The following is a 72,089-nucleotide window of genomic DNA, read 5'->3' as shown; positions in this document are numbered from 1 at the left end:
AATATTTTTCTTAAAATTAAGTTATTGAGAGGGACGAAGAAGGAGAATATAAGAGTTGGGAAAACTCAATTATTTTTTTATTTTTTGAATCTGAACCTTCAGACCACCCAAGCATACTTCAAATTTAGTATTTTGTTGCTTAAATTGGCGAAAATTTTCTGAAAATGAGAAATTTTATAGCTTGATTTGAGCTAAGTCAAACAAGTTTGGCTACAAGATCTAAAGAACAGGTAGCCGAACTTATCTGCTAATGTAGTTCGGCTATTGTTCATGAAAGCGCAACTAGATGAACTTAGTTTTAATGGAGTTTTTGGCTTTCAGAGAAAAGTTCGGTTAGGAGAAAAAATTTGCGACGTAACCGAACTTTAGTTTGGTGAGGAAAAAAAAACTGCAACGTAACCGAACTCAATATATAGGTTTTCAGAGAAAAGTTTGGTTAGGAGAAAAAAATTGCGACATAACCGAACTAAGACATATTTGATCACTTAATCACTTGTGATTGTGCATCAAGATTAAAGTCTAAAGGGTTAAATGATATGGCTAAGCTTATGGTTCAAATGGTTAATCGACCATGAGCTGTTATTATACACGGTTCAGTTACAACTGACCATAAGGTATATTTTCTACTATGTGATTTCAAGTCGAATTTCTCACATGCTTACATGAAACCCTGACCACTATTTCACCAAGACAGAGAAAGTGTTTGCTTGATTCCAAACCTATAGCTTGAATCTTAAGCGACCTTTGATCTTGAAAGTCTTTAAATACAAAAGACTCAAACAACTAGGAAATTCAATCCCTGACACTTTCGTGTGTCCTAGTTATATACTAGAGTCGTCCTTTATTAACCAAGGTTTCCTGTGAGAAACACAATTAGATTAGCGACTTAAAGACTTCATTTAAAGATTCGTTAAGCCAGGTTCGACTATCTTTTACCTTGATAATTCGTGTATCCTAATCTTGCTTTTCTGTTATCGAGGTTTTTGTAATTTCTTTCAGGCAAGATAGATAAAAATCGCAAAGTTCCATTCATTTCAGACTTTGTGATTACACAAGATAGATATCTAATAAAGATTCTTAATTATCATCGTGAAAGATTCGTCTACATGCCAACACCAAGATTCTTAATTATCATATTTATTTTTCAATTCATTTCAGACTTTATTTTTTAATTATTTCACGAATTAGATAACGATGCATGACATGAACCATGTTCGTATACGATGGGGGTAAGTTAGCGATGCAATGAAGTTATACGGTGATGCATAGGCATGTCTAGGAAGTCACTGTTCTTTCTGCCAATATTCTTTACATCGTCAAAACAATATTTGTCATATATTAATTTACTATACATGGCATTTCCGGAATGTCGAATTTTCAGTCACCGATCGACACATATCGCGCTCAGTTTCACTAGTTTAGTATTAGACAAAGATATCAATCATAAAAATGTTTACAACATAAGTCATGTAAATGTACAAGTCGAAAGGTAGACGAATACAAATATTAACCGGGAAGAATATTAGCTAGACACAATTATACAACATGAAAGATACTAAAAATAACTTGATAACTTTTCCCAAATCCGGGTAATGAGCATGAAAAGATGAAATATCTTTGCGGTAACGACTAGGAGAAGATGAAATATTTTTCGAACCTCTTGCTTCACTTATGGCTCCAGACTCTTCATCCTTCAATCCAATGGTTGAAGAGCCTGAAATCAGAAGTTGTATTTAAGTTATTAAGGTTCGCCGTGTTATATGTTGTTCGTGTACAAACAGAAATATGAAATATACTTACAGTAATAATATGAGAAGAGCTTGGTTTTTATTATCATATCATACCAACTTATTTGTTAGCACCAAATCTGCATGATAACAATGGTGACATCATACATGTATATCAGTATATCTTGCAAGGTTTTTTGGCTAATTACATGAGTGGATAAAACATGTGCATTACCTCCTAATATGCTCAAATCATATTTCAGTATTCAATTATCTTGCCAAACAGGGAAATACCCTTCAATTTCCTATTAATGTGTCACGGAGCAGTTAGCAAAACATCAATTTGACTAACAAGAAAGTGAATAACAAAGACAGATATATTAAAGCAGAATCAACATGTGGTCATTGAGTTATAAATCACTTGTACGTACATATCGGATCAAAAGCCATGAGGGTAGACATTCAAATGGAGTGAATTTTCAAAACCAAAAGTGACAACAGAAAATGAATCGTCAATGCTACAATTAAAGAAAAATATAATTTTAATACCAGTCATGTATGCCCGATAAAGAGGTTTATTTTTGTATATAAAACATGAAAAGAAAAACTTTTATCGAAATCGAAGCACTCGTAGAGATCTTAAAAGGTGTGTAGCCAAGGTGGGCTGACTAGTTAAAATATGACTAAAATAGAAAATAGAAAAGCATTAATTTTACAAGGAGAGAATTCCATATAAAATGAATATTTAATCTGAACATCAGTTCATATTTCCTACACATATATAAATATACAAAGTGTATCCTTAGTTCATCTTTCGATAATTATAAAAGTTTAACTGCCAACATGAAAAAACATGAGAAAGTATTACTAATCACGTTTTTTTTTTAAGTTTTTGTATTACTACCATTATTGTTATGCATGCCTCATGGGTGTTACTTTATATATATATATAAATATATAAAATATTATGATTTTTGTGATACCAATTAAATATTCTTATTATTGTGAAGATAATAAAACATTATGATTCTTGTATGGGTTATATAAGGAATCATGTTTGTTTGCATTTCAAGATGTGTACATATATCTTGTAATAATAATTCTATTTCAATAATGTTTTGTTTTTCTGGGTTATTTTTTTTGTTGAGTTTCTTATTTGGAATCATAGTTTTGTTTTTATTATTGAAAATACATTGAAAGTTCCAAAGTTTTTTATGAACTGTTAATTTTCAACCTTATCCGATTTATATGCCTATAGATAAAAATAGTGCAAAAAAGATGCCCCCATTCTTATTTATATCACTTGAGAAATTTTCATTTAAGATTGTTCGAGTGTTGGTTTTAGTTTTGAGTTAATTTTTGTATGGAATCTGTAATTTTATTAGATATATGATTTAGATCCTTAAGGCCTCACTTTATAGTTTAATCTCTTAGATTATTGAGTATCTTAATTTTGGGGAGTTTCAGTTTACATCTCTCTATTATTAGTGACTTGATCATTTTACTATGATCAAAGTGTCAAGGAGATATATACTAGTTTTTTCATACAACTTTGGTATATGAATTTAGGAAGAGTAGTTTATGCATGGACTTCGTAGAATCGACATGACATTGATTGGTATTCGTTATTATTTAGTGTGTTGAACTTCCGGTTGAATTTTTACCGAGAAATTATATTTCAATATACAGTTTAAGGAAGTAAATTGGCGAAACTTGTTTCATGGTTGATAAGTGCATAATTTATATGATTTTAGTGCACATTTCATACTTGTTTTAGCTATAACTTTTGCATATTTCTGTTATTAATCTGTTTTTGTTTATTTGTGTATATTAGGCGAATCATCCCAAGAACAATGAAAATAGCTACAAAAGAGCTATAAAGTAAAGTTCTCCAAATATCCAAGTGTCTAGAGGCAAGAGGAGTGGAAGAAGTGTGATGAAAGGAAGCAAACAATGCTTAAAAACATAAGAAGATCTAAACAAAAAGATCAACTCACTCAAATCCCACCATTTTGAAGATAACGAGAATACAAAGTGAATGGCGAAAGAATGAGGTCATTCTGAGTTCGGACGAAGAAGTTACGGCCAAAAACGTCGAGGTGAAAAACGATCTACATCACAACCTTGTCGGCACGGTTACCAACCATGCCGGAAATTGCTCTACTTCGGACATAATTTATGTATGTTTTTTTCCCTAAATCGTCATGGTTCACTAGGAAATCAACAATGCTAGAAATATCACTTTTTAGATAGAAAACTTGGGTTTTTAAGTCCCCAAAGTTGGCATGGTTCATACGGAATCGACTATGACGGAACAATCAAGTTTTGGGACAGAACTTTGACGTTTTTTGACTTCTAAACTAAGGAAACCCGGTCACGGAAGTATTATAATCCCTGATATCTTAATCAATATATAAGGAGGACCCAAAGACAATGGGACCTTTTGATATTATTTTGTAAGCTTTAAGAGGAGAAACAACAAACAGAGCAAAAGCTAAGTTTTCGAAGCGATTCTCATCAATCGTAACGATATATATTTACTTTTTTTATATAAATATCATGGATGCTTCTACATCCATGAGAAGCTAAATACTCAATTGATTTTGAGGATGAATTCTAAGTTTTAGATAAGATTTGAGTATTACATTAATCTATTTTGAAGTTCTTCATATGATTATCGCTTGTTTATACTATAGAGATTGTTGAAGCATCCATGAGTAGCTAAATACCCAATTGATTGAGGATGAAGATTTGAGTTATTACACTAATCTATTTTGAAGTTATTCATATGATTATCACTTGTTTATACTATAAATATTGTTGAATCATCCATGAGTAGCTAAATACCCAATTGATTGAGGACGAAGATTTGAGTTATTATATTAATCTATTTTGAAGTTCTTTACATGATGGCTTGTTTACACTATAAAGATTGTTTATGATTGATTGATACGTTTTTTAGGTGGTCAACAAAATTGATTTGTTAATTTAATCCAATGCTAGTATTGAGTTAGGAGATAAGTAATCGTCGATTCATTCTTACATAAGTATAAAACATGAGACCTTGCAGAGGGATTCTGTAGAGTGATTGTGTGTATAAACAACAATAAAAAGTGTACCTTGATCTAAGATTCCAACTAATAGGATCAACCTATAAATTGATAAAGCATAAAGCATTCGACCAAATTACACCTTGAGTGGCATGTTACTAGGTGGTTTAGATGAATAGAATCTGGTAGTCGAGGATTTCCGTATCCAGTGATATAAGGGATTTAGGGTGAAAATGCGGGGGTCTAACAACCACACCCAAATATTTGTTTGGCAATGTGAAAGGACTTACTCCAATACACTTTCTAGAGAATCAACTAGACAGTCATACTCAATCTAGATTAAAGTATATCAAAGAGTTTAATATCTCTAACTCTCAATTCAATCCGCAATCAGCAAATAGAAATCTGCGATCCTGATTGAATATAAGTGGAGTTACTTGAACGGTACCAAAGACCAATGTTCAAGTGTCAATCAATGTAAATCAACAACCAAAGGTTGGATAATCTAATTGATTGATCTTAACGCACAACCTGTGATATTTCAATTATATAACAAAATATAATGCGGAAAAAAAATAACACATACACCAGAATTTTGTTAACGAGGAAACCGCAAATGCAGAAAAACCCCGGGACCTAGTCCAGATTGAACACCACACTGTATTAAGCCGCTACAGACACTAGCCTACTGCCAATTAACTTCAGACTGGACTGTAGTTGAACCCTAATAAATCTCACACTGATTCAAGATACAGTTGCGCTCCTTACGTCTCTGATCCCAGCAGGATACTACGCACTTGATTCCCTTAGAAGATCTCACCCACAACTAAGAGTTTCTACGACCCAAAGTCGAAGACTTGATAGACAAATCTGTCTCACACAGAAAAGTTTATATTATTGAATAAATCTATCTCCCACAAAAATACCCAAGAGTTTTTGTTTTGTCTTTTGATAAATCAAGGTGAACATGAACCAACTGATAACCCGGACTTATATTCCCGAAGAACAAACCTAGAATTATCAATCACCTCACAATAAACTTAATCAACTAGCGAAACAAGTTATTGTGGAATCACAAACGATGAGACGAAGTTTGTTTGTTGTAGGATCAGAATCTCGCAACGATAATGTCTCAGCAAAATTATCAACAACACAACACAACAGCGTCGCAGAATAATTTCAGAAATGATACGATAAACGACGTCAGCTAGAATCACGAGAAAGATGTGATAGTCCTGCGAAAATTAGAGAGCTTGCGAAATTAACATTTGTAAGGTTGCGAGAATGTCGCAAACCATACCCGAAAATAAAGGACAGATTAGCTGTCATCCACTATGTATTTCCCTATAAATAGTCGTTCAAGTTGTAAAGAATAGAGAGAGATCTTTTTGAGTAAGAGACAAGTAAATAAGAGAGAGAAAGTCTAGAGCAGAGGTCATTCTTGATTCCTTTATCTTTTCTTGTAAGAACATTCATAGATTGATCAATAAAATTAAGAGTGTAAACCTAAAAATGAGTTGAGTAATAACGAAATCATGTGAGGGATGTAGTGTAGGATTTCCTGCAACTACATAATGGCGCTAGAAACAGGGATCATGATAGGAATACAGATTATGATACGGTGAGTATACACACTTGGCAATCAAATTCGCAGAAGAAGTAGAAGAAGAGCAACAAAACAGAAACCATAGACAGGTAGAGAGAAATCAAGAAACAGATGATGGAATAATTCATGGAGATGAGGAAATTGGAGCGTTAAAAATGTTGAGACGAAGAATACATGAAGAGAGAAGAGCTGAGGCAGAAGAACGTGCAAATATAACAAGGAAAAATCACGAATTAAGGATGGAGAATATAAGACTACAGAATAGAAGATCGAGAAGTATTACAAAATTATATTCAAGATCGACTAGAAGAGAAATGAGGCGAAACTCACCCACAATCAATGCTGGAAACAATATTCAAGAAGAAATATCAAATCCTAATGAAGAATATCGTGAAAATAGAGAAAGAGTTGATGATCGTTACGTTCCACAAAATGAAACTTTTGATGATGGGCAAAATGGTAAAAATCAAGAGAATGGAAAACGTCAGGGATGAAATGACCAAGATGGCGAAGGAAATAGAGAGGAAGGAAGAAGAATTTTACATGAAAGAGAAACTCAAAGAAATCAACAAACGATTGAAGAAGAAATTGAAAGACATTATGCTGAACAAGCACGTTTAATCTGCGAACGTGAAAGATTGAGAGCGGAAATGGAAGAACAAGAGCTTCAGGAGACAATTCTCCAGAACAATCATGACAATCGAGAAAGAAGGCGTACACAAAACCGGAATAACGGTAATCTCAATGAAGAGTATGATAGAGTACAGAGGATGGCTGAAAGGAAGCGAATTGAATTGATAAGAAATGAACAAAATCATGGAGGGGAAAATGAAAGGCATCGTCATATGCGAATTCAAGATAGAGATGAGGAAGAGAATCGCAGAAGAAGACGAGATGAGGATAATGAAGAAGAAATGCAAAATTTCGCGAGAGAAGAAAGACATGAACGCAGAAGAAGAGAGGTGAAATTAAAAAGACCAATGGATCAAAATTCAAGTGTAAATAAACAAATCTTGAAAGAATTAGAAGAAATGATAGGAATGCTAAATAATAGAGGAGAAGTAGGCAGAAGACAATTGGATGAAGCAATAAAAAAAGATGCGAAAACTCCATTTACAAGGGAAGTACAATTAGGAGGAATACCACCGAAATGCAATTTTCCCACATTAACCAGCATTTTTGATGGAACAACTTGTGCAATTCAACACATTAAAGCCTATGTGAGGTGCATGTTACAATGGGAAAATCATGATGCTGTATTGTGCAAATATTTCGCATCCAGCTTAACATGAGAGGCGTTAAAATGGTTTGAAGGTCTACCAAAGAATACAATAACATCCTTCAATCATTTGCAGACTACATTCCTAGGGGCATATATAAGTAATAATTCTTCGCGACCTAGTATAGAAGATGTGTTTGGATTAAAACAGAGGATTGGCGAAAGTTTGAAACACCTGACTAAAAGATGGAGAACTATGTGTGGCGAAATGGCTGGCCGTGTAGATGAGAGATATCTTATATTATCATTTATCAATGCTATGTTTGCAACAAACCTATTGTATGTCCAAATTTTTAGAGTCAAGAATACGATCACAATGACTGAATTGCGAGAACTTCAAGAAGAATACATTGCTCTATAGGAAAGGCAAAATGAAATGGAATCATATCCAGTTGCGAATACCAACTCACAAACAGCGAATGCAAGCTTATTACCCAAGCTAATAAATACAGTAGCGAATACTTCGCAAGTACAACAAGAGAAGGTGACGGGTAACAGTCAACAAAAACTAGTGGCTATGGGAAGCCGAGATCAAGAGGAGTATATAAGAGAAAGAAATTTGTACAATCGTGGTGGAAATAACAAGATTCAAAGACTCGATCAACCACAAGAAACTTATGGAGGTCAAAGACAAAACTATAATAGAGGACAAGGAGGTCACAAGGTAGTATGGGAAGAAATCAAGATGCCACCTCTAAACGCAAGTGTGGAGAAAATATGGGAAGCTATAATTTTGATGGAAAATATACCAACACCATGGAATATGGGAACAGAACCACCTCCAAACCACAGAAGCCACGAGTTTTGTTCTTATCATCATTTTCATGGACATACAACAAATGATTGCAGAAATGTAAAAAGAATTATATTGAGAATGATAGATCAAGGAAAACTAAACCAGTTTTTGGTAGGGCACCCACAATATCAACCATTGCCGCCACCACCAGAGCATCACAAAGCAAACACCATGAAAAAGAAGGAAACATTCTTCATAGAAGTTGGTGCAAAAGCAAAGAATCTATTCTGTCACTCTATCGTGCATTCATATAAGAAAATCGAAGATTTTCATGACAATGTTTTGAGTAGAGTGTTCGCAAGAGATAACGTTGGAAGAGAAATTATGAATATTGCGAAAATCTCGCCACTGGAGGAATGGCAGAAACAGATCATTTATTTTACCGCATAAGAAATTCTCGAAGGAGAAGAGGTGCATGATAATCCATTGGTGGTAAAATTAGAAATTAATCCAAAACCGAAATAAGACGAGAATGATGAAGCTGAAGATTCATGGGCAATTTTTAGAATTCTAATCGATATTGGAAGCTCTGTGAACATCTTATTTTATCATACTTATAAAACTATGGGAAGAAGAGATGATGATCTTATACCATCAACATATAAGATATATGGTTTTAGTGGTACTGCTAACAAGCCTAAAGGGGAGGTTACTATGCGAATTCCATTGAAGGGAATATCTTCCGAAATCTTATTCTGTGTCGTTGATGTAGAATCACCCTACAATGCGTTAATTGGTCGACCTTGGCTACATGGGATTCTAGGTGTGGCTTCAACTTTCCACCAGTGCATCAAATTCCCTCACCCCAGTGGTGTAGGAATCATGAAGGGAGATTGGGTTGAAGGAAAGAGGTGTTAGGAAACTGAGATAGAATCTTGCGAAGGAAGAGAAAACAAGAAGGAAAACTGGCGACATAAAATCAAAGATACACAGAGAAGTGAGAGGTTGATGGCGGATGCAATCGAAAGAAAGAGGAGAAGAGATGTTGCGAAACTAATGCTAGCTCAGAATAAAAATGATGAGCATACCACTACCAAGGAAGCAGTAGAAGAAAATAATAAAGAAGCAGAGGATGGCAAAGGTAATAAAAACAAGAAATGTATGAATGATTAAGTTGTTGCGACATTCTGCGAAAATACATTTGATTAAATGACAAAATTGAGATTGCGAAATCCAAATACAATATGATGATGTGCGAGACTCTCGCAGAGATAATGAATTTTACAGAAAATGATCAGAGAAAAATGACAAAAGAGAAAGAGGCGAACCTTTATGGCGCACACCCTAGTTCGTGAATACAATTTCGCAAGAGGCAAATGTAAGACCTAAAGTACGTCATATAAGGGGGTACCTGTTGCATGGCTCATGGAAAGGCTACACCGCCACCGGAACCTGAGTCATGGAGATTTGGGGTCAATAAAGCCCATCCGGGAGAGGCACCTTGGATTCTCAGCTTAAGCATATGACTTAGGTTGGGCGACTAAGGTAATAAGAACTCTCCCAAGGAGTGCAGATCTGATCAAGGCGCCGAGGTACACGGTTGAGTCAAGAGTGTCAGGGACGTTTGAAGCGTACTTTGCCATTCTTGACAAGTCTTGGCTTATACTACACTCAGCCTGAAGAAAACCCCACTTAGGGTGCAGTCTCGTAACCATAAACCCTATAGGTAAAAGAGATAAGAGGCTGCGAAAACAACTGGTTGTTGTTAAGACTGGATGAGAGGAGCTAACCTTGTATGGTTGAAGTACACCTCCTTGAAGGGGCAACTAGGGGGAGATAAGGGCGGCACCCTCTATTAGGGAGCTGATAATTGTCTTAAGACGCAAATGTCCTGAGGATTTTTATTCGCAATGGTATTAAGGATTGTCATATTTGTGCAACAATCCTGAAGAGGAAATAATACAAAAGAAAAAGATAACACGAGATCAATGGGTTTTCGCATGAAAGTGCGAAGACGTTCTGCGATTTCGTCGCAAGACGGCAATGTCATGGGGCTTTATTTTCGCAAGAATATTTAGACCTGTCGTATTATCGCAACATTCCTGAAGAGGCCATAATACAAAAGAAAAAGTTAAGGCAAGATCAATGGGTTTTTGCATGAAAGTGCAAGGACGTCCTGTGATTTTGTCGCAATGACAAGAGGTGGCATAATAAGACCTTTAATTAGGAAGGCAAAATAAGACCACACAGGAATGAGATTTTGAAAAGAATCAAAATTCACTTCGCATAAGATAGCGAAATTATACATAATTAACTGCGAAATGGAGGCATAAAATAAGAAAATTTTATAAAATCTCTCATTTGGATACAAATAACAGAGGCAAGTATGAGAATGTATGAAATTAGAAAATGTTATTTGTCTCCATATGATAGATTTACTCAAAGATTCAAAAATTAATGATTATATTGATTAACTGTATTGCAAGGAAGAATTGTTTTAATGAATGCAGGTCAAAATGAAAGAAACACAAATATACAGAAAGAAGGAATAAATGTACAAGTATTACAGAGATTCAAAGAAAGAAACAAAGACTACTTCTTAGTTGATCCTTCATTATCTTCATCAGACTTATTCCTTTCTTCGTCTGCGTCAGAATCTTCATCACCATTAGAACTTTCATCACCATCAGATTCTTCATCATCAGCTTCGCTATCAGAAATAATCAAACTGGGAGTATTCTGTGGGATCTCTTCCAAGAGACAAGGATAATCAGAATGAGGGATATTATGATCGTCACAAACCATTTGGATAGTTTGATGGCGAAAATGCATGGCATCATTCTTAAAATTCGCAACAGTGATCTTGATTTGATTTTTTAATCTAGAATACTTATCGTTGCGAGAAGAAAGATTCTTTGCGAGTTCCTCCTTTTCAGCTTCGAGTTCCTCAATCTTTTCATGATATCTACTTTCAGAATCTGCGAGCAAAAGACAAATTATCAACTTGATGAAAATTCATAAGAAGCAAAATATTAGCAAAAGAAGAGCAGTTAGTAACCTTCTCTGTCAGAAATCACATCTCTAATCAAGGCTGTATGCTCAACTTGGAGACTAACATTTACACCTAAATCTTTTCTGGCATCATCTAAGATTTTCGCAGCCCAAACAAATTCATCCTCATTACTTATAAGAAGACGAGAACGAATTTGTTTTTCCCTTTCGCAGAGCTCGATGTTCTTGCGATTAGCTTCATCTCGTTCAAGTTGAACTTCAAGAAGAGTCTCTTAGAATTTCGCCAAAGTCTTAGCACCTTGATCAGAGATGCGATCCTTATCATCTATGAGACCGCTAATTTTGGTTCTTAACTCATTGGTTTTCTCTTTAGAATCAAGAAGGATACGCTTAAATCGGTTGGCTAAGCCTAAACTAGATCTATGATCAATTTCTAAGAGGCGAAATTTAGATCTAAGCTCATTCATAGAAAGAGATGAAATTCTATCATTTGAGAAACTATTTAAGGAATTATTAAGACGCTCAAGAAGGGTATCATTATCCAAGGCATTAGGAAATGAACGAAGAAGGGTAGCTTCATCAGAAAGACCATAAATGTCTGCAAAAAGGATCATTTAAATAAGATAAAACAACAGGATGAATGAATGAAGGGAAAAGAGAAAAGTAACATAACGTAAAGCTGATTATTAGCTTGCTGAAGACTAGAGATTTTGTTCTTATACGAAGAAGAATCAATTTCTAGTTGTCTGTTTTTCTCGCGAAGATATTTGACTTCAGCTTCCAATTCTTCATTCTTCGTGCGAGATTGAAGATTTTTCTTTCTAAGATTTTCACATCTCCTTTCTAGATCTGAAGCAACAGCGAAGGAAGCTTTTCCATCCTGCGAGAAAATATAAAAAATATTAAAATAGAAAGAGATTTAAATTACAACAATGAAAAAGTAAAAGGATAAAACATACCAGACTATTGAGAGAATGCAAGAAATCAGGAGTCACTGATCTAGAAATTCCGCGAAAAGAACTATCACCATCCAGCAAAGGAACATCACAAATTGTCGCGAGAGCTTTACAAGTGTTAGCGAATTGACTATCTCCCATTCCTTGCAAAGAATCAGAAAAGAGGCCAGAGAGTTTAGCCATAGAAGATTCAGATGGAGACTCTTCTATTTCAGCAAGGTCGTCATTATTCTCATCATCCTCATCATTCTCGGGGTTTTCATGAGAAGGAATATTTGAAGGAGAGGAAGAACGGACTTTTCTTTTCTTTGAAGGAGGAGCAGTTGATTTTTCTCTACGAAGAATACCTTTGCTTTTATCACCAATCTTCGCAACATTGGCAGACTCTTCTATTTCAGTAATAATCTTCACACACAGATAGAAATAATAAATGGAAGCAACAGTATACAGTTTAAAATCATAAGAGAAAATTTCTTACCTCATCTGTGTATGAGCGAAGAGCTAACAGAGTACTAGCTTTCCCAGTCCTGTTATAACTATCTTTCAATTTTTGGATCTGCAGAATGTCGCAAGAGTTAGCGAACAAAATAATAAAGACAAATAAAGAAATATAAAGTGAGCTAAACGGGAAGAAACATACCTCTTTCTCCTTCTCGGGCCAAGAGAAAACCCAAGGTTGATAAGCAGCGAGATTCGCAGGAAGAACATTTGACCCAGCAATGTAAGGTCCTTTTAGCATTAAAGGAAAAACACACCATTTATCATCTTTGGATTGGCGAGGAGTTGTGTTTTCACCAGAATTCCAGTCAATATCTTGCATGAGAATTTTAGCTTCATCAATGTTATCTTTCCTTTTTAAGCGAATACCCCAGCGAGTATTCTCTTTCTTCATGGAGATAAGTTCATAGTTCTCAAAGAAACTCGCTACTGGGTATTTCTCAGCAATTATCTCTAGGTCTGCGAATTTAGGATCCCTAAGTTCTTTGGAGTACAGAGATCCTTTACCAGCACCACGGTTAGCGAACTCTATCATCAAACGGATGCAGTCCCCACTCAGTTGGAAGATAGCTCGCGAAAATCCCAGGTGAGCGAGAATTTCATAGAATAAAGGAAGATCTGGGTCATAAAGAGGAATAGGGAGACCTGCGAGAATATGACCTAGCGAAATTATGATTGATTGATCATCACAGTACTGATCAGAGAAAAGTTTGACAGAAAGAATTGACTTGGCATTTTCACCAGGAATGGTAGAGAGTGTGAAACCTTTATCAGCAAGATCTTTTTGGACATCTTTTAAATTCTTCTCATGTCTATGACCACTTGGAGCCATATTTGAAAATAAAAGTATGGGAATGAATGAAAAGTAAGAAGATTGAAGGGGGGAAAATTACAGTAGCAGAACTTACAGAAGAATAACAGAGTTGCAGAGATGAGAGAATAAAAAGATGAGAGGAAGTAAAAAGAAAGTGGAAAGAAAAGTAAGAAGAGTATATAAAGGAGATTTTTTTTACTCGAAGAAATAAACACCATTAAGACAAAAAGACGTGAGCGGTTGAAAAGCAGCGGTTACAGAAGACGTGTCAAGAAACAGATGGAAGAAAGAATACGTGTGATAAATGCAGAATATGAAGAGATGAACAGTTGCGGAATTTCTCACATCATTCTCTACTTTGCAGAGAAGATATGAGAAGAGGCAAGACATAGGATCAGAATCTCGCAACGATAATATCTCAGCAAAATTATCAACAACACAACACAACAACGTCGCAGAATAATTTCAAAAATGATACGATAAACGACGTCAGCTAGAATCACGAGAAAGATGTGATAGTCCTGCGAAAATTAGAGAGCTTGCGAAATTAACATTTGTAAGGTTGCGAGAATGTCGCAAACCATACTCGAAAATAAAGGACAGATTAGCTGTAATCCACTATGTATTTCCCTATAAATAGTCGTTCAAGTTGTAAAGAATAGAAACAAGTAAATAGGAGAGAGAAATTCTAGAGCATAGGTCATTCTTGATTCCTTTATCTTTTCTTGTAAGAACATTCAAAGATTGATCAATAAGATTAAGAGTGTAAACCTAAAAATGAGTTGAGTAATAATGAAATCATATGAGGGGTGTAGTGTAGGATTTCCTGCAACTACATTTGTGATTACTTTTCTATCTTGCCTATCGGAGATATAAAATCTCGAGCCAATTATTTCAATTGCACTCAACACGATAGAAACAACAAGATCAGATCACGCAACTACAAAGATAATAGTTGGGTCTGGCTTCACAATCCCAATGAAGTCTTCAAGTCGTTAACCTACAGAGTCTCGAGAAGAAACCTAAGGTTAAAGGAGAATAGACTCTAGTTATGCAACCAGTAACACACATGAGGTGGGGATTAGGTTTCCCAGTTGCTAGAGTTCTCCTTTATATAGTTTCCAAATCAGGCTTTGCAATCTAAGTTCCCTTGGTAACAAAGCATTCAATAATCACCGTTAGATGAAAAACCTGATTTAACCAAGCTAATATCTTTCAACTGTTAGATCGAACTTAGATTGTTACACACAAATGAAATGTACCCTCATTTAGGTTTATGTAACCGTACCTAAACCTGTACACCATGTTGGTTCAAAAATAGTTAACCGAGGTTAGCCATATGATTACTCTCATGTCAACCTTATTCATCTTAACCATAACTAGTTCAAATGACTCAAATGAAACTAGTTAAGAGTTGTTCAATTGTTTAGAAAACACAATTGAAATCAAATCGGTTTGATTCACTTGAATCAATCATGGACATTATAGCCACGGTTTGCAAAGATTGCATTCCTTAAGATTTAAATATTTAAGTCCATGAACTGACCGACTTGACAAAGTAACCAGCTTAAGTATGCGTACTTAAGCAACCGGTTTTGAGTTTGTTAAGTTTCCAAACTCATCAGAAATTTTCGGTTCAAAAACTTCCGCCAGTATGCGTACGGGTCGCATACTTAAGGTGACTAGTTAAAAGTTTTGCCCAAACCAAACTCAGCAGATGTTTTCGGTTCAAAACTTCCGCCAGTATGAGTACGGATACATATACTTAACCTGTCTCCTTCACCAATTTCGTATACACACATATGCATACTCTTGGCTCCCGGTTTATGGACTTATACATTAATGTGCGAACGCACTATATATGCTTATATTCAAAGATGGTTACATCATCAACTCTTTATTTCAATCATTGAACATTCTTCTATAATGACAATAGCCGTTTTCACACACTATTAGCATCAAAGCAATTTTCAAGATATTGAAAAATCATTGTCGAAATATTCCAAGCCTACATCAAATGATTGTATCACACAAACCATGTAAGATGTTACTCGGCAATTTTTTCATGATATAAGATGAACTTGGTCGAAGCGAAAGCTTACCAACACATATTTCGAGAAATATGTAAGCGAGATATACTCAGCTCGAAATATCAAATGTGTATAGAGAAAACTATATTGTAACACGACTTTTGTCTCAATATAGGAGATAGCAGAAATAGACTTTCCAAGTGATAGATAAGTTCAAGTCTCCACATACCTTTTGTCGAAGAAGTTCCACAAGCTCCTCTTAGTAGTTCTTCGTCTTCAAGAGATGAACGTCGAGAGATTTAAGCTCAACTACACTATTTATGCCATAGTCCGAGACATCTACAAATAGGCTAGAAATCAAGACTTATAGTTTTGATCACTAACATTGACAAACATGCTTGAGATAGCAACGCATGCGAGTTCGACCGAGCAATGCTCTAACATAGGGGATAATACTGATCTAGATACTCTTCTATGGTTGGTGATAATCTATGGTTAACAATAAATAGATAAGTATAATAACTCATTGACAATTAGTAACAAAGAAGGATTCCTCGATCATATCTCTCTTTATTGCTTACAACTTAATCTCTTTAATGCTTATTTTATTTAAAATTTAAAACAAAAGAACAATTAATTTGGGGATACTTTTTCTAATTAGGGAATATTTCAATGTAGATGTCGGCATGGTTTTTCAATGCCGACAATCCATCGACCATGCTGATTTCACTGAAAAACCATGCTGGCATCTAAAGTTAAAATATCCCCTCATTGCATGTTCAAATAAAACCCCCCCTTTTGTAACACACTTGAGAACTAAAACTCCTTGCTATTTATGGGAATGATCTTGAATTCCATTATATTATTCATAATTGAGTAGAAATAAAATCACTAATTTGATTTCAATTACGATACGCATCAAATTTTGGCACCGCTGCCAGGGAGCAGTCGGTAGCTTTAGTTTTTTGTTTTTATAATTTCTTTTTAGTTTTTTAGATCTTTGGATTCAGGTACTTGATATATGGCACCGAAACGTTGGGATTACCCAAGGTGCATAATTCAAACTCGAGGAGGAATCATTTTATAAGAACGGTCTACATTAGAAATTGTGAAGGTGCAAGACCTTCGCCTTCACCTCAGGAGAAGAAGATAGGAGAACTAACATCTCCATGCTTTTATTCCCAACCATTGTGCATCAATATAACTAATCCATCATCTACCTAAGTTTAAGGGACATGTAGAAGAGAATCCAAATAGACATCTTCAACAGTTCCAGAAAACAACGACAAGTCTTAGGCAAGGTACCGAAGACAGTGACAAGGATATATTCCAACCTTCCTGTTTTCATTAACATATTTAGCAGAAGAATGGTTGTATTACTTTCCAGGGAATGTTACAACATGGACTGAAATGAAAAAGTTATTTGTAGAGAAGTATTTTCCTGTTTCTAAGGCAGCTTCTGTATGTAAAGAGATTAGTAGCATTCTGCAGATTACTGAGAAGTCTCTTTATGAATATTGGAGAGTCATAAAAGGTTCTTGGAAACCTTTTCACACTACAACAAATATTCATCACTTGATTTATGCAGCTGGTGGTGGTTCACTTACTGAAAATACGATTCCGCAAGAAACTAGTTTGATTGAGAGTATGGCTTCAAATGCACAACAATTTTATACAAGGCATGACTCGAATATCATTAGAGTTAGAAAGATAGTATAGTCTTCATATACAAAGCATCGGTTAAAAACCATTGGAAAAAAAAAATTCATCGAATAGCTCCTGTAGTCGCTCAACCATATTCTAGTACTTACAATCCTGGTTGAAGGGATCATCCAAACTTTAGCTATGCAAACAAGCAAGCTGCAGTTTCTATGCCAGCTTATGGGAGACAAAATAATTTTTAACAACAATTTCAACAACCACAACAAGCCAAAGAACAAAGTTCATCAATTGATGATATGTTCAACGCTATGATGTAAAGCATGCAAAGTATTACTTGTATAATTCTATGTTCCAGCAAAGTCAACTGAAAACGAACTCTACCATCAAAGATTTGCAGACTCGGATGGGGCAAATGGAAATCGATTTGAATTTGCTAAAGTCACAAGCATCAACGAAGTTACCATCACAACCTTTTGTGAACCCAAGAGAGTATGTAAATATTTTAACTCTAAGAAATGGAAGGCAAGTACAAGATCCAAAACAACAAGACGATGTTAGTGGCGACATCGAAAAGAAAGTAGAGGCGAAAACCGTGCCAAAAGAAAAGCTAACCTCAACCGGCTAACCTAAGGACATTGTTACCACTTTTACTGTACCACCTCCTTTCCCTAGTCGTTTGCTAAGTCAAAGAAGCAAGGATAAGATACATAAATCATGGATATTTTCATCTAGATACAAATCAACATTCAATTTATTGATGCCATCAGAACAATACCCATATACACCAAGGTTCTGAAGGATTTGTGTACAAAGAATGATAGGTTGATTTCTAATGAGATTACTCAGGTGGGAGAAAGTGCTTCAACTATTGATTGTTGTAGAAGTGGTAAATAAAGTGTTCGTTTCTCAGACTTGTGAAGATTGATTTTTAGACTTAAATTCTAATACTTAAACTAGAAAACACAAAACAAAGTTGAAATCAAGATTATAAAAAGAACTGAGACTAAGGATTCCATCATTAAACAATTTAAATGATTCAGTTAAACCAATATTCATCCAATTCTTATGTTCAAAGTGATTCTAATATATTTCCTTAGTAGATTTTTGAAGTAACAATTGTAAATCTCAAGAATAGAACATTAACAGTCTTAAGCTATGCATGATCCATCAAAATAAATCACAACCATTCGGTAAAAATCGATTATTCAATTTTAGTTCAATGCAAATAAATTCCAAAATTTGATTAAAAACAGAATATACTACTTTTATTGGAACGATGCCTTCCTCCATCGCCTCAGCAATGAGGTTTAGATCCTTATATTAATCACTTGCTCAAAATAATGTTTCGCGGCTCAAAAGTGTGTAAAAAGAGGGGGGAAATGATAACTCGGAGAGTTTGCAACATTGTATAGGCGTTCCAGAACCAACTGTTACAGAGAAACTTTGAAAACTGTCACAGGAATGACAATATTAGATGACAGAAAAGGTAACGATTGAACGACGACAATCTGGAGGCATCAAATGTTCTTGATGTTCTTTTTCGGCGGCAGCAGCAGCAGAGATTTTCTGCAACTTTGATTTTCTTCGCTCTGTTCTCTCTATAAACTCCCTTAAACTCTCTGTGTTCCTTCTATGATTTGGCCCAATCCTATATATACACCACAGGGACACAAATAACGGCTTACCTTGATTTTTTATTTGCTACCAAGGTACGAGAATATTTTCTTTTTCTTCTCTGTTTACACGTCTTAGTTATCTTGTTTATCTCAACCTTCTTGATATAATTAAATCTTCCACAATATTTTCTTTTTATTGCACGTAACTTCCAAATATAAACTTAGAAAACCCGTAACTTCTTTACCTCCCTGTTTTACTTTAACCCGATTATCCAACCCAGTTTAATCGAATCCAACACCTATACCAACCCTGTTTATCCCGATTAAGTCCATCCCAACCAAATTGCACTCTCCAAAATATCCCCAAAAATCGAACCCTAGTTCTGCCAGTTGAGTTGTTAATTATTTTCTTGCCAATTTTTAGTTTGAATTTTGAAAAGAAGGTGGTGTACCCACATCCTCTATTGGGCCTCTTTAGCAGTTGTCCATGGTGCTTTTAATATTTTTTGGGTGCCTTTATCACTCTTTCGAGCCAATTTTTTCTAAAAATATTTATTTCCTAAAAACACCCACACACACATAAAACACCATAATAAGTACAAAAATGAGCAGTAACAATATATAAATTAAGATAAACCAGACACAAAAATACGCCTATAAGCTATGTTACTGAAGAATATGCCTACGAAGTGTAAAAATCCTGCTGGTTTCACAGTGCCAATTTTCACTGGTGATTGATGATTCGAGCGTGCTTTACTTGATTTGGGAGCTTCTACAAGTGTTGTCAGCCGATATCTACGATTCTTTGAATCTCGGACCATTAAAAGAGATAGGGATTTATCATTCAATTAGCAAACAAGTCCAATGTATATCTTAAGGAACTTGTGGAGGATGTGTTATTCCAAGTGAATGACTTAATATTTCCGGTTGATTTTTATATTATGGATGTGCAAAACGGAGAAAATTGTTCATCTTTCCATTATGAAAACCACAAAGACAAAGATTGATGTTCATAGAGGTACAATCACTATGGAATTTGATAAAGAGATCACATGTTTCAAAATATTTGAATCCATGTGTTATCCTAGTGATGTTCACTCGATTTTCTCTGTCAACGTTGAAAATACTGGGAGTACCAAAATACACCACCAACTTTTTCGTAGGCAAACAGTATGTGTTAGAGCATTTCTCGGTCAAACTCACAAGTGTTGCTATATAAAGCTTGTTATCAAATTTAGTTGTCAAAACTATATCTTGATTTCTAGTCTACAATTAGTTAAGTCTCAGTCTAGGATAGAGGTAGTTGAGAACCGAGCCAGTCATCATTTTTGTTCTACCATTTGAAGGCCAAGATCAACCAAAGCTTTTGGAAAACTTCAACAAAAGGTAAGTAAAGACTGAACCACCTATTTCTCAAGTTATATTCACTTTTCTATCCTTGAGACGATTGTCGCATAACTAATTAGAATAGCTTGCACTGATAAGAAATTCGAGTCGAGAACTAATTATTTAATTTACGAATTTCTCGAAATATAATGACTAAGCTTAATCAACATTTGTTCATACTTGATCAAATTTCGGTGGAGAAAAATTTATTGTTCGGAACCAAATCATGATTCAAGATTATCATTTGAAAATAGCTTGGAATAGTGATATGTGTCATTGATGTTATTCAGGAATGTTTCGAATTGATTTAGAGAAATATAGAACTACTATATTCGGAATACAAGACAGTGTTATCAGTCTTACAAACTGAGAAACTGTTATATGTCTGAAGTCGTATTACATGTATTCGTACACATAACAGAGTAGCTATATACCGACTTTTAGATGCGTGTAATATACATATTCGTATGTGCATCATGGGAAAATCTATTTGTTTTATGATCCGAGTAGGTGTGCATATTCGTATGCAAACCATTTTGGAATTATGGTAAGGGAACCGAGTTAAAATAATAAACCGGTATGCTAGCTAAAACAGTTTTATGTTATAGAACCAGTATAGTATCCAAGCTGGTACGTGAACTGAAAAAGTTATGTGAACTCCGGAACCGGTTAAAATATCTTAAGTTTGCAAACCGGTACGTGAACTGAAAACGTTTTGTCAACTCTGGAACTTTGAGTTGCACCTAAGTTTGCAAACGGGTACGTGAGATGCAAAAGTTCTGTTAACTCCGGAACTCGGTTATTGCATATAAGTTTGCAAATCGGTTCGTGTACGGTGAATCAGCCGATTCACAAACGATTCAAGTAATTGTACTTTGTACATTTACCAACTATATCGATTATGAGTCAAGTGTAACTAAATTATTTCTATGAAGTGATTTGCATTTGATCAATTCTCTAATTAACACTACATTCATTTGATCACATAATTGTGACTCGATATTAACGGCATAGTGAACATGAAAATGAGTGTTAAGCTTTTAAAGTGCAAATCGGCTAGTTTCGGCTAACCATGTTGGACATAATCTTTATACACAGTTCGGTTACGGTTTACCTAACTAGAGTGTATATCTTGTATATGTGATTAACATTCAAAGCTTTCATCTGACGGTGAGTATTGTTTGCTTGGTTTCAAATCTATCTTAGTTTAAACTAAAGCAACCTAGGCTTTGAAGTCTATATAAGAGGAACTCTTGAAAACTGGAACCTTTGAATCCTGACACTAATTTTTTGTGTGTCCTAGTTGTATCTAGAGTCTTCTTCTGCAGAAACCCTTTTTAGGGTTTAGCGACTACAAAGAATTTATTGGGATTCGTGAAGCCAGCTCTAGTTATCTTTTATCTTGATAACTCGAGTATCCTGATCTTGATTGTTTGTAGAGCCTTTCTCCAATGATCAAGATAGATAGTAATGAAAAAAGTTCTCTTCGTCTCATACCTTGTTGATTCCGCAAGTTTTATACTTGTGAGGTGAATAATAATCTAGGCTGCACTTCGGATTGCATAAGTCCTGATTTTGAGGATAGTCAGACTCTTGTCAAGTTTCTATCGATTTTCATCATCTGGATCTTTCGTTTGATATGATCATCCGTTCAGCTCGTAAATCAGGAAATCAATCATAGTCTAAATCTGTGGGAGACATATTTGGTTTAAAGTCTTTAATTGAGTTGAAGCAACTCTTAGTTGGTGTGAGACCGTCTAAGGGAATCAATTGCGTGGAATCCTGCTGGGATTCAAGAGGCGTAAGCAGTGCAACTGTACCTGAATCAGTGGGAGAATAAGTTCGGACTCAACTACATTCCAGACTGAAGTTAATTGGTAGCAGGCTAGTGTCTGTAGCGGATTAATACAGTTTGGTGTTCAAACTGGACTAGGTCCCGAGATTTTTCTGCATTTGCAATTTCATCGTTAACAAAATTTCTGGTGTCTGTGTTATTTCTTTTTTCGCATTATATTGTTTATCTTTATAATTAAAACTAGGTATCACCGGGGCCTTACGGCCCCGGCTCGCCCTCCCATGATAGTCTTCAGTTTACATACATTAAAACAGACTACATCTTAGTTAATGTATCCAAATACTTTAAAAAATAAGTAAGCAATTTATCTATCCAGTTACCTTTTGCCGTTTTTATTCCCAGATTTCATTCTTTTCCAAGTGAAATACCTTTTTTTTTTTCTTAATATAGGGATTTTTCCATTTTCTTAAACGATGTACATGTTAATAATAGACAACTCAATTCTTTTGTTGTAGGATGTTCCTGCAAAAATCGTAAAATAAACTGATGATGCTGAAATGAAATGACTAAAAATTAGAGACAACACATAAATTACTATCTTACTCTGATTTAACAGAAATACTCAATTGTGATTCAACATGAAAAAAAAATATTATAGTTATCTACAGTTGACGTTGGTTTCCTTCCAACTCTTCCTACGTGAAGTAACTTATCGTGCACATAAATTACTATCTCTGCTTGCATTCAAGTTCAAAACCAATTTGAATCCGAGAATCACCTTTTCTTTGGCGCTGTACTGCATCCATACGTAATTCAAACTTCAAATATGCATGAGGCAGTGCATATATACAATATCCATCTATAATCCAGTATATACATATTGCGGAATCCAAGGAAAAAAAACTGAAGAGATGTAATAAGAGATATAGTTACATACTTTGTTTTTAGAAAATCGAATAAAGGCACCTTTGTTGAGAAGTCGGGTTGTTACCAGCATTGAGGATCTGTCAACAGTATCCATTACAGAAGCCACACCAGAAAGTGTTGAACATTATTTTTGGTAAGTTTCTTACTTAATTACATTAGTAGGTAAGGCTATTTGGTGAGGGAGGAGGGTTACATCATCATAAGTCAAGTGAATCCTTGATTAGAGTAGATCAATCTAAAACCATCCTATATATATAGCCATTATGACTATCATAACACATGGTAGATACAACCTATCAATATAAACGAAGTGTAACGACTGAGTAATCCATGATGACATAAGCCAAAAATAATAAAAATATGATTTCAGATTTGTAATAACACAAAGTTAAGAAATGTTGGATGTGCACATAGAAACACCAGCAGACTATAGATATCTCAAGCTATGTTCCAAACAATGTAAAGAGCTTAACATTATGTAGTTATGAAATGAACTAATCATATCATGTGACACAACTCACAACATAATTATAATACAAAAAAATATCAAGTGTTGATTTGTTCTTGTAAATAATAAAAGAGGGGTGCAGAGAAAAAGAAGATAGTAAGAAAATGTGTACCCGATTTTCAAGCTGCCGGTGATCTCGCAGAGGTTTTGTGTTATATAAAAAGCGATATGGAGGTTTTCAGATCTCTTGTACTCCATCCAAGACATTTTCAATCAAATATAATAAAAAGAAAAATAACAATATGTTCTGCATGAGTATCATAATACAAATTATATGCATACATTGTTCTATAAAGTGTTTTTCACAAAATTGTACCTCCACGCTATTTATTGTTCTATCTACCAGTTACAAAACTAAAGGGTAGAAACTTCTTTCTTTGGAAAGAAATATAGTTTCTTTCATGGATTTTGAATTTTATACTTGATGATTGAATATCTGAATAGCTAAAATAAAAGATCACCATTATGCTCAGCTACCAAAGATAAGCCCATCAGCATCAACAAGATTGTTAGAAGTAATAATAAGCATGTCAGTCCTTGGCGACCACCCATCTTTCCAAGAGAACCTCTTCTGGTACCTGTTACGTAGATGAAAACTATTCAACAACACTATCCATGGTGAAATACATTCCACTACGAATTGACATTTGATCCATTGGGGCATGTTAAGTACAAAAGAAGTAATGTGGCATCAGTTCATTTATTCTTTGTCCATTTAGTCTAGTAGGTCCCAAGGTTTTTCTGCATCTGAGGTTTTCCTCGTTAACAAAATTTTGGTGTCTGTGTTATTTCTTTTCCGCATTATATTTTGTTATATAATTGAAATATCACAGGTTGCGCGTTAAGACCAATCAATTAGAATATCCAACCTTTGGTTGTTTATTTAAATTGATTGACACTTCAACATTGGTCTTTGGTATCGTTCAAGTTGTTTCACATAATAATCAGCCTCACGGATTCCTATCTGTTTGATTTGCTGATTACATTGTGAAACAGAGATACTAAACTCTTTGATATACTTTACTCTAGATTGAGTCTAACTGTCTAGTTGATTCTCTATAAAGTGTATTGGAGTAAGTCCTCTCAGATTTCCGAACGAATTGTTGGGTGTGGTTGTTAGACCCCCGCATTTTCAATTTGTATGCTTGAGAATATGCGGGATTCAAACTAATTTTGGAAATCCTTTAGTTATAGGAAAATGTATAATTTTTTTGATTTTTTAAGGTATTTTTGATTTAGTATGTCCGGTTGGTCTTAAAGGTTGATATTTTAGCCACCAACTCAATAAAATCGTAGGTATAATTGAGTTATGTACGTGTATTGTTGTGAACGTTTCTTTTTCACCTCAGCCGGTTTTGCACCAGGAATCACTAACCTTGTAACTTGATTTTAATCATCGAAATTTAACAAATTTCACAAAGTTACACGGTAAACAGTTACTCGATAAATTCCTAAAACAGTTGTTCATCAAAACCAAGATATTATGTTGCCACTCTTGAGATTAATATAAATAGTGTCCTAATTAACAACTTTAGATGTAATTCAATTGTGTCTTGGGGTAAAAAAAAAGCTATAGATTGATCAAGTTGTGTTGCTTGTCAATTAGCTCCTTACCTTTATTATGCAATTTTTGTGTTCTGGGAGTGTTGGAACTTAAAAAAAAATAAAAAAAATAAAAAGTATAATATTACAGATATGTGAAAGGTACTGGCGCTACAAACATCCACTCTCTATTTCGTTGTTGATTTTCCACATGTTCCTGGTTGAAGTTAGGTTAATGCAACCACATATCCTCTATTGCCTAGCATCTTGAAAAACTATATACCCGATTATTGTGAAAATTGCTTTTCCACCTCAGTAAGTATGATTTATTATTGGAAATATTGGCTCTGTAACTTGATCTTACTTGTGCAATTTGAGATGAATACCTTGATACATCCCAAGTTCGCCAACAGTTTGAGATATTAACTTTGCAACCCTACCTTATATTATATGTTATATAAGATGGAATATCCCAACAAAGTTTTGGGATCACATGCCTGAACTAATGTGACGTAGTTGTTAAGCAAAAGACTCTACCACAGTGTGGTATAAGCTCTCTTCGAACTATGGACACTGTGGTAAACATTTGAATATTTTCCTAAGCTAAATTGTCAAGAAACTGATTGTCCCAGCAATTTGTAATAATCAACAACCAAAAAACAAAAAAAAGGATGCGTGATTTTCCATAAACATCATTATTGTAAATACTGCACTTCAGGGTTCCAAGGAATAACATCAACAATCCTTAAAAAACAGAAACATAAATTTATAATCTATTGAGTTTTCCAATAGAACAATAACCCAAAACATCATAAATTTTAAACAACTCTAAAACAATGCAACTGTTATCTTAATGTAGAAGCTAGTATTGGAAAGAGTAATTGAATCTTCTAAGAGTAATATTTTTATAAAAAATAGTTATATCTAAACCAATCCATTATTTCTTCATATTAGTTTTCAAAAAATTATTGGCCGCCTAATCTTCACCATCGGAGTTTACTTTATTTTTTAGTATGTGTCGAGTATTTATGGCTGGTATGTTTTGGCTGTTTTGGTTGATTGCTTCTTTGTTGTTACTTAATGCACGTTTTCTACCCCTCTTAGATGTATCCTTGTCATTATCTTTGGTAGTATGTGCAACATTCCTTTCATGTCGTGGACCTTATAAACAAAGCGAATTTTACATGAGCTTTCATATTTATTTTTATTTTTTTTAAAAATTTTTTTAGTAACAAACGCCTGCAAAGCTGCATGGTATTCTGTATCCGCATCTTGAATCCTCTGACTCTCCTTCTGACTTTAATACTTTTTGGACCGTAAAATTTTCAGATGGTTATTTATATTGTACTTATAGATTACGAATTTGAAAAACAAAGGTGTGGTCCTTGATTCGGTTGAACCACCCGTGTGCCTCTTCTTCCTTGTTAATCTGTATTTGGAAATAAATAATGTGGTGAGCATGTGTTTTCAGTAATTTATCGAGTTAATTTTCCATACTAATATGTTGTTACCTCATTGCGTTATTCCGGGTTATCTACATGTTCTTTCGTAGTTCATTTCATCAACTTTTCTGTTGTCTTTCCCACCATTGTGAGTGTACTGCAATATCTTTGTCGTCTTTTACAGTCAAATTCAATGTGTACCTATATATATTCTAAGTCATTAGTAAGTCTTGATGTATTTTCCATCTATATATATTTAAACACTATTCATTTTTACCATCCTCTTCAAAGAAAAATTTGCACTTGTTATACCAAGGTTCCTCATCTTCGTCGTACTCAACCTTTAAACTACATCTGTTGCATGCACTATAATACCACTTTTTGTTCTCAACCAAGCCCTGTATCATCGCCTCGCAGGTGAATATTCAACCTTTTGCCATTTATTCGAAGCGGCACACGTTTAGGTATGTTTAACTTTTTCTTATCAAACTTTAATTTTTGGTTAATACCTTTTAAAGTAGTCATAAAAACTGATCAAATTAATCAAAATAGTAACTGCTTCTCCAAATTTTCTATTTTTTACCATAACAGGATCTTGTGGTTCTTGACATAATTTTCTTGCTACTGTATATGAGTTCACTTTGACACACAGATTGAATAATGAATAGTTATATAAAATTTCTTCACAATCAACCCAAAATTGCATGTAAATAAAACTCATTATTAAGTATTTTACCTTTAATATAAAAGAATCCTATTTACAAAGCACCATTTAAATTAACCCATTTATTATTATGTTCTAACAGTGAGATACTAACAATGATTAGCAGAATGGCAGTTCTACAAACAGTTTTTGAAAGTATAATGTCATCTGACCCTTAAGATCTAACAATCCCATAAAAATGACATAATGCAATTATACAAATAACCATGTTGAGTAATCTTGAAATTCTGAAAACTGTAAACACGGCAAAATTAACAAAGAAAAATATAAAAATTACCCACCCTAGGTTTAAATCGTGCCTTTTAGAACATCATCTATGAATACAGGTCTAATTTCACGGAAACAAATGGTTCTTTAGGCTTTTGATTGAGACACCCTTCGAAGCAACCCATTTTAGAAATACTTAAGCAACTTTTTTCCACAATCCTTTTTCTTCCATAATTTTGAACAACAGTAAAAAGCTATAAAGTTCTGTGGTAAATTATGCTACTATAACTGTTAATAGGTACGGATAGCAGTAGCATTAACATGCGTCACAAATGTTTTACTCTGCACATGACAGATAACCTACAAAATTACTAAAATTATCCACCCCAATACACAATCAAGTAACCTGGCCTGTAACCATTACTACGAAACTGATAAGCAAGGCTCATAACAATGTGCCACTGTGATACATAAAGCAGCTGATGCAACTATTCATAGTTATAATGGGAAGGGTTTCATCAGAATAATGGGGAAACAATAAGAGAAGAAAAAATGAATGAAGAAGATGAATAAACACTGATTTTATTTAAGTAGGATATAAGCAATATACCAAACCCCTACCAAGTATAAATTATAAATTGCAACTACAACCACAGGTCAATGAGACATCAAGAAAAAGCATCAAGAGTCCATACAATATCAAGTACTAAGAATCATCATGCAACTTATAATTTTACTCTTTTATGCAGTGGCCTAACCTTTGCATATACATGCTCTTTCTACAAACCACGATAGTGTAATCGCATCCAGGAAAATAGTTCGTCTTTCAGATTCACGTGGAAGCTTGAATTGTTACGGCGATGCGAAAATACTCATGAATCATAACTGAATTCGGTTTGTATGTAGTTGTATAATCTTAAATGCCTCAAGGGCAACAATATTAAACAAAATCACACTAACTAAATACAGTTACGTAATGTCGCAGCCATTGTAGTAGCGAGGCCATGAAGGGGCTGCAAGACCAACAGAAGTACGCACCTGAATTTAGAACTGAGCAGGCATATGGTGTGCTATGTTATATTATGTTAGGAAATGACCCTTACTGCCCCGACTCAACCTGTGAGCTTAACATGTGATTAGTGTTATGCGTCACAAAGTCTTTGGTATATAATTCGGGGTTTTTAACTTGGTATGTTCCCTGAAAATATTTTAAAAATATCATTAGTATGTTTTTGTTAATATTCAGGCATCACTTATGATTGTTTCTTAATTTTTTTTCCTTGGTGGCCTTTCTATTTGTCTATGCCAGTTTTGTATATCTATTCTACACATTGTTTTAATTGTCTTAGCCCGTGTTTTTTCTTTGGTTTTCACTTCTCCATTATTTCGTGGACTGATGTCTACCTGTAAATTTTCTATTCATACTTACACGTGGGAAAAGACCGATGCATGCCCGTTGTTTACACACATTTTCAATGACTCGATCTCCTAAAAATGCAATCTTGTCCTTGTCAATTTACGTGAGTGCTATATCGTGGTTGTCATCCTCATCTTCAATGAACTCTTCATTCCTCAAATAAATCTCAAACATCTTATTATCATATGATAATCCGATTTCACTGATGTAATGAAACTTAACGTTGTTCTTAAGCTGGTCATGATCATGCAACACCAAAAACTTAAAAAATGTAATACCATTGAAATCTTATTTCAGTTTATTATTTGATTTTAATCAATGTTGTTTTGTTGCTTTAGATCCTACAAGAAGTTCTCTAATTCGTCTTCATTATCCGAATATCTTGCACTTGATTAAGGACCCACATAAGTCCTCCAAGAAGTGTTTGCTCTTTCTGTTGTTGCGTAATCTGTCGTACTTTTCCTCAGTATCACTGTTAGTCTTTCCTTCCATGATCTCTTGATCCTTCATAAAAAGTTCAATCACCTCGTTGTCAAGCGATGACTGTCTTTTCTTCTGTATCTAGGCATAATCAAGTTTCAGCAGGCTACACAACAAAGGAATATTTATCTTCGCGTGGCAAGAATACTTTCCTAGTTTTGGTACCCTTTTGGACAAATTAGTCGTTGGAAATAGGAATTATCAACGCAATATTATTAATATTAATGTCCACGACTCCTCTTATAAAATTAGATCACATTACATCATTTCTTTCACATATCTACATTTGGCGCTTTGATCGAGTTGACTGGGTCAAGCGCTCAATGATTTGGCGCTCCGTCAGAAGCGCCCAATAGTTAGTCGCTTTTGGAGGGAGTGTTGAACCACCGTAGGGGTGGGAGGTGGTTCAGAGTGACGCAACACCGGCTTGAATCTTGAATGACCATAACACCCATCCTTAGAGATTTGGCAAAATTCTTAGATCGTTTTTCTAAAATCTATTACCTTCACAAAATTTATGAAAAGAAGGACAAATAATATAAACTTTACATGAGCTCCTCTACTAAACCACTATGAGCAATCATGGAATCATGTAATACTGGAAACTCCAATGCAGCGGCAATCACATATCACACTGGGGTGAGTGACGCTTTAGGCTCCCTGGGGTTGTCTACTAATGACGTCGTTTTCTGAAATGGGTCCTGCCAGAGTTGTCTCCTTCTTCGTCTCTCTGTTTTGGTTTTTCTTTCATCAAACTTTATTCGATTAATGAATCAATTCACAATGATAAATAATATCTCCATGAGTTACAGAGCAGTAGACCACCTTCCCTTTCGAAGACCCACAGCTGATAGCTTCTAATGAGTCAAACCCTTTCATCACCTACAACATAAAATCACCAGTAATACGGGAAATCGATATGCAGAAAATAAAATATTATCATAAATCTAAGGTGTAGAAAAATACCTAGGTAAGTTCTAAAAGCTGGCAAAATGACTACCATGTACCAACACCGAATTTTGAAATAGCCACCCATACAACGGGCGTATTAAACTTCTTCTAAATATATATGTGTACGAAGAAAGAAACATAAACAAAGAAGAATTAATGAATTAGTTGAATACCGAGTATATGTTAATGCAACGAATGAACGTATATTTCTTGCATGCCTCTTGAGTTCATCTATAAGACCGAAAGCTAATTTAGTCGTACAACTACCAAAAGAACTTGTAACACTTGAATGGCAAGGCAAGGCAGCCGGCTCTTTTACATGCCAATGACATCCAATGAATTCATGCACTTGAAACTCTTAAAAACTCTATACGAATGAAGTTTAGAGTGAACGCTTTAACGGAAATTGTAGAGGGAATCCGTCCTAAAAACTGCATCTGCAAATCAGCCAAGATAAAAAAGAACTGTCCATTATGTTACAATATTGACAATGAGAAAGGTTATCAGAATGTTCAGAACGAAATATGCAAAGGAAAGTGCTGCTAAACCGGATGATACCACAGGTGTGTACATAATATACAAAAATATCCAACTGACAACATTTTTATTTATTTTTATCAATAAATTAAAAGTTTTCTAGATAGGAGATTAAGTACATGACATATGGATTAAAAAATAAATCATTTGTCTTTCTCAAGACCCACCAATATATTAGCTAAAATACAGTCAAATCCATGAGAAGCATATATTCGTGCCCCACCCAATCCCAAATTCCCAATCACATTCCTCGCCCACATCTATGATTGAATCTCTAAATCTCTATACGCTCAATTACACAATAAATTCAAATTACATAAGATGCTTTAGCCTTGAACTCATTTATCAAATCCAAAAATTAACAAAAATTTTCTCTAATATAAAATCGAACTTGAATTTTATAATTACTGTGCCACCTTGTGCTCTATCTCCTCAGTACTGCCACTTTAGAATCATTCAAATCTGATGGAGCTCCTGCTGGTCCAGTTATTACCGGCACAATTTCCTCTGTCACTTTTACTTTCTTCCCACTTATCATCTTGTATAAAGTTTACCTCCAACACAGACTTTTGATTCTCTCTCACTTTATCACTTTATTTTAGCTTCCACCGGAACGTTTGTGATCTGGAAGGCTGCAGGGGACATGAGCGATGAAAAATGCCTCTGCACTTTCATATCTGCTTGAAATAATTGAATGTATAAAGTGAAGCAGGAAATAATTTAATTGAATTGTCAAACAGTTGAAATTTTGAGAATAGCATATATCCAATTTGGGTAATGCTGAACATGAACAATCCTACTTGCTACCTCACTTTCACGTACATGATTTCTTTGGCGATCAATTTTTCAGACATTAATCCTAACTACTCCAACTACCTCGTTAACTTTATTTACTTGTGAAAGCCCAATAATGTAGTAACCATCCTTGAGCACTTTCATACTCATCAATCCTATGTCCAAAAATTATTATTTCTGGTTAAGAAAGATTAGGACAGTCTCCATTATTGGTGACGTTAATCAAATCATCTACGTAATTTTTCGGTACTTCTCATATTTTTTGACGCTGAAAAAAGATGGCAACAATTCATCTGTATTTCTTATACAATTGATGCTACAAAAGAATCACATAAAGACACATATACTTTCAATGAAAGGTTTATTATGTAAGTTCACAATTAACATGAAGAGAGAGAGGAAAAACTCACATCAGAGATTGTTGCCAGTATCAGTAGCTGATGGGGATAAGTGCCCCTTCTAACACGACTTTAGCCTCTAGACCCAGCTCACTGATAAACTTCAATGGAGAAGTCCAGACCAACGGCTCTGCCAACGAAGGGGTTCAGCAATGCTTCACATGCTCCTTAATGCTATAGCATATGGAATGCTCCTGCAAATTTCACCCATGAATCCATAATAGGCAAATGGAGTTTACAAATTCCAAGATAACTTCAAGTAACCCTGTCAATAACTTCAAGTAACCCTATCGATTGAAAACATGATAGCAAATATTCAAAAAGTTAAAACATGATCGCAAATATTCAAAAAGTTAAAACATGATGGCAAATATTCACTTGCACATTAATAATTTTGGAACTTGGGTTAACGATGAAAAAAATCGCATATACGGTTTACTCTTTCCATATTGAGGAAGAGTTAACGCCAACTTTCTTCAGAATAAGAGCAGCATAACTTTGTTTTCATAGTTTATAGTTGTTTTGGCTTACCCTGATGCGTCTCTTTTTATTCGATCTGCTCCTTACGCAAGAACCGCATTGAGCTGCTAAAGGTAACTATTATCTAAACAATAAAAATCATTATTTTATTAAGAAAAAAAATGTGATTACTTACTTTCCCATGAGTAAAAGCGGGCACATAACTATTGGATTGTGTTATTCTGCCTTTCATGACCACCGAATGCCTTTAACCCCTTGACTTCTGCCGTGTGCTTATATGAATAGGAAAAATCTACTCTACCTTTTCAGTTTGTTTACTGATATTCTCAATGAATTCATTATGTCCACTACACAAAAGCACAAATCAAGTCATATTGACAATACTAAAAAATGAAATGAATTGTATACGTTCGCAAAATATACATTCCCCTTAATTTGCTAAGAGATATGATATCTATACCTCAATTGTCCAGGACAATAGCATCAGACCTCATTAAGAGTCACCTTTTATAAGACTAAATACCCAACATTCATCTTATGCCATCATCTTCAGGAATCAGGATCCTCCATCCATGGCTACCACATACAAAAAAGCATGACTATTCTTACCTCTACTTGAAGAATAGTAGTATTAGTTTTCCTAGCTCGAATTGGGTTAGCATTAATACATCTAACATGATATGCTTTACAATGCAGTGAACCTTAGATGTACAAATGCTAACCAAGTTCAGCCAGGGGCGCCATTTTCTCCCTTTGTAGTTATACATTCTGATAGTGTTGTAGCTCATTTGGAATGCATATAAAAGACCAACGTAATAAAAAATAAGAACAAAGCACAAATCGTAAAACATACCTCCTATCATTAAAGCAAAATGCCTGCTTCAATGCAAGTCCAACCTTAAATGATTTAACGAAACAACTCCAGCTAATCTGAAGTTAAAGTTCGAGTTCAGTTCAGTTCAATTCAGAAGCACCCAAACAACAAATCAATCTAGAAGCACCCAACAACCAAAAAATTTAAGTATAATTTTGGAGTAATTCTAAGTAATCTTCGAGCACCAAAATTTAGCACTACCTTTGAAAACCAAACTCATTTCAAGATCCATTTTCAGCAAGGACTTCTTTATACCCTCCAACCTAGCTCTCTGTCTTGATTCATAGAAAGCTTAAGATCAACCTCAATCCTGGCTAGTTGAATTTCTTGGTAATTGCAGTGGAGCCGCCTTAGCAGAACATGGGATGCATCGATAGTAAATATACACATAGCTCAACCATATACACTTACTTATCAACCCTGGGAACTCTATCACAATGAATGACCATCAATAGAAACAATCTTTTGCTTCCTTATTGGATGCAGCTCTTTGAATTACATTTGAGGTTGTTTTTAAAGAGTGAAATTAATCACTGCAGCATCAGCTCTGCAACATTAAACTACGGTAGTGAATCAGGTGAATAATACAAAGAATTTTCATAGGATGGAACTGAAACATTAAATTCAGACACACCAACTATGTCATTCCTATGATAAACCTAAAGTTTTGCGATACATTCCCACACAGCTCTATCAATCGAAGGAACTGAGACCCGCAAAATCCATGCAATACGAAAGTTAAATCTTAATTTCTTTATTCCTAGTAAAAAATGCTAATTTCTTTATTCCTAGTAAAAAATGCTAAACCTCGAAGTATATTTCCTGATTTCTCTAAGATATACGAAACCAAACCTGAAAAAAACAAAAATTAAATCTTGATTTTTGAAATCCTCGCAACTATCTCAGCTATGACATTCACATCAAATAAACCCTAACTCAAATTAATAAACTAATGATTTTAATAATTGAATTTAAGAAACACTGGATATCTGCTGTAAAGATAAAATTGTCCCTAATCAAAACTTATTCAAGAAAACAAATACAAAATTGAGATATAAGTCACTACAAGACGTGAAATTTCGGTTGGAATTGAGATATAAGCTAGAATTTGCTGTAACACGGGGGATGATGAGGAAGGTTTTCATCGATTTCTTTGTTGTGAGTAAGCCAGAAGAAGAGAAGAGTTTCATAGTAGAGTGAGAAGTTTAAAAATTTTCCAAACAAAATAAAGCGAATAACAAATTTCGGTACCTAGTCGTTTTTCTGCATCAATCAGATTACAACAACGCTAAAAAGCTGCACATCTTTCTGATTCTACTTTAACCTCAACAAAGATTTGAAAAAAACAACCAAAATCAATACAATTAAATTTAGGAAACCACATCAGAGAAGCAATAAAGAATCGAAAAAAAGTACAGACAAACAAAAATTTAGGGATTCTGCGCAAGAGGAAGTGTTTGGAGAGGGAAAAAGGAAAAAGTTGGTTAGAAATCGTTCCGTATAAAAGAAATTCTGGCAGATGAAAAGCCAATTTTAGGGCTCGAGATTTCAACTGCCAGAAACAACAGGGATTATCTCGACAGCCCCAGACAGCCTAAAACAACAGGGAATATCTCAGCAACTTTTCCTTAAAAAAAAAAGAATGAACCCAAACCAAAAAGTAGAAACTACTTCAATGAAATTAGTGGAATTAATACCTGCAATTTGCATAAAATCTACTTACAAAAATTCGACATTGTATACTACATTCAGTTTAGCATTAGCCCATGATATCAAACGATTTTCTTCTTACAACACTGATTAATATGCCAACTACAATGAAGCCCGCAACTACTTAAATCAAACTTTATTAGAAAACTACCCATACTTAGTTGAGTATCTCACTCTGTAGTTCACTACGGGAAGTATGCCGAGGAACCACTATATTTTCCAATTGTCTGCAAGATTTAAGTTTAAACGATTTCATAAACAAATGGTAGATTCATTGGGAAGGCTCGTCCCTAATCAGTAATTTCATCACCCCATCTCGACGGGTGTTCTCTGTTCATGTTCAAATCACTCGTAAATGACTGATCTTTGATTAAAACAAATCAGAAAGCAACTTACATGCAAGGATCTAGTTGCTGGTTCAATAGAGATATTAATGAAAATATTAACGAAAGCCGTACCTAATATGAATCTGCTCAAAATGAATCTTATAGTTGGTCCAATTTGCATAACTGACACACGGTAATTTATCAAAATCATTTGGAACAGAAAACAATCTAAAAAATGCAAGAAAATAGATAATGTACATAATACAGAGTTATGACTCTAAAGAATGATAATCTGTACCTGAATAAGGTCTGGAACTAAGGTTTTTGCCAACAGAGTAACAGCAGTTGATTTACTCATCAACAAAAGTTGAGATGCCTTTCCTAGTGAAAGAGTTCTTAGACCTGAACTTGTTGACATCAATACATCCATTCTTCTTGAACAAATGGGATGTTTTTTTATGGGCCTATGGAATCTTTCATACAAACACCGGCTTACTTATACCAGCTAATGCAGTGCTCCTAAGATGCTCAAAGTTGAATCATTTGTTTTTTATGGGCCTATCTTCCTACATTTCCTGCAAACTAAAAAACAGATAAGAAAGAATCCAAGGCTTCTGCGCAACATGGGAGAAGATTCACAATAGCAGTAAAAGAGAAACATGTGTGTTGTGAAGAGGATAATTTGTTATGTGCTTAAGTAGAGAGAGCATAGGGAGACTTACGCAGTTCTTTCCTGACCACCACCTTGAGACCCAGTATGTAGAACATTCCAGCAGGTTTTCCAGCCAAAGATTGTGTTCTCCATAGAACCCCTGCGAGTATATTAAAACTTAGCATCCCAGTAACAATAACAACAGAAAACTAATATGGGAGAAACTATTCTTGTTTAAATTAATTAATATCAATTTTCTCTTAAAAGAAGCAATATGGGGTATAATTAAGTCAGTAGAAACTAACTTTTCTCTTAAAACCCGATTCACGGTCATGAGGGTTACCCTAGATAATGACCATCCACATTGATTTTACTCAGCCTTTTATGAAACAATGTTGTATAGCAGTTTGAGATCGCTCAAAATCATATAAAGTAAATTAGGTAACATCCACATATTATATAGCCATTGTCTTGTGGAACCTAGGCACGCAAGATCAAGCCGAGAAAGTTGAGTCAACCTGAACATTGCTGGATCTTCTTGCTGCACTGCGCAGTAGCTCTAAAACAACCAAAGAACTTCAAAACCAAGACCTGCCTAAACTCCTACGTGTCTAACCTGATCCCAACTTCCACACAAACAAATAATCAAAAACCCAAAAGTAATTCTATCCCAGCAACATTTATCTTTTAGGAAATATCCCAGCAAAAGTAATTTTATCCCATCTGCCAGAGTTTTTGTATTTCTACCATGTAAGACAAAACCTAAACTATGTAAGAATTCTAAATAATCAACCAAAATTTTAGTCAGAGAAGATAGAGAGGTATCAAGAAGAATTTTGCAGCACCACTTGTGCACTATCTCATGATTACTTATAGTAAGTAACTGTAAACAGATAAGGCGAGAAGTAGAACCTTATCGAAGGACTATTGACTGCAGACTCTGTAGATATACATGAAGTGGAACATGTTGAAATCATCTTTCTAGCACGAATAGTATGTTGGTTCAAAAGTAGAATAGGAGCAAATGCACATCCCAGTAATTTAGATGCATGTAGAAGGGAAACGAAAGATCGTAGAGGAAAGAATTTTACCTGTAATAGTCCTTCCACTGAAAGTGACAGGAAAGAATTCTTTCCAATGCCAAATTATTCCCCCATCTAAGTTATCTATCATTCATGATTGCATCCAAAAGAATCAATGCTTCCATGATTCACAATTGTTCAATCGGAACCGATCATCCAACTCTCTGCATGCTCTATTTTCCATATCTGTGAAGATTGAAGAAGACCCCATATTCCTGCAAACACAAAATTTTGAAGTTGATTCAACTAACTTGTCCTAAAATCCCAAATATAAAACATTACAAAATCAAAGAAAGGAAAAAGGTAAAACAAAGATAGCAAAGAAGGGTTGTACGCCTGTACCTAGCGTTGTCCTTCTAGGTTTTTGTAGGGAAACATATGGAGATTTTTGTTGGTGAGAAACAGCAAAACAGAGCCCAATCAGTAAAGTATTGTTTGTCAATCAATAAACGACAATTAGGAATTTTACATACATTAAAATTTATGAAGGTCTATCACGATATCCCGATAGGACTGATGACATTGACCCTTACCATCGGTACTATCGGGAATTTAAATTTATACGGAAATTTGATTTTATTTAAGCTGGGATCTATGCAGAATTTGTAGAGTTTCTGTTTGGTAGTAAATCTGGTCAGTGGAACCGGATGGGACCACTGTTAAGCTTCAGATTGTGTGAGTTGCTTTCTTACATTAATTAATGTTTCACTTATTGTCTCTGTGCATTTTGGACATGAAAGGTAGCATTTATCGTTTACCCTGCTTGAATATTTCATAGCAGTTGAACAGTTGTATTGTAAATGCCTCCGATTTAGTTAGATCAAATAATGACATAATATTAAACACGGAAAAGGTAACCTTAGCTGGATCACCTACCTGAGATAAAATATTGTGAAGTTACAGTTTGCCATGCTAAAGTGAAGCTGGACTCCCACAGGTAACTTGAGATGATGTTTTCTATGACCAACATTAAAAAAACAGAAATTAGTACCAACAAAGTTGCTAACTAATGTATACCAGTGCAGCAATATTCAAATATTTAAGCGAACCATTTAAGCAAACCAAAGTTGTCAAAACACCAAAATTCCAAATTTCAGCTGAGATTTCATGACCACTTCAACTGTTTAGATTTTGGACTGCTTTAACCCATTTTGTAAAAAAAAAAAAATCTAATTATTAGCTAAATAGGAAGCCCTGTCTCGTTTGCAAGGATCACCTTGTCCGAGTCCTTGGTATATCTGCATCTCAAACATTGGAAAGTCACGTATAACAAAGACTTAAAGCTAAGCGAATCAATAGCCCAAAAGTATCCAAAAAGTATTCAAATTGCCAACAACCAAGAGTTGAAATGGATCCTTCTGGTAACAGTGTGCAAACTCCAAGCACTGTACTGTATCAAACTGTTGAAGTGCATGTTGCTGCCGTAGTTGATAATCAAGAATCTATGTATGGTTTTGAATTGAAACCTGCACCATGAAATTAGGTTTCAGCTGCAACTTGCAACCACTTCTTTCCTATGAAGCTAGATAATCAGAGACAGTTATGAGCTAAGTGATTGAAATATGAAACTTTCTACATAAAAAACCCTACAAAATCAACAAACTACGGTCAATAAACATAAAAAAAGAAAAACCCATGCTTCAAAAAAAAAAAAAACAAATTGGCGTTTTTGTTATAGTCATAAGTCGAATGTAAACATACAAAAACAGAGAACCTAACCTACGATTCAACCTATTGCATCTACAATAAGAAAAATAAAAAAAGTAAATCAACAACAAAGTAACGTCTGGGAACCATTCACCAATAAAATATGTCAATCAAAAGAAGACTTCATCAAGCATAATTAAAATCATCAAAATAAAAACAGGAGATAAATTAAAGATCAAAAGAACAAACCCTAGAATTTTTCCTTACTAACCAAGTAATCTATCTTCTCATATCGATTCTTCAGAGAGAAGAATATACACCTGTGTTTCTTTCTTTCGGCAAGAATTGTTGTTGTTGTGATTCAGTGAAGGAGATGAAGGATTTTTTCGAAATCAAAACACAGAGTCGAGGACACTTCTATTATAATATAAACATAATGCGGCATCAGGCATCAATAATGTCGTGAAAAAGTTAGTGGTGCAAGCTCAGTCCTTTCACTTTGACGGGAAAATGGTAAACTGTAATAAAGGTCCAACATATAATGCACAGTGCAAACTAACAATTTATTTAAAACCTTAAGACATTAAAACAATAGCAAATCCTAAGTGACTCGCAAATAAGTGCCAACTGCCTAATTCAGTGAGTTCAGAATTGCCAAGACGCTATAGTAAGCTATAACAAAAAATAGTATCAAAATAGCAGAATATATGTCAGCATGTTAGTATATATAAACTTAGAAGCATGAAACACAAAGCTTTGATTCAATAATATTTCTCAACCGATTCAGCTCTTCGAGAGCCTCATCCCGCTTCTGCATCAATACCTTAGATGCAAGCTTCCCCCACGACCACGGTGAACTAAAACTTCTGTCATAATTAGTACAAATTGTTCTCTACTAACGCAAATAATCAGCTGTGTTCGAGTAATTTCCGCATTCATCCTGGAATTTTGCATAACTTGAATCTCACACGCATTATGTTATGCATCTATGCATGTGTTAAACAATTTTGCAGTTATCAGAAGCCATCGATTAATATAGGAGATTACCGCGCAGCAGGATCCAAAATCGAATAGAATTTTTGATTCATCACTTCTTACTCATTCATCCTATTCATGATTCAGCAATAATTTAGGCACAGAATAGAGGCATGAAGGGAAAACCCAAGATTTGATTCATCACTTCTCTATGTCCTAGGACTGAAACCCCAAACAAATCAAATACATTACAAAAAATCAACGATTTAGGCTCTCTGCATCAAATCTAAACTTACGTTGGACTGCACAAAAGAATGCATCAAATATAATACTGTATTGCTTATCAACATAACACAACAACCATCAATCAAACTACCTCAATTGTGTGAACTAAACACTACATTGAAAAAACCCGAAATTTACCCCCAAATATATGAAACCCTAGGTTTTAATTTCTTGAATCAGGACAAAAATCAATTACCATTAACAAAATCTTTTCTTACCTAGCAAAACCCTTCAAACTCAACTGAAATCAATAAAAAGAAGAAGATGTTGCAAGCACTTGCTCAAGTATGAGAAGTTGCTGTCGTGGTTCACTGAACCATTGTTGCTGCTCGAAAAGGAGATGAAGCTATAGATTCTAGTGGTGGTGTAGCTGTATGAGAAGATGTGAAGAACCAAAGAAGAGTATAATGTGAAAGAAGAACCTCTCTTTGCAGCTCTACCACACGGCTGTGGGAGAAGGTATATATTCCCCACAACACAACCTATCATTCTCATCCGTCCAAGTCAAAGCTCGATCGGGACACTGCTGATCGTCGGATTAAGGTCCCCGTCAAATCCTGTCCGTCTAATGACTCTCAAATCTCAAAATCAAATACCACCTTTATTTATTACAGTGATATCACATGTTATGCGTTGATCAATCCAAATATCTAGGTCCAACCTTGTTTGTTGGATAAGATTTGATTGATCCTTGGATATTAGTCTATGGTACCGTCCAAGAACTCTCTTTGTAGTTAGGTTCACAGATTCAGTTCTGTAAACGTTCTAACAACAAGAGAGAGAGACAGAGATATAAATCTAGACACTTTCCTTGATTGAGTTTCTACTCTCGGAGTTGTGTTGAGTTTGTCCATACAGATTGCTTACGAAAAATTTGATGGTGTATTTTGGTACCCCCAGTGTTTTCAGTATGGACAAACTCAACACAACTTCAAGAGCTAAACTCAATCAAGGAATAATGTCTAGAGTTATGTATATTTATCTCTTTCTTTCAATTAGAAAGTTTACATGACTAAATCCGTGAACCTAATTACAAATACATAACTTGGACGGTACCAAAGACCAAAATCCAAGAATCAATCAAGTCGTTTCCAACAAACAAAGTCGGATGTATATACTATGATTGATTAACGCACAACATGTGATATTTCAATTATAAAGATAAACAATATAATGCGGAAAAAGAAATAACACAGACACTAGAAGTTATGTTAACGAGGAAACTGCAAATGCACAAAAACCCCGGGACCTAGTCCAGATTGAACATCAAATTGTATTAAGTTGCATACTACCAATTAACTTCGGTCTGGAATGTAGTTGAGCCCGAACTCAGTCTCACATCTATTCAGGTACATTCACGCTTTTTATGCCTCTTAAATCCCAACAATACTGCTCGCAATTGATTCCCTTAGATGACGTCACACCAACTAAGAGTTGCTTCAACTCAATTGAAGACTTTAAACTAAATCTACCTTCCACAGATTAAGTCTATATAAGTGATTTCCTTTACAATCAAAATGGATTTCGATCATGGTGGTTTGGAAATCGATAGCAATAGACAAAGTCTAGCTAACCGTAAAATCCGAACTTATGCAAACCGAACTGCAGCCTAGATTATTACTCACCTCACAAGTATAAAACTTGTGAAATCACAAAGTTTGAGACGAAGCGGACTTTGTGATTTCTATCGGTCTTGTTCAAGTGATAAATCAACAATCAAACAAGATTAGGATACTCGAGTTATCAAGATAAAAGATAATTGGACCTGGCTTCACGAGTTCCCATGAATTCTTTGTAGTCGTTAAACTCTAAAAGGGTTTCTGTAGAGGAAGACTCCAGATACAACTAGGACACACCAAAAAGTAGTGTCGGATTCAAAGATACCAGTTGCTTGGAGTTCCCCTTTTATAGACATTCAAAGCATAGGTTGCTTTAGGTTTAAGCTAAGATAGCTTTGGAACCAAGAAAACAATATCCACCGTTAGATGAATCTTTGAATTTGATTTACATAAACAAGATATACACTCTATCTAGGTGAAACCGTAACCGAACCGTGTATAAAGACTATGTTCAAGGTGGTTCGTCGAAACTAGCCGATTTGAACTTAAAATCTCAATACTCATTTTATGAACACTTAAGACATTAACCTTGAGTCACAATCATGTGATCAAATAAATCTAGCGTTATTAGAGAATTAATCAAATGCTAATTATCTTGTAGAAATAATTTAATCGCAGTTGGAGATAATCGATATGGTTCGTAAATGCACAAAGTACAAATACCATATGGTTCGTGACTCAGGTCAGTCAGAGTACGTGTACCAGTTTGTAAACATTTAACAAAACCAAGTTCCGGAGTTAGCAGAAAAATTTAGGTTTGCGAACCGATTTGGAAATCTTAAGACTACGACTGGTTCTGGAGTCCACATAAGTATTTTGGTTTGCGTACCTGTTTGGGTACTAAACCGAGTTCAGGATCACAAGTTTATTTCAGTACGTGTATCAGTTTGTAAACTAACTCGGTTCCGTAACCATAGTTCTAAAATGGTTTGCATACGAGCATGAATACCGATCTGGTTCACGAGTTGAACATATTTTTACATACTGTACATAAAAATATGCATACCATAAATCTGCAAGTAGATATGTATAAAGCTACTCCGCTACGTGTACGAGTATATGTAATACGGGTTCAGACTTATAATAGTTTTCCCAGTTTGTAAGAGTGATAACACTGTCTTGTATCTGAATCTATAGTAGTTCTATATTTCTCTCTAAATCGATTAGAAATATTCCCGAATAACATCAATGACACATAGCACTGTTCCAGGCTATTTTCGAACGATAAAAGTTGAATCATGATTTTGATTCCAAAAATAAATTTTCCTTAACCGAAATTCATCAAGTATGAATAAATGTTCATTAAGCTTAGTCATTATATTTCGAGAACTAATTATCAAGATAAACTTGACTCAAAATTCTTGTATATGCATGATAGTCTAATTATTTACACGACATCGTCTCAAGGATAGAAAAGTGAATATAACTTGAGAAATAGGTGGTTCAGTCTTCACTTACCTTTTGTTGATGGAGTTCTCAAAAAACTTCAGTTGATCTTCGCGTTCAAATGGTAGAACACAGTGATGACTGGTTCGTTTCTCAACTACCTGTATCCTAGACCGAGAGTTAACTTATTGTAGACTAGAAATAAAGATATAGTTTTGAAAACTAAATTTGACAACAAGCTTGAGATAGCAACACTTGTGAGTTTGACCGAGAAATGCTCTAACAGATGTTATTGGTTCATTAGCACAACAAATGCTTGACTGAGCAATGAAGATGAATGATGAGTGCTAAAAAGTGCATATTTATATATATTTTTCTTGGCAATTAACTCATCTTTTGTGCTCTAATTCTCCATTTTAACCCATATTCTGTATTTTCATTTTTTTCAAGAATAAATATTTTTATTAATTAATTTTGCATTTTTAGGTAATAAATAAAGTTTGGATGAATAGCGGAGCGGAAAAGAGCAGAAAAGCGGTAAAAAGCCGGGAGGAATTACACAAGGAAGCCGCGAAGAATGTTGTGCACAAGACCAAAAGGCAAGAAGTGGCCTTGAAGTGGGCTTGAAGAGGAAGAATTGTTCTTAAAGAAGATATGGGCTTGGCATACCCAAGGCCCAAAACCCTCACCCAAATCCATTTCATATATCCATACCCGTTTCCATTTCTAGCCGTCAGATTGGATCATCTCAGCATTCTACGGTCGCAGCATCGTCAGTTCATCAAACTCTGAGTTCCTGTCTAACACTACAGCACCTAACTCCATCTCAGACCGTCAGTTTTGATGTATCCCAGATCCAAAGGTCGCTTCATATCCATTTTCATCGAGCCGTTGGATCATTCTTTCATCTTTTCATCCTACGCCTTTCACCATCCAAACATCAAGACTTGATGAGTCTGCTCAACACCCAAGAACCCAAATCTATTAACCCAACAAAACACCCCCTACTCCAAAAATATCAAACCCATCTTCTTCTCCTCCCTTCTCTGCACAGCGACGCTGTCGCCATCACCACCACCTGCTCCGTCTGCCACCACCACATCCACCACCAAAGCCATCATGGCTCCTACCAACTAAACCCATCCCCTATATCACGTCCTATATCCCTCTCAACGACTAATTTTCACCCATTTTCACACCTCTATCCCTAGCTGTGGAGTTGGTGAAATAAGTTGATGAGATGGATGTAATTGAAGCATGGGAAGGAGCAGAAGACGATAAGGAAGCATGGGTCGAGACTATTGGGAAGAAATCAGAGCTGTTAGGTGAGTAATTTCGATTCCTATTTCTCAACAGGAAACCCTAATTTTACAAATTGGGGATTCTTAGGAATTGATGATTACAACTAGAAATAGAGGCATGGGTGAGTGTTATTGAGTAGATTCAGTGACATTATGTAGGATTATTTTGATTTAATTTTGATTTTCACCAAACCCTAGTTTTTCTGATTTGGGAATATTTTGGGGGAATTGTAATTGACTATAAATTAGAGTCTTGGGGTGTTGTATATTGCATGCCGGGGCTAGCCAGTGCTTCACCCAAGAGGACTGGAATAGCCAGTGCCTCAAGGGTTAGTTCTTAGTTTAAATTGTTTTGTAAATTTCAGTTCATTTTAGAATTTAATTTCAGTTCAAGTTTAGTTCAATGTTTTAAACAATTTCAATTCCATTGTCATTTAATTTCATTATGTTCTAACTCCATTTGCTAGGGGTTAGATGATACTCTTGAATTGTAAGCTAGGATAGTCCTTGTTCATGTCACTGTTCTTGTAGTGCTGAAACTAAGTAGGATTGATAATTGGCTAGTTGAGTGAATGCACCTGTGATCAAATGTGTTGTAAGAAGACAGCTGATTCTAGGGATGTAAGAGTGAGAGTAGCTAAGGATTCAGTCCATTTGAAGGACTGTGCTTAATTGAAGTATGGAAGTTAGTAAACTTAGTGATCAAATGCACCTGTGATTGAGTGTGCTGTAAGAAGACACTCAATGCTAGGGGTGAACTAGAGAACTTAGGGGATTAACCTTCCACTAATGCGGATTGCTAGATAACTGGTTGAGCAAACAAGCCTGTGATCAGCTGTACTGTGAGAAGACAGTTGATGCTAGGGGTAAGTTAGTAAGATTAGTTAAATCATCCATAATCTTCCCTGAGATGAAACAAGAATATGATTTGATTAGGATCTTCCTTAGTTTAGGATCAAGATGTGGATTCAAAATCCCTACCATGTTCCTGTTTACTTGCTTTACATGCTACTGTTTTTCAGTTCTGTCACTGCCCTTGGCTCACAGCCTTGGTTTGTTTGTCTTTGTTTCACTGTTTCTTATTCACTACCACTGATTTTTCTTGTTAACTGTCACTTGCTTCATCACTTCAACTATACACCCTAGTCTCTCTGGTTCGACCCTGCCTTGCACACTCACTACAACAGACACTGTGCACTTGCAGGTATCAGTTTGTGACTCTTTTAGAGAGCCACCAAGTTTTTGGCGCCATTGCCGGGGACTTGGTGCTGTTGTGTTGAAGTTGTTCTTTGCTGTTCTTTGGCTGTTATAAATTAGTGTAACTTATTATAATCTTCTGTAACTTAGCTGTAATTTAGTGTAGTTTAGTATACCTGTTTGTAGCTTAGTGTAATTGTTTTAACTGTAACTTAGTCTATCATTGTAAGCATCTGCATATTAGTGTAATCATCTGCATCTTAGTGTAAGCATTGCATCCATACTGCATCTGCATCTTGCATCTGTAGCTTTTCTTCTTTGCATTCTTGCATGCCTTGTAACATACCTGCAACTTTGCAAAGTTTTTGTGGCTTTGTTCATTGCCTGTAGCTTTGCCCTTCCCTGTAAGCATGATGATAATGCATCTACAGCTTCAAACTGCACTGCTTTATGCAGTTTTCCATTTTTTCCTGCCTTCTCTGTGTACTGATCACACACAATGAGTGTCAGGTGTTGCTACAGCCAGCCTCTGGTGCTGCTGCTGTTTGTCTTCTGCTTCTGAGCTGAGCTGCTGTGGCTGTTGTTGCCATTTGCTGCTGGCCCTTGCTGTTGTTGCCTGGTACTACTCTCTTGTTGTTGTACTGCTGCTGCTGCTGAGTCCCTGCTGCGCTTGCTGCTGCTGTGCAATTGTTGCTTTGAACCAGGCTCTTGCACTGAATTGTAGCTGCTGGCTAGCCCTTGCTTGCTAGCTAGCTAGCTAGCTGAATCTGCCCCTGGTGCTGCCTTAAAGCCCCTGCTGCTGGTGCAAAGTCCTGAACTGGTGAAGCTGTTGAGCCTTGATTGCTGGTGAAGCTGCTACCTGCTGTTGCAAAGCCCTTGCTTGCTTGCTTTGTCATATTTGGGATTCACCATTTTGAACCTGAATTGGTGCTCCTGCTGCTAATGAAGCTGCTGCAGCTGGTGTAAGATAAAGCCCAACTGGGCTTGTGAAGTAAACTGATTTGAACCAAGCCCAACTGGGCTGAAGCTGCAGAAGGAGAGGAAATTGAACCAAGCCCAACTGGGCCTTGAGTGTTGAAGCCAAAGCTTAGGATGATCCAAAGCCCAACTGGGCTTTTGCAACCAAACTGAACAGCTGGGCTGTGCTTCACAAGTAAGCCTAAACCCATTAAGAGAACCCAAACTGTGGGCTTCCATTTTTCTTGTGGGCTTGTAATATTAAACCCAACATTTGGGTTTATATTTTCTGTTGGGTTTGTAATTAATTTCTTGTGGGCTTGTTTGTTTAATTTCTTGTGGGCTTGTGGTTTTAGATTGATTTGGGCCTGTTGTTTTAATTAAAGAAAACTGAACTTTTGAAAGCCCAGTTGGGCCTCATATTTTAGTTAGTAGCTAGCCAAAGACCAACAAAATTTCTGGGACTGTGGGCTTAACATCCATTTGAAAACTAAACATTTACACTGTGGGCTTGACCCAAAAAAAAGAAAACGTTTTCAAAGCCCAGTTGGGCCTCGACCTTTGGCTATTTAAGAGCCCAAATTTCAAATTGTTAACTGGGCTTGTTTCTGAACTGTGGGCCTGAACCAAAGTTCGAGTGGGCCAAAATTTCAAAATTCCAAAAACCAACAGTGAGCTTTACTCACCAGCAGTGGGCCTGTTTTTCAAAAACGTAGCAGGGCTTCGCAAAACCCAACAGTGGGCTTGGTCTCCTTATCCCATTAAAAACCAAATGTTTTTCTCCCATAAAAACCAAAGTTTTCCAAATGTTTCCCTAAAAACCAAAATTTTTCTTTTTCCCATCAAAACCAAATGTCTCCCGACAAAACCAAATTTTTCCCAAAAAGTCTAATCCCATTAAAAACCAAATTTTCTTGTATAGAATCTAGTAGATAGTTTCTTAGTTAAATCTTTTGTTTCTTTTGTACATATTTTGCTAATCCAAGGTGACTCTTAACTGAAATATGTTGGATTTTTGCCTTGAATAACGGAGTTCTAATTTTGCTTTCGCGGTCAAATCGGGTATTCTCTTTCCTTTTTCTCTACTCAGCATAATCCTCTTCGTATGTTATAATTCTTTTCATATTTTGAAACATTGAGGACAATGTTTAGTTTAGGTTTGGGGGTATGGTATAGATACCACGATCACATGTTATAATTGAAAACAGAACTCCTTCTTTTTGAAAAAATTGAAAAATTGAAAAAGAAAAAAAAAATTAAAAAAAATCATAAAAATGGAGCTCATTTACCTTGAAATGTTGACTCTTGTGCAAATATGTAATTTTTAGGAGTCTTAGTCTAGATATTTAGGCACCCTGATTCTAGCACAATTCACATGTGATAAGAAACTTGCACACGCACAATCTACCAATACATGTATAGCCTCGATCTTCAAGGTGTTTGATAGGAAGTTAGATTGCCAATCACTTTAGAATACTGAATGAGACTTGACTAGCTTGTTCTTTGGTTGGCTGGGATAGAAGTTGGAGGATACGTTAAGAAAAGCAACCATAGAATTTGACCGGATGCATTCGATAAGGGCCACCTCTTGCTAAGAGTCATGTAATTATGTTTTTCCTTTTGTTCATGTATCAAAAGTGTCACTATGTTGTAAAGATCAAAGTTATTAATTTAAAAAAAAAAATCAGAAAAATTTAAAAAAAAAAAAATCAGAAAAAAAAAAAAAAAAATCAAGTATTTATTCCATGTTTTGTCATGTTAAAGATAATAGTTCTCTCTTGTTCCAAAAATAAAACAGAGTAATCAATGTAAATAAGAGTCATGTAAAGAGTCATCTTTTTGTTGTAAATAGTCTTGTAATAAGCAAGGAGGGTGCAGCCATCGATGTATAACGCGGGTAAACTGAAATATCACCAACTCATTGGGTGAACATTCACAATTCTCGTAAAGCCGGATAGCTAGCTTGGCTTAGAATTCGGTTCTTAGCCTAAAAACTATCTCTTGGTGATTAGTAGTCATAACTTCAGGTCATTCTAGAAACATGTGTAGATACACTTTACACTCTTATCACATGTCTTTATTTGTTATCAGTGCTAGGATTGTGCCTTAGATAGCTAGATTGACATCTCCATTTTGCTGTGAGCTTCTACTGTCTTGCACATGTCACATTTCATGGAATCTGAGCTTATATTTTGTCTTAGAACTTTGTAGGTACGTTCTAAGCAAACCTTCACGAGACTTCAACTCGTCCACTAGGGACACTTAGTGGTTTAAAAGGCTTAGTGCATATGCTAAATGCATTCGAGAGACCAGCGACAGTGGTATAGGTAGGATTTCCTTAGTTTTGTTTTACTTGAGGACAAGTAAAATTCAGGTTTGGGGGTATTTGATGAGTGCTAAAAAGTGCATATTTATATATATTTTTCTTGGCAATTAACTCATCTTTTGTGCTCTAATTCTCCATTTTAACCCATATTCTGTATTTTCATTGTTTTCAAGAATAAATATTTTTATTAATTAATTTTGCATTTTTAGGTAATAAATAAAGTTTGGATGAATAGCGGAGCGGAAAAGAGCAGAAAAGCGGTGAAAAGCCGGGAGGAATTACACAAGGAAGCCGCGAAGAATGTTGTGCACAAGACCAAAAGGCTAGAAGTGGGCTTGAAGAGGAAGAATTGTTCTTAAAGAAGATATGGGCTTGGCATACCCAAGGCCCAAAACCCTCACCCAAATCCATTTCATATATCCATACTCGTTTCCCTTTCTAGCCGTCAGATTGGATCATCTCAGCATCATACGGTCGCAGCATCGTCAGTTCATCAAACTCTGAAGTTCCTGTCTAACACTACAGCACCTAACTCCATCTCAGACCGTCAGTTTTGATGTATCCCAGATCCAAAGGTCGCTTCATATCCATTTCCATCGAGCCGTTGGATCATTCTTTCATCTTTTCATCCTACGCCTTTCACCATCCAAACATCAAGACTTGATGAGTCTGCTCAACACCCAAGAACCCAAATCTATTAACCCAACCAAACACCCCCTACTCCAAAAATATCGAACCCATCTTCTTCTCCTCCCTTCTCTGCACAGCGACGCTGTCGCCATCACCACCACCTGCTCCGTCTGCCACCACCACATCCACCACCAAAGCCATCATGTCTCCTACCAACTAAACCCATCCCCTATATCACGTCCTATATCCCTCTCAACGACTAATTTCACCCATTTTCACACCTCTAATCCCTAGCTGTGGAGTTGGTGAAATAATTTGATGAGATGGATGTAATTGAAGCATGGGAAGGAGCAGAAGACGATAAGGAAGCATGGGTCGAGACTATTGGGAAGAAATCAGAGCTGTTAGGTGAGTAATTTCGATTCCTATTTCTCAACAGGAAACCCTAATTTTACAAATTGGGGATTCTTAGGAATTGATGATTACAACTAGAAATAGAGGCATGGGTGAGTGTTATTGAGTAGATTCAGTGACATTAGGTAGGATTATTTTGATTTAATTTTGATTTTCACCAAACCCTAGTTTTTCTGATTTGGGAATATTTTGGGGGAATTGTAATTGACTATAAATTAGAGTATTGGGGTGTTGTATATTGCATGCCGGGGCTAGCCAGTGCTTCACCCAAGAGGACTGGAATAGCCAGTGCCTCAAGGGTTAGTTCTTAGTTTAAATTGTTTTGTAAATTTCAGTTCATTTTAGAATTTAATTTCAGTTCAAGTTTAGTTCAATGTTTTAAACAATTTCAATTCCATTGTCATTTAATTTCATTATGTTCTAACTCCATTTGCTAGGGGTTAGATGATACTCTTGAATTATAAGCTAGGATAGTCCTTGTTCATGTCACTGTTCTTGTAGTGCTGAAACTAAGTAGGATTGATAATTGGCTAGTTGAGTGAATGCACCTGTGATCAGATGTGCTTTAAGAAGACAGCTGATTCTAGGGGTGTAAGAGTGAGAGTAGCTAAGGATTCAGTCCATTTGAAGGACTGTGCTTAATTGAAGTAGGGAAGTTAGTAAACTTAGTGATCAAATGCACCTGTGATTGAGTGTGCTGTAAGAAGACACTCAATGCTAGGGGTGAACTAGAGAACTTAGGGGATTAACCTTCCACTAATGCGGATTGCTAGATAACTGGTTGAGCAAACAAGCCTGTGATCAGCTGTACTGTGAGAAGACAGTTGATGCTAGGGGTAAGTTAGTAAGATTAGTTAAATCATCCATAACCTTCCCTGAGATGAAACAAGAATATGATTTGATTAGGATCTGCCTTAGTTTAGGATCAAGATGTGGATTCAAAATCCCTACCATGTTCCTGTTTACTTGCTTTACATGCTACTGTTTTTCAGTTCTGTCACTTCCCTTGGCTCACAGCCTTGGTTTGTTTGTCTTTGTTTCACTGTTTCTTATTCACTACCACTGATTTTTCTTGTTAACTGTCACTTGCTTCATCACTTCAACTATACACCCTAGTCTATGTGGTTCGACCCTGCCTTGCACACTCACTACAACAGACCCTGTGCACTTGCAGGTATCAGTTTGTGACTCTTTTAGAGAGCTGGTAGCTCAAGGAATGAGACCTAAAACTATGGTTATATTTACACCTGCAAGTATACAGGGTCAGATAGTAGATAATGAATAAGCAGGGGAAGTCCACAGGGACAAGGAGGGAGCTGGTGTTGTTTTCTAAATCTTTCTAGTGACAGTGACTAAAAGCACTAGGGCATTTGAATCCACCCAATAATCCTAAGCTAAGGCAATGCCTATTCAAATTATGTTCTTGTTCTTTTCCAGATAAAACTACAATGAATGATCTCTCAGTTAGTCTCCCTAACTCGCCCCTAGTATAAGTTGTCTTCTTACAGCACAACCTATCACAGGCTCATTTGGTTCAATTAGCTAACTGTCATTCCTTTATCAATTAAGCACATTTCTTCCTCCATAGAGGTCTCAAATGGATGACTTATCAACCAACTTCACTAACTCACCTCTAGTATCAACTGTCTTCTTACAGTACAATTGATCACAGGCTAATTTGATCCATTAGCTAACTATCATTCCTAAAGCAATGAAGCACAACAAGAACAACAACATGAACATGAATTATCTTAACATATGATTATGGGTTTCATCAAAACCCTAGTTATTAAATTATAACATGATGAACACAATACTGAAAATAAACTACTACAACTTGGTGCACCGGCTACTCCGGGCATGCCCAAAATCAACACCCATGTCTTCAATTTATACATGCAAGCTTTTTCCCCAAAAAATCCCCAAACAGTAAAATTAGGGTTTACTAAAAAATCTAAAATCGACTCACCTAATCTCTGATGACACTCAAATACGTCGACCCATGCTTCCTTCTCGTCTGCTGATGCTACCCATGCCTTCGATTTATCCTCTAACCTCACCTATTTCATCAACTCCTAACCTAGGGTTCCTGAGAGATGAAACGATTAGGAGATGATAATATAAGTGGCTAGAAAGGTAGGTCTTGGTTGTTAGAAGTGATGATGGCTCGAGTGGTGGTGGTTGTGGCAGTTGAGGAAGGTGGAGGTGATGATGGTGGTGCGACAGGGTAAGGTGGTGTTGCAGAGGGTGAGGGAGAAGATGGAGTCGATGGGGTTTGAGGAAGGGGTTGTTTGTTTTGCGGGTATAGGTATTTGGTTGTTTGGGTGTTGAGCAGGCTCATCAAATCTTGATGTTTCGCGAAGCTGAGCCGTGTGATGCGGAAATGATAGATCGATCTAACAGCGAGATGGAAGGGAGCGAGGAGCGACCGTTGGATGCTGAAGTACAACGAAGCTGACGGCTCAAGATGGAGTTAGGTGCTGTAGTGTTAGACAGGAGCTTCAGACTTTGATGACTGGCGATGCTGCGACCGTAAGATGCTGAGATGATCCAATCTGACGGCTAGAAAGGGAAACGGGTATGGATATATGAAATGGATTTGGGTGAGGGTTTTGGGACTTGGGTATGCCAAGCCCATATCTTCTTTAAGAACAATTCTTCCTCTTCAAGCCCACTTCTAGCCTTTTGGTCTTGTGCACAACATTCTTCGCGGCTTCCTTGTGTAATTCCTCCCGGCTTTTCACCGCTTTTCTGCTCTTTTCCGCTCCGCTATTCATCCAAACTTTATTTATTATCTAAAAATGCAAAATTAATTAATAAAAATATTTATTCTTGAAAACAAAGAAAATACAGAATATGGGATAAAATGTAGAATTAATGCACAAAAGATGAGTTAAATGCCAAGAAAAATATATAGAAATATGCACTTTTTAGCACTCATCAAATACCCCCAAACCTGAATTTTACTTGTCCTCAAGTAAAACAAAACTAAGGAAATCCTACCTATACCACTGTCGCTGGTCTCTCGAATGCATTTAGCATATGCACTAAGCCTTTTAAACCACTAAGTGTCCCTAGTGGACGAGTGAAGTCTCGTGAAGGTTTGCTTAGAACGTACCTACAAAGTTCTAGGACAAAATATAAGCTCAGATTCCATCAAATGTGACATGTGCAAGACAGTAGAAGCTCACAGCAAAATGGAGATGTCAATCTAGCTATCTAAGGCACAATCCTAGCACTGATAACAACTAAAGACACGTGATAAGAGTGTAAAGTGTATCTACACATGTTTCTAGAATGACCTGAAGTTATGACTACTAATCACCAAGAGATAGTTTTTAGGCTAAGAACCGAATTCTAAGCCAAGCTAGCTGTCCGGCTTTACGAGAATTGTGAATGTTCACCCAATGAGTTGGTGATATTTCAGTTTACCCGCGTTATACATCGATGGATGCACCCTCCTTGCTTATTACAAGACTATTTACAACAAAAAGATGACTCTTTACATGACTCTTATTTACATTGATTACTCTCTTTTATTTTTGGAACAAGAGAGAACTATTGTCTTTAACATGACAAAACATGGAATAAATACTTGATTTTTTTTTCTTTTTGTAAGAAATAACTTTGATCTTTACAACATAGTGACACTTTTGATACATGAATAAAAAGAAAAACATAATTACATGACTCTTAACAAGAGGTGGCCCTTATCGAATGCATCCGGTCAAATTCTATGGTTGCTTTTCTTAACGTATCCTCCAACTTCTATCCCAGCCAACCAAAGAACAAGCTAGTCAAGTCTCATTCAGTATTCTAAAGTGATTGGCAATCTAACTTCCCATCAAACACCTTGAAGATCGAGGCTATACATGTATTGGTAGATCGTGCGCGTGCAAGTTTCTTATCACATGTAAATTGTGCTAGAATCAGGGGTGCCTAAATATCTAGACTAAGAATCCTAATAAAAATACATATTTGCACAAGAGTCAACATTTCAAGGTAAATGAGCTCGATTTTTATGATTTTTCATTTTTTTAATTTTTTTGGAATTTTTTAAATTTTTTCAAAAAGAGGGAGTTCTGTTTTCAATTATAACATGTTATCGTGGTATCTACTCTATACCCCCAAACCTAAACTAAACATTGTCCTCAATGTTTCTAATGATAAACATATTCATAACTTGGACAAATCAGAAGAACATGTTGAGTTTTGAGAGAAAGGAAAGAGATTACCCGATTTGACGAAAGAAAGAACCGAACTCCATTGTTCATTGTTAGAATCCAACATATTTCAGCCGCGATCACCATGGAGTAGCAAAATATAAAGAAAACATAAAATTTCACTAAAAACTACCTACCAGATTATATACAAAAAATTTACTATATACATAAAGTCTAAAGAGTTGAGGATCAACCCAAAAGACAAAGTGTTGAAACATAGACAGTTTCAAAACACTAAAATTGGACTGAAATGAGAGCGAGAGTGAAACCGGATGAATCACCCCCAAACCTGTAATTTTCAGCAGGTTTACTTTTAAGCACAAAATCTTTCCATTTTAGGGGTGCAGGATTCACAAGGTCTAACTCAAAATGGACTTTGTTTGGGATGGACAAACATGCATATTCCAACTGTGGCTCCTTAAAAGTATTGTATTTAGATGCAAAATAGTCCAAGAAGACTTGAGAGGCACACAGTTCCAATCTTAGGTTGGGAATCTTCAGAAAAGTTGGTTTAAAATTTTTGTTACAAACCAAATCTAGGTTGGGTGGAATAATCTCAATCTGTGACTTAGGAAAGAAGGTGACATCTAAGTTTCTCACATGCATGAGATCAAAAGTACCAATATTATCAGTCACATCAGCATTTTCTAAATCATAATCAAGTTGTGTAGCATGCTCATCATCACAACACAATTTCACAAGTCCAAATTCAGAATCATGGTTATCCGAAATATCCAAATTAACATCAAAAGACCAATATATTGTGGCTTAGGTATGGAATCAGACACATCAACTATATTTTCATGCATAGGATCATTAGTGTCAACAGAAGATTCAACATTACCTAAGTCATGCTCTTCACAGGATAACTGCACAATATCTAAATCAGTAGCCTCATCACATGTATATGGAATACTAGAAGAAACATCATTCATGAAGGTCGGGGCAGAAAAGCCTAATGTATTTGAACCCAAAGGTTCCATAACATTTTCAGCATAGACATGTTCTTCTAATATAACATCATCATAATCATCATCATCACAAATACATGAAAATCCTACTTTGTCAAAACCATTAGTGTTTTTCGTCCATACATCTGCCTCTAAAATAGGTGAATATGGATTGACATTTTCAGCAATAGGGTATGAAACACTATATCCAGAATTAAGATCATTGGGAAAATCAACATCTGACTCATGGTGATTACCCATATCATGTGGCATGGTCCTAGTTTCCCTATAGGTTTCCCACTGATGGGTTTTCTCTGCAACTTCAGCTAGAAATAACCATGCATTGTCCACAGTTTTATCAATGAATTCACCATTACACATAGATTCAACCAAGGCTCGAGACTTAAAGTCTAGTCCCTCATAAAGAATGGCGACCAGTCTCCACTTCTCGAGGCCATGATGAGGACACTCAAACAACAAATCATTAAATCGTTCAAAATAATGAAAAAGTGTTTCTCCATCTAACTGGACAAAACAATTAATACTTCGACGAATAGAGATGGTCCTATGATGTGGAAAGAACTTTCCGACAAATTGATTTGTGAGTTGGTCCCAAGTGGTGATTGACTGCGGTCTCAGATTGTAAAACCATGCTTTAGCCCTTTCCTTTAAATAAAATGTAAACAAGCGCAATTTCAAAGAGTCTTCGGATATATGGTCAGGTTGTAAAGCCCGGACAATTTGTTCAAACTCTCTTACATGGTTATAGGGATTCTCAGAATCGAACCCTCGAAATATAGGAAGTATTTGTATCATGCTTGCGTTTAGTTCAAATGGGCCATCAGTCTGGGGTAAGACGATACATGATAACTGACTTATTATGTTAGGATACATGTATTCATGGAGACTACGGAGTTTATTCACACACTCGCCCATTTTTTCAAAGAATTTGGTTTTAATGGGTTTTGAAAAGAAAATTTTGGTTTTTAAAGAGGGAGAAAAATTTTGGTTTTTGAAATAAGGAGCAAATTTTTTTTTATTTATTTTTTTTAGCCCAAAATTTAGTTAAGTTTGGTTCACAAAAGAGGCAAGCCCAAAATCCAAAAAGTTAAGTTTAGAGCAAGCCCACTATTAAGAAACTACAAGCCTAACAAACAACTAAATTACAAGCCCAAATAAAGAAAGAAATAAAAATAAAACTAATTATTACAAACCCACAAAAAAAAGAAAATAAAACTAAAATTATTACAATCCCAAATAAAGAAAGAAATAAAATTAAAATTAAAATAATTATTACATGCCCAAAAAGATAATTAAAATTGCAAGCCCAAAAGAGAATAACAATACAAACCCACAAAAAATTACAAGCCCAAAAAATTTGGGTTTGGGTTTAGGCTTACCATTTTGGAGGGAAGCCCAGTTAGGCTTTGGTCCCTATTTTTTTTGTTGCACAAGCCCAGTTGGGCTTTGTATCTTCCTAAACTTTTGTTGGAGAGGCCCAGTTGGACTTTGGCTTTCCTTTGGCTTTACAACAGAGGCCCAGTTGGGTCAACCCAACAGCACCAGGCAGCTTGGAGAAGGCAGCACCAGCAAGAATGGCTAGCTGCACCAGGTTCACTCCAACTGCACCAGGGCAGCCTAGCAGGCAGCAGTACAACAGCAACAAGCAGCAGCAGGGCTACACAACGCTCATCAGCAGCTGGTGAGAACAATATGCAAAACAGTAGGAACTAGCAAAGGACTAGCTCAGAAAAGCAATGAAGATGAACAAGCTAAGATGACTTGGTAATGCAAAACAGTATGCAAGAACTTAAGTATGCAAGAACTAAGTATGCAAGACCAGCTAAATGCTAATGCACAGAAGCAAGTGAGACTAAGATGCAGTTACACAGTGATGCTTATGCAAATGGATGCAGTGCAAGAAGATATGCAAGAATATAAGATGACAAGTATGCCAAGATGATGTAAGATGCAATGCAGATGGCACAAGCTTCAGATGACAAATAAGAAAGTTACAGGACAGAATCAATGAGCTGCAAGATGAGTTGATAACTGAATATGCAGGACAAAAATAGATGCAAGCTAAAGCTAATGATGCATCCATAAAGGCTAGATGGTGCAAGTTAAGAATTCTGTGAGGCTAGATGACAGTAAATGAAAGAATGCAAGAATGCAGTTGTAATGAAACAGTAATTGCAGTGAAGATGCAACAGGATGTACTAAGGATGCAAAGATGGAACCAAAAAAAATTAAGATGCTACTAAGTTACAGAATAGTAAACAAGTTAAGAGTTCTAAACTGAAACACAAGTTCTAAACAGTAAACAGGCTACAGAATCTAACAGTAAACAAAATTCAAGTGAAAATACACAAGACTAAGCTAAAAATCAGAAAAGTAATGATAACAATAATGGCACCGCTACCGAGTCCCCGGCAGCGGCGCCAAAAACTTGGTAGCTCAAGGAATGAGACCTAAAACTATGGTTATATTTACACCTGCAAGTATACAGGGTCAGATAGTAGATAATGAATAAGCAGGGGAAGTCCACAGGGACAAGGAGGGAGCTGGTGTTGTTTTCTAAATCTTTCTAGTGACAGTGACTAAAAGCACTAGGGCATTTGAATCCACCCAATAATCCTAAGCTAAGGCAATGCCTATTCAAATTATGTTCTTGTTCTTTTCCAGATAAAACTACAATGAATGATCTCTCAGTTAGTCTCCCTAACTCACCCCTAGTATAAGCTGTCTTCTTACAGCACAACCTATCACAGGCTCATTTGGTTCAATTAGCTAACTGTCATTCCTTTATCAATTAAGCACATTTCTTCCTCCATAGAGGTCTCAAATGGATGACTTATCAACCAACTTCACTAACTCACCCCTAGTATCAACTGTCTTCTTACAGTACAATTGATCACAGGCTAATTTGATCCATTAGCTAACTATCATTCCTAAAGCAATGAAGCACAACAAGAACAACAACATGAACATGAATTATCTTAACATATGATTATGAGTTTCATCAAAACCCTAGTTATTAAATTATAACATGATGAACACAATACTGAAAATAAACTACTACAACTTGGTGCACCGGCTACTCCGGGCATGCCCAAAATCAACACCCATGTCTTCAATTTATACATGCAAGCTTTTTCCCCAAAAAATCCCCAAACAGTAAAATTAGGGTTTACTAAAAAATCTAAAATCGACTCACCTAATCTCTGATGACACTCAAATACGTCGACCCATGCTTCCTTCTCGTCTGCTGATGCTACCCATGCCTTCGATTTATCCTCTAACCTCACCTATTTCATCAACTCCTAACCTAGGGTTCCTGAGAGATGAAACGATTAGGAGATGATAATATAAGTGACTAGAAAGGTAGGTCTTGGTTGTTAGAAGTGATGATGGCTCGAGTGGTGGTGGTTGTGGCAGTTGAGGAAGGTGGAGGTGATGATGGTGGTGCGGCAGGGTAAGGTGGTGTTGCAGAGGGTGAGGGAGAAGATGGAGTCGATGGGGTTTGAGGAAGGGGTTGTTTGTTTTGCGGGTATAGGTATTTGGTTGTTTGGGTGTTGAGCAGGCTCATCAAATCTTGATGTTTCGCGAAGCTGAGCCGTGTGATGCGGAAATGATAGATCGATCTAACAGCGAGATGGAAGGGAGCGAGGAGCGACCATTGGATGCTGAAGTACAACGAAGCTGACGGCTCAAGATGGAGTTAGGTGCTGTAGTGTTAGACAGGAGCTTCAGACTTTGATGACTGGCGATGCTGCGACCGTAAGATGCTAAGATGATCCAATCTGACGGCTAGAAAGGGAAACGGGTATGGATATATGAAATGGATTTGGGTGAGTGGTAGGCATTTAAAGATGTGAAAATAAGACAATAAATGGATGCCTACAGTGATACCTGCAAGTGCACAGGGTCAGTTGTAGCTTGTGTGCAAGAACAGGGTCATTCCACAGGGACTTGGGGTGTTATGAAGTTTTCCTAGCTAAGCTATATGCAAGGCAGTGACAATGAGGGATAGGCCAAGGCAGTGAGCAAGGCAAAGCAATAAGGCAGAACAGTTAAGAACCAAGGCTGTAAGCCAAGGGCAGGGGGAGTTTGTGCACTGATTTCAGTGCACAGCAAGCTGTAAATTGCACAAAAACTAAACAAAGCAGCAAGGAAAATTTAACTAAGCAATAAGAAAAACAGATTCGGAGTTGCAAGTGACTGTGAAAACAAAATGTGGGTTAAGCTAAGGCCTTGAATCCACCCTTGTGACCTATCCAGATAATGTAATTCTAGGTTGAATTCCTAATGGAACTAAGTGACAGCTAAGGTCAACTTATGATCCTAAGCATACAAATGGAATGGAAAGAGAATTAGCTTGCTCAACTAATGTGCTCTTAGCATTGACTGTCTTTTGACAGTACAATCAATCACAAGCACACAGATGAGCACTAATTTCTCCCATTGCTCAATCAAAACAATGCACTAAGGCTCTAACCTAGCATTCCACTATCAGACAGTGCACTGAGGTTTCATCTAAACCTCAGCTGCAACAATTTAGCTCATGCTCAACATATAAACAACATTAACATTCATCACATATGATAATAAGAGCAAATTCAAACAAAACATGACTGAAAATTTACAAAACAAATGAACCAACAGTTGAGGAACTGGCTAGTCCAGTCCTCTTGGGTGAAGCTCTGGCTAATCCAGGCATAAGCCTTTACATCACACCCACAATCCCCTTTTTATACCCAATTACATAATTAGGGTTTACACCCTTTTCACCCAAAAATTCCCAAAAACAGTAGACATTAGGGTTCTACCTAATGTGACAGAAAATCACAGTTAGGTTCAATTACCTACCCTATATCACCCACTTTATCTTCTCCATGCTCTATCTCAACCTAATTAGGATTTATGTAAAAACCCCCAAATTGACAGAACTAGGGTTTGGTAAATTCTTACCCAAATTGATGCGATTACACGCTACTGACTTCGACCCATTCTTCTCCTTAGTCTCCTGCTCCTCTCCATGCTTCTATTTCTTCTCTAGCCCTAGCTATTGTACCAATTTCTTTCCTAGGGTTTTCTGAGAAAGAAAAGAAAAGAAATTGGTAGGATAAATGGCTAGAAGATGGGGGGAATGATTATAGTGGAGTTGGTGGTGGTGTTTAGGTGGCTATGGAGTAGGTGGTGGCGATGGCAGTGGCAGGGTGATGGTGGTGGTTCTGCACAGGGTATGGTGGAGGGGAAGAAGGTGAAGGTCGATTGTTTTGGGAAGAAGGGGATGTTTGGTGAGGTCATAGGGTTCGGTCTCTATGGTGTGTAGCGGGATCATCGAGTTCGATGTTTGGCGAATCTGGACCGTGGGATATGGAGATGAAAGATCAATCTGACGGTGAGATGAAGTGGATCCTGAAGCGACCGTTGGATTATACAATACAACAAAATTAACGACACCAGATGGAGTTAGGTGTTGTAGTGTTAAGCGGAAGTATCGAGTTTTGATGCGCATGCAAAGAAGCGATCGTTGGATTCAACTACAATCTAATCTGAAGGCTTGGAATTTAAGCGCTGTGGTGTTTTGCAGAGACTTCAGATTTTGATGCTCTACGAAGGATCTACCGTAGGATTTCGATGTAGTCCCATCTAACGGCTGAGAATGGAGGCGGTTATGGATATAAAAAATGGGTTTGGGTAAGGGTTTTGGGCCTTGGGTATGCCAAGCCCATATCTTCTTTAAGAACAATTCTTCCTTCTTGAGCTCATTCCTAGCTTTTTGGACGTGTGCTCCATTCTTTGCGGCTTCCTTGCGTAATTCTTCCCGGCTTTTCACTACTTTTCTGCTCTTTTCGCTCCGCGACTCATCCGAACTTCATTTATTACCTAAAAATGCAAGATTAAGTAAGAAAAATATTTATTCTTGAAAACAATGAAAATACAGAATATGGGATAAAATGTAGAATTAATGCACAAAAGATGAGTTAAATGCCAAGAAAAATATATAAAAATATGCACTTTTTAGCACTCATCAGTGAGGGTTTTGGGCCTTGGGTATGCCAAGCCCATATCTTCTTTAAGAACAATTCTTCCTCTTCAAGCCCACTTCTAGCCTTTTGGTCTTGTGCACAACATTCTTCGCGGCTTCCTTGTGTAATTCCTCCCGGCTTTTCACCGCTTTTCTGCTCTTTTCCGCTCCGCTATTCATCCAAACTTTACTTATTACCTAAAAATGCAAAATTAATTAATAAAAATATTTATTCTTGAAAACAAAGAAAATACAGAATATGGGATAAAATGTAGAATTAATGCACAAAAGATGAGTTAAATGCCAAGAAAAATATATAGAAATATGCACTTTTTAGCACTCATCAAGAGCCACCAATGAACTTGTAGTTGTAATATGAAATAACATTGATTTGGATGTTTATGGCATTCCTAACTTGGACGTCGACATAAATAAGGAGCTTGTGGATATTTTTGGTTCTTTGACAACATCACAAGTGAAAAAGCGGGGGTCTAACAACCTCGCCCAATATTTCGTTTAGGCAATCTGTATGGAAAAACTCGAATATAATTCCAAGAGAATCAACTAGACAATCAGACTCAATCAATGGAAATATATCCAAGAGTTGTATCTTTGTTTCACAATGTAATCAACAGATATAAATCCGCGAGCCTGATTATTATGTCAAACAACTTGAACGGTACCAAAGACCATTTTTCAACTGTCAATCAATTTATATCAACAACCAAAGGTTGGATTATCTAATTGATTGAACTATGCACAACCTGTGATATTTCAATTATATAAGAAATATAATGCGGAAAAGAAATAACACAGACACCAGAAGTTTTGTTAACGAGGAAACCGCAAATGCAGAAAAACCCCGGGACCTAGTCCAAATTTGAACACCACACTGTATTAAGCCACTACAGACACTAGCCTACTCCAAGTTAACTTTGGACTGGAATGTAGTTGAGCCCTAACCAATCTCACACTGATCAAGGTACAGTCGTGTTCCTTACGCCTCTGAATCCCAGCAAGACTCTACGCACTTGATTCCCTTAGCTGATCTCACCCACAAATAAGAATTGCTACGACCCAAAGTCAAAGACTTGATAAACCAATTTGTATTACACATAAAAGTCTACTGAATAGATAAATATGTCTCCCACATAAATACCTATGAGTTTTGTTCTGTCTTTTGATAAATCAAGGTGAACATGAACCAATTGATACACTGGACTTATATTCCCAAAGAACAGCCTAGTAATATCAGTCACCTCACAATAATCTTAATTGTATGGCAGCGAAACAAGATATTGTGGAATCACAAATGATGAGACGAAGATGTTTGTGACTATTTTTTATCTTGCCTATCGGAGAATATATCTCGAGAAAATCTTAGAGAATATAATACTCAATACGATAGAATAAAGAAAGATCTGAACACGTAACTACAGAGAAAATAATTGGGTCTGGCTTCACCATCCCAATGAAGTCTATAAGTCGTTAACCTAATGATTTTAGGAAAAACCTAGGTTAAAGGAGAATCGACTCAAATCACAACTAGTATCACACATGAGGTGTGGAGATTAGGTTTCCTAGTTTCTAAAGTTCTCCCTTATATAGTCTTCAAATCAGGGTTTGCAATCAATGCTACCTTGGTAACAAAACATTCAATATTCACCGTTAGATGAAAACCTGATTAGAATCAAGGTAATATATTTCAACCGTTAGATCGAACTTAGCTTGTTACACACAAATGAAAAGTGACTTCATTTAGATATGGGTAACTGTACCTAAACGTGTATACCTTGTTGGCTCAAAAATAGTTAATCGAAATTAGCCAGATGAACACTTTCATATCAACCTTGTTCATCTTAACACAACTAGTTCAAATGACTCAAATGAAACTAGTTATAGAGTTGTTCAATTGTTTATATTCTCATAAAAGTATACAGGACACAATTGAAGCAAAATCGATTTTGATTCACTCGAATTAATTCACATTATAGCCATGGTTTGCAAAAAAACTGCATTCCTTATTATACAAATGTATTAATTTATGAACAAACCGATTTTAGAGCATAACCTACTCAAGTATGCAAACGAGTACACATACCTAAGTGGCCGGATTTAGTTTGGGTTCGCCAGTATGCGGACGGGTATGCATACCTCCAAACTCAGTTGAATTCCCGGACTTGAACTTACGCCACTACGTATATGGGTATGCATACTAAGTTCCCGGATTTGGAATAACTTGCAACAGTTAGCATACAAGTACGCATACTATGTTGTACCCAGTCATGGTTAATTGTTATAAACTCCCGTTTCAATCATTGAAACATTCTTAGAAGACGACAATAGCTGTCTCACACAAACTATTAGCTTCAAAGCAATTTTCAAGTGATCGATAGATCAATATGAAATATTTCGAGTCTACATCAAATGACTGTCTCACGTAAATCATGTAAGATGTTACGAGGCGATTTTCACATGATCATATTTTGACTTTCGTCAAGAATATAAGATGAACTTGGTTAAAGCGAAAGCTTACCAAAAGATATTTCGATAAATATGTAAGCGAGTTAAACTTAGCTCTAAAATATCAAATGTGTATAATTGAAGTCTATATAGTTATACGAATTTTGTCTCAAATAGGAGATATAGTAGATAGACTTTTGAGTGATAGATGAGTTCAAGTCTCCATATACCTTTTGTTGATGAAGTTCCGCAAAGCTTCCCATGGTAGTTCTTCGTCTTCAATCGATGAACACCGTGAAGTCTAAAGCTCAACTACACTTTCTATCCTAATTCGAGACTTAGATATAAGTAGACTAGAAATCAAGACTTATAGTTTTGGCAACTAAACTTGATAAACAAGCTTTAGATATCAACACTTGCGAGTTCGACCGAGCAGTGCTCTAACAACAAGGAGCCGAAACAGGTAATATCTCTTACATTTTTTACCCGTAACTAATGAGGTTCCCTTACCTTATATTGTGCAGGCACCTAAACTAAAATTGAATCATTTCCCTGGTCACTTAAAGTATGCATACTTGGGTGATAATTAAGAGCTTCTTGTGATTATTGCGAAGAATCTCACTGCCATATGAAATGGCGAGGGTACCAAGTACATCACAATCTTTTCGACATCAGCCTATAAGACCGATACCTTGTGTGATCTAATATAGATAGAGACTGTCAAGAATATATCAAACCACAAGTTATACACTTGGTATATAATATAAGTCCGAAACGAACCTTAAACTATAGGGATCAATGCAAGTGTTTGGGATTAATGTACAAGTGAAAATTCTTTAATTATAACTTAAACAAATTAAAGTTCGAGTAAAAGCATGGAACAATATTTTGTTAACGAGGAAACTGCAAAAGCAGAAAAACCTCGAGATCTAGTCCAATTTTGAATACTCTCGGAATTAAGCCGTTATACAAAGACCACTACCAACTTTGTATAGTTGAGACCAAGTAAACTACCCCAGTTACCTTTACGCCTACAACCAATCTGGACAATGCACGTGACTCCTAAGATAAAGTCCACTATCTTAAGTTGCTTTAGCCTCTCTGAAGACTTTAAACACTCAACCCTTTTGATCGTCTTACAAACAATAAAGGACTAACATATTTGCTAACCATTCTTATTATCTCAAGAAGTTAATCAAAGATATTTCTAGTTGAATTCACAAAGGGTCTTCTATTTAAATAAATTAAACTCCTATGTTAGGTAAGATTTACCAAGATCTAGATTAACAAGTTAATCAGATCTAGGTATACAAACTATCAGATTCAGATACTAAAGAATACCACCAAATGGTAGTTGCCGATCTGATAAGACTATTCAATCGATCATCTATCAAAGATAAACGAGATCTTATCGGATCCCATCCGATCAAGTTTGTGCATGAAGCAAAATCAAAAAAGATACGAAACCATAAGAAAATAATTTTGTCTTCAATCTTCAATAGTCTTCTTTTTTGTACAAGAAAAAACTTGATTCCAACTTATGATCGATCACGCGCAGAACGGAGTCTATTAACAATGGAAGATCACTAGTCAACGTAAAATTTAGAATCAGATATGGACTAAAGTTAATCTATTGATCTATTTGAGTGACCTTATGTTAGAAGAGAAGGCTCTCTAGAATAGTCAAACTAGGTGCAATCAAGAGTTAACAACCATTAGTCAATCAAATCAATAATCGAAAACTAAATCAACAATTCAATTCTAGTTTCCCACCAATGGTACTAGTAGACGCTTCTTGATCCCAAAAAAGTCTTTAAACTAGAGGACGTAAGAGATTTCGCCTAATTAACTTAGGGCCAATGACGTTTGGTACCACAATAGAAGTTAACGAAACAAAAAATACCATAACTTAACATAATAACATTCAATTTTTATGTTTGACTAACTCGCCCCCAACAAAACATAGAATACCTAATCATATCCTCGGACTTGTGGTCGCACATACGTAATCAGATTTTTAGATCCACTGTTTAGATATATGATCTGGTTTTTTATGTTTGGTATGATTAATGTGGGTTATAGGAGATCGGAGTTTTATAATTTTTAGGCATCACTTCACTCAGCACAATCAAGAGCTGGCACATGGACGATTGATCTTGGTTTTTTTAATTAATAAAATAGATGGTTGTTGTAATGAAAGATTATTGATTTGGTCGGTAAATTTGTGATTCATGGTTTCCAGTAAAAGAGTTTTAATTAGACTCGTGATGGAAAATCTTGGATGGTCCTTTAAGGTTCTGATCAGAATTTACATCGTTGATGTGGGGGTCGTTTGTTGAATGACTACTTAGCATTTCTTTTCATGGTGGTTTAGCAAAAGTAAGCTTGTGTTGCATCCGATTAACTGTATGGTATAAGAAAGTTTAAAATTGATTAGTTACGATGATTCATGTCAATCTAAAAAACAATATCTTGTGCCACTGATTTCAAATCTCTATTCCCGAGACCTTAATAAGATGTTGTTTCAATTAGTTTTACTTCTTCTTCAAACAGCAGAATCCTTAATGCGAACTAGAAACAATATCCATTAGTTATTAATTTTCCTTAATCTGGCCATAAAAAAAAGTCGCACATATGTAATACACATATCTCTAGGGTAGCGCGAATATGGCGTTATGAAGTTATCCAAGTTGTCCCTCAAATGACAATATTCTCCCTTTACTACACCTCTCCGCTGGCAGCCAAAAAGCAAAACGTGCACAAAAAAGAGAAGCGCCAACTTAGCGTTCTTATCATCAATGTAGGTAGTCAAATATTCTTTCTCAAATCGCGTCCGGAGTTCGCTTACTGTTACCCTTTCCTCTCAGGGAAATGAGTTTTCATGATTGGTGAATCCGCGATACATTTTGGGAATGGGTTATCTAGATCTTCCTTTGTTGTCGCTGCCAACTTGAAATTAAGTCCCATAGCAAGTGCAAATTCTTTCATCCAAAACCTTAAGATATGGCATCCAACCCCATAATTCATACAAAATGGATCACCATTATCTTGTCTCACAATTATCCGTGAGAGTAGATAATGCAAAATTGTACCAATGTTTTGGTTCCAGGCATATTTAGGAAGTGGCCAACTTCCGTTGAAGCAAATACTGCGTAAGCCTTTTCGCTTAAACGACCCTTGATCGTGGACATCAGTTGTATAATTGTGTGATCTGTGACTCTCGGGTAGTTATCCTGATAGTTCTGTGGGTGAACAAACTTGCTATACACATGAGATGCTTCAAGTCAGTTTTTTCCAAGGATTTGCAACAACTACAATATTTTGAAACCAATCCCCCTTTGTCTTTTACATTATGTTGTTGATTCAAATAACCTATCAATTACACAGCTCTTTGTGGGAACGATTTCTTAGTACTACTGTTATATTACTAGTTAATTAGTGGAAAATATCTTAATTTATTTGTGACAATTACGATACACATCACTTGTTACTAGGTTTCCAAATAATATCTCGTAGAATCTTTTGTACTTCTGAAATATAAACAAAATCCCTTCATAATCAAATGTTTGGCAAATTTCTCGAATGAACTAATTATCATGCACCCGCATGACCTTTCTTAGTCTTCATTTTCTCCATTTCATTCAATTAATTTTCACAAAAAGATACCTCTGGAGAAAGAATTCAATCATAAATATCAATCAAGTTTATTTAGTAAGCCAATTACGTCAAATGAGTCAGCTAATAGATAAAGAGCGGGTCCCCACTAACCGAGATAACGATATAATGCTAGAATGCCAAAAATTGAGCCCCGGAAATGATCTGGATTAAGAGTAAAGGCATACTAGTAAGTAGCTAAGCCGAGAACTAGAGAAAGATCCCTTGGTAATAACATACTTTTTGATTGTGTGATACCCAGTCATAAATGAACAGTCGCACCTGTACACATGGAGTACATTCCAACTGTCAGTAATAAACTTCAAAATGGATAACTAAATATTCATACGGCTAAAGTTATGTAATAGATGTTGGCTCATACTTCTTTTCTAGCTAGTTTATAGAAAATTGGTACATGTTATCTTCTTGGATCAAGTGAGTGCGACTTTTTTTTTTTGAATGACTTGACTTGTATTGTTGTTTGTTGCTAGTCTAGTCTTGTCTATTCTATACTTTTTTAGTGATTCTGCCCCGAGAAATGAAAATGCGACAGATGAATTAGATATAAGGGTAAATGATAACCTACTGCTTGAACTGGTGGCCTCCTTATGTTAGCGTACATCAAGCAGGTTGCACACTGTTTGGATTAGGGCTGAACTTGATATCGGTTTTCCGCTGGAACCGGACCGAACCAAACCGACCATTTACTAAAATTGGAAACCGACATTACTGGTTCGATTTTGATTTGACTTGAAAACTGAATCAAAAATCAATGGAAAACCGATAAATATAGGTCGTTGATTAAAATCAGATAGATTTAATCTACCCCGTCCATCTCACTCTTTGTAAACCTAAGTTCTACCCTTACCCCAGACGATTTCATTTTTTCTCTTCTTCTTTTCTTCGTCTCCAGTCGGCATTCGCCAGAATCTTCAACTGAGTTATGAATTTGGAGCACGCAGAACTTAGAGTTTATGTATTTTGAATCTGTAATGTTTATGTTTTGAACTATGCTTATAAACTTGAGTTATGAACTACGTTTGTGTGTTAATTACATTCAGCAGGTAGGTTAAAAAAATTCAACTGTTATTTTTTTTAAAAGATTTGAACTATCAGTTTCAGAAAACTGACAACAGTCGGTTTTACATTAACCCAATGAAACAAACAAAAACCGGCTAAAACCATTTAGAAACCGAACCAATGGTTAATGGATTGGTTTGGTTTAGATTTTTAGAAACCAATAGTATTGGTTTCGGTTTTGGTTTGGCTGGAAACCGAACCAAAACCGAGCATGAACAACCCTAGTTGGGATGGTTCTGGTTGCCATTTGTATGCACTCTAAATACTTAAATCTTCCAACTCAATCAATTTATCTCCCTGTAAGGCTAAGTCCTATGGGCTAGATATTTAGCTGCTAGATTGGCCATCCACGTCAGATAGCGGAACCTCCTAACCCCTATGGAATGGCCAATCTAGCCGCGAAACGCCTAACAATGCGGCGTTAAACGCCGAACAGTAGAACGTTTGATCAACGCCGAACTAAGCGACGTTTGACCATAGTCAACTAAGTTGACGCGCCGCTCTGTTCGGCGTGGAGAAGAGTCGATACATTCACAGAAACTCGACCTTTCTTCCATTCTCAGTTCTTCTCACAAAAATGTCCCCTTTCTCTACCGCAAATGATTCTCAAAGATCTTGAGTTCTAGAAGTTGGTTTACGAATTCCTCCCATGGGTTTGTGCATCATCAAATTTGTGATTGATTGAAGGTGGTTTGGTGCGATTCCATTCACGAAATCATTCAAGGTAACAAATTTAAATTTTAGGTTTAAAATTTATGATTTTTTGTGTGATTTCAATGAATTTGATGATTGATATTTGTTATTTAGATGATGTAGATGATATGTGTATGGTTTAATTTGATTATTTGTGATTTTTTTTAGGGATTTAATTTGATTATGTGTGATGAATAGAAATGAAATTTTGATTTTTGTGATAATGAATGATAATGAATTTGTATGATAATTTTGAAAATGAATGATGATGAATTTGTATGATAATTTGATTAGTTATATGATGAAAATGAATGATAATGAATTTGTATGATAATTTAATATGGATGAATTGAGTATGGATGAAAATGAATGATAATTGTATGAGATGAATGATAATGAATTATAATGATAATTAGTATGATTAAAATGAATGATAATGATGATTTAGTTTGTATGGATGAAAATGAATGATAATGATAATGATATTTTTTTTTCATCTTTGTTATTGATTGTAGTACGAGTATGGATGAATTGCTAGACCGGTTGGATATAGTTTCGTCAAAGAATTGTGATAGACATGTATGTCAAGATGTTATGAAAGACTCTCGCAGTGTGAGCTTTAGAGGTAGTGCAAGATAATCCGATAGCACAACGATTTTGTGATAATTGTGGCTTTTCCTCTGTTTTTGAGTTTGATTTTTCCAATGGGGATAGAGGCTTAGTTGAAGCCATAGCTGAGAGATGGTGGAAAAGTACTAGGAGCTTTCATTTTCGGGAGTTTGAAATTGTCCTTCTTCCTTTAGATTGGTACATGTTAATGAGAATTCCCACTGGTGACCCTAATAAACGACCAATAGTTATGCCGCAGTTGGGTAGTGATCTAACGTATCCTGCTTTGGATGATTTGTATTTTTAGGATATCAAAACTTATGGTCCATGGGACTCTAAGACTAATACATTTTCCTTAATTGTCTTGAAAAAATACATTGAAAGTAGAGAAGGCCATAATAATATTGAATGTGCAGTGACATTGACACGAGCATTCTTTATGTGGTGTTTTGGTCATTTTCTTCTAGCGCATTCTACTGGAAAAGTAGATAAACGTTGGGTTATATTATTGGATGATTTAGATAGAGTTGGGGAGTATGATTGGGGTCCAGCTTCGTTAGGTAATACCTATAAATATCTCGACCATTGGTCAACCAAGGGTACGAATTTAGTTGGCATGGTTGTGGTACTTGAGTATTGGTACTATTACTACTTTCGCAACATGCAACCATTCCTTTGACAGTCATCTCAAGGACATTTTGATGTTTTCCCAAAGATTAGTCTCTTCAAGAAGGAAAGGATTGTATCAAGGAAGAGAGGACATAAAGGAGGCCAAAAGGATACCATGAAACACTCATTGAAAAGCGCAAGAATACATATTGATATTAGAACAAGGGAAACAGGTATTTGGGAACCATGGGAAGAGAGTCGGTATGTTGTGGGAGACCAATATGAGTATGCACTAGAAGTATCCAAAAAGAGAATTCTGTTTTTTCACTTTGAAAGTGGCACAAGAGTTAGTTGTTACTTGGGTGAGAGATTCCAAAGGCAGATTACAGGTGAGATTGTAGTCCCGGAAAATCCTCCAAATTTGGAAGCAATTGGAGACAGAGATATTGTAGTAGAGGTCAACGACTATTATACAGTCACTGAGGATCAATATAACACTTGGTGGATCAAGAAGAGTGTTGGAGCTTATGTCACTGATTCATACCATGCACAGAATGTCGATGAGATAGCAGTTGGTAGCTCAGCTATTCCTCGCAGTTTGTTTCCTAGTCATCCTCCTCCTAACATGATGTCACAGACATATACATATGGCACACAGAATGAGCCCCCATCACAACTGCCGGATATAGATTGGAGTTTACCATTTACTGATGAAGCCGGCATAGAACATCTAGTACCAGTTCCAAAGGTTCCTTGTCCGTTTAACTTTTGAGATATGGATTTGACAATGGTAAGTACATTTACATTTTGTACTCATTTTCATTTTAAGTTTCTTGAATATGTGATTAAAATTCTCCGATTTATATACTTGTAGGATGATTGCATTAGGTTTATGGAAAACTCATTTTCATTCCAGCTTGGAGCTCGTCAAGTCGCACGGGACGAATCATATAAAAGGGCTACAACTTCATGTTCCTCATCCGGCAGATCCACATCGTCTTCAGTACCATCTGTCCAATCCCAGCCTCCAAACAATCCACATGGAGCTAATACATCACAAGACCTCACATTAGGTGGTTCATATGAATGGGCTACAGGTCAAGAATTGTACACTCCTAGGGTCGAAGATGGAGCTACTACATCACAATATCAACAAGAAGGAAATGAATTTACTGCGCTGTTGACGGAAAGCGAGCCTAATATTGTTTATGATACTCAGTTCGCCCCACAACAATCCTATAATTTCCTTGACCTGAATTAGATTACTTGTCGTAGTGTTTATGAAACCATATGGAGTGTTATACGTTTTAAGTGATTTTTGTGTTTCTATGGAGTGTTATTTGTGTTTCTATGGAGTGTTCTAATTTTTAAGTGATTTTTTTATGGAGTGTTATACATAAAGATTTATGTTTTCGTTGTGTTAGGTATATTATGTGGGGAGCTTTGAGAAGAATTTTGAAAAGTCATCGGGATGATGAAGATGATATTGAGACGAATGTTGTAGCAGTGGCTACACTTTTGGAGACGCAGAGGAGGCATGAAATACGTCAACCCGTCCCGAATGAAGTCAAGACACGTCCGAGGGTGCACAGAAAACGTGTAGATGCGGATGCTCGTATGATGCATCGGTACTTCAACTTCAATTGTATGTATGGGCCATAGAAGTTCAAAGGTCTGTTTGCTTTGCCTCGTCCACTTTTTCTGAGAATTTTAGAGCAAGTTTGTGATTTTGATCATGATTTTCGCCAAACAACGGATACTTGTGGTATTCCTAGTCATTCTCCATATATGAAAATGGTTGCCGTCATGACACATTTT

At 36.0% G+C, this 72,089-nt stretch overlaps 1 protein-coding gene and 2 long non-coding RNA genes across 3 annotated transcripts in view; 1 reads left to right on the top strand and 2 right to left on the bottom strand.

The window, feature by feature from the left end:
- Positions 1-32,750: 32,750 nt before the first annotated feature.
- Positions 32,751-34,146, bottom strand: LOC113332956. Its single transcript, XR_003351731.1, has 4 exons — positions 33,651-34,146; positions 33,429-33,505; positions 33,036-33,151; positions 32,751-32,922 (listed from the first exon to the last, which is right to left on the bottom strand). It is a non-coding gene; the product is annotated as an uncharacterized LOC113332956 (long non-coding RNA).
- A 1,654-nt stretch (positions 34,147-35,800) lies between these two features.
- LOC113332976 lies at positions 35,801-37,358 on the bottom strand. Its single transcript, XR_003351749.1, has 3 exons — positions 37,229-37,358; positions 36,208-36,297; positions 35,801-36,060 (listed from the first exon to the last, which is right to left on the bottom strand). It is a non-coding gene; the product is annotated as an uncharacterized LOC113332976 (long non-coding RNA).
- Positions 37,359-72,065: 34,707 nt separating this feature from the next.
- The window catches only part of LOC113333233, an 873-nt gene continuing 849 nt past the window's right edge, over positions 72,066-72,089 (top strand). Inside the window, exon 1 of the mRNA XM_026579744.1 lies at positions 72,066-72,089. This exon is cut by the window's right edge and continues 849 nt beyond it. Within this exon, the coding sequence (XP_026435529.1) occupies positions 72,066-72,089 (24 nt within the window).

Source organism: Papaver somniferum, unplaced genomic scaffold (assembly GCF_003573695.1).
Source record: "Papaver somniferum cultivar HN1 unplaced genomic scaffold, ASM357369v1 unplaced-scaffold_132, whole genome shotgun sequence".
NCBI classification, from domain to species: domain Eukaryota; kingdom Viridiplantae; phylum Streptophyta; class Magnoliopsida; order Ranunculales; family Papaveraceae; genus Papaver; species Papaver somniferum.
The sequence above is the reverse complement of the archived record's forward strand: the minus strand, read 5'-3'. Positions and strand labels throughout refer to the sequence as shown.